The sequence below is a fragment of the Aegilops tauschii genome, chromosome 1, assembly GCF_002575655.3.
Source record: "Aegilops tauschii subsp. strangulata cultivar AL8/78 chromosome 1, Aet v6.0, whole genome shotgun sequence".
In the NCBI taxonomy this organism is placed as follows: Eukaryota; Viridiplantae; Streptophyta; class Magnoliopsida; order Poales; family Poaceae; genus Aegilops; species Aegilops tauschii.
This window is the reverse complement of record NC_053035.3, coordinates 491,955,467-492,027,555: the sequence shown is the minus strand read 5'-3', so window position 1 is coordinate 492,027,555 and position 72,089 is coordinate 491,955,467. Positions and strand designations below refer to the sequence as shown.

General features: G+C 45.9%; 4 protein-coding genes across 4 annotated transcripts; 1 reads left to right on the top strand and 3 right to left on the bottom strand.

Moving 5' to 3' along the window:
• Positions 1–24,817: 24,817 nt before the first annotated feature.
• On the top strand, positions 24,818–28,992 carry LOC109739890 (polygalacturonase At1g48100). The gene is made up of 7 exons (XM_020298970.4): positions 24,818–25,861; positions 26,786–26,917; positions 27,146–27,325; positions 27,415–27,459; positions 27,560–27,767; positions 27,984–28,174; positions 28,261–28,992. The coding sequence occupies exons 1-7, from the start codon at positions 25,433–25,435 to the stop codon at positions 28,657–28,659; spliced, it is 1,584 nt and encodes a 527-aa protein (XP_020154559.1). The 5' UTR covers positions 24,818–25,432; the 3' UTR covers positions 28,660–28,992.
• Positions 28,993–29,932: 940 nt separating this feature from the next.
• On the bottom strand, positions 29,933–32,639 carry LOC109739882 (probable amidase At4g34880). The gene is made up of 5 exons (XM_020298959.4): positions 32,066–32,639; positions 31,710–31,924; positions 31,231–31,473; positions 30,605–30,803; positions 29,933–30,523 (listed from the first exon to the last, which is right to left on the bottom strand). Exons 1-5 carry the CDS (start codon positions 32,600–32,602, stop codon positions 30,158–30,160), a joined length of 1,560 nt encoding a protein of 519 aa, XP_020154548.1. The 5' UTR covers positions 32,603–32,639; the 3' UTR covers positions 29,933–30,157.
• A 5,045-nt stretch (positions 32,640–37,684) lies between these two features.
• Positions 37,685–38,143, bottom strand: LOC109740074 (uncharacterized). The gene has a single exon (XM_020299109.1). It carries the CDS (start codon positions 38,141–38,143, stop codon positions 37,685–37,687), a length of 459 nt encoding a protein of 152 aa, XP_020154698.1.
• Positions 38,144–42,290: 4,147 nt separating this feature from the next.
• On the bottom strand, positions 42,291–47,990 carry LOC109739873 (cinnamoyl-CoA reductase-like SNL6). Its single transcript, XM_020298951.4, has 5 exons — positions 47,620–47,990; positions 45,569–45,744; positions 43,156–43,356; positions 42,912–43,065; positions 42,291–42,817 (listed from the first exon to the last, which is right to left on the bottom strand). Exons 1-5 carry the CDS (start codon positions 47,882–47,884, stop codon positions 42,507–42,509), a joined length of 1,107 nt encoding a protein of 368 aa, XP_020154540.1. The 5' UTR covers positions 47,885–47,990; the 3' UTR covers positions 42,291–42,506.
• Between the last annotated feature and the right edge of the window lie 24,099 nt (positions 47,991–72,089).

Here is a 72,089-nt window from a genome sequence, read left to right as displayed (position 1 = left end):
CGCTCCTGGGAGTCATCGCCGGCCCGTGAGAGATCTTTCGAGGTCTCTGCGTGGCGGCGAGCCCTCTCTTTTTTTCCGCATCCTTGGTTGCCGCTCCCTTGTTACGAGTAGTTCTCGACCTAGCGGACGAAGGAGGACTTATGAGGAGGAAGGTAGAGTAATTTTCGGTTAGGTAGTTCCCCTTTTTATAACCTAAGTACTAGCACTAGTACTAAAACCTGCATAGTGCGAACACGTTCAGGTCTGGTACGTGCTGGTAGGTGTGAGCAGGCTAGCACTTAATTGTAGCACTAGTACTTTCGAATGTGATGGGGACAAGGTAAAGATTAATTGATGGTTTTTGGTTTCGAGGCCCGAAACGGCTCCTGATGAGTTTAGTGGAACATAAATTTCAAATAGACTACACTGCTCAGATGCGTAAATATTATGTTACTGTCAAAAATTGGCACAAAATAGGAAGGAGACCAATGGAAGTACTACTAGCAACCCATGATTTAACTACTCGCATGCACGCAGTGGAGTAATAATGTCTTTCTTCTGCCCTCACGTCCACTCAATTTGCATGCGCTGTATTAATTGACCATCAATGAAGTGAAGGACTTTACACGCGTCAAATTATCACATGGGGTGGATCTTGGTACAAAATTGCGTCCGCCCGTGTACCCGCATGTGCATGCGCGGGAATGAGTGCGTGCATGGCGTGCGTGCACATCTTCGCTTCGTGCATGTACCGCCAGTGCGGCTCAGGGAGGATGGTACATTCTTCTGGAACAAGCAGCACGTCACTGTGATCAATCCACACAAGGATGTCGCGACAATGCCTCCACATGTGCCACGTGGCTTCATGAACTGTAAGAGAGACACTGTGTAGCGTGCCATTGTGTTTTGCACATACTCGACGTACTAGTAAGGTACACGTGCATTGCACGCATCAGATTTTGCAACCAAATTACGAATAAATACCACACTGTAGCATGTAAGCTCTGAGTCATATATGCCGGATGTAGACCTTCATTTAATTCTTATAGTTCATCTCATTCAAAATCAATTAGTTTTTATAAAAAACCTAGGGCCTCTTTGATTCATAGGATTTCCAAAACGCGGGAATAGGAAGAACATGGGATTAGAGTGGAATGTCGTCTTGAATCCTACAGGATGGTACGAGTGTTTGATTGTGCATAGAAAAACGCAGAATTCTTTCAAAGACGTTTGAGTGGATGGGATGTTTCCTATGAAATCTAGTGCAAATGAATCATATGGAAAAATTCCTATGGTTTACAATCCTACGAATCAAACAACCAAGATAGGAAAAATTCCTAAGGATTAGAATCCTCCAAAATTCCTTCGAGAACCCTTTGAATCAAAGAAGCCCTTAATCTATTTTATGATTCATGCAATTGTGCGTTGTAAAGCATAAAGTAAAAAACAAATAATGGCAATTCAACTAGAAAAAAGTTTGGGCAGTTATGATACAGAAGATTCTAGAACAAAGGAGAACCACTATTGTTTTGAGATTTGTGCATTATGCTTAAGTTCAACCATGGAGTCTGCTAGATTGTACATGTGGCAAAATCTGGTGGGGGCTAGAAGAAGGTGCGAGGGGCCGAGTGGAGGGAGACTATGAAGGAGTGCACAATTGCGAGATCGATATTTAGAGAGAGGGGGCGAGAACATGCGCTGTTGCGCGCAGTGACGGAGCCATGAAAAATGTCCCATGAGCTAGGGGGGCAAGCATTGCTAATCCTTTACGAGGAGGGCCAATTCATCAACTTAAACCATTTTTACCAGCAATTGTCTAATGATCACATTCATATTAGCCTCGATATATAGTGATGTTGGGGGGAGGGGGCAGGGCCCTTGCTGCCCCCTGTCTTCGCCATTGTGCGCGCGTCTGAGAGATGAAGCGGAAGGCATGGATGATGAGAGGGGGGCGTTGGATATATAATTGTTGTGGGTGTATTAGCTATATATGTAATCCTATATAGAGAGGTATGGATTGATCGATGTGGACGTGGGAAAGAGGGTGAGACCTCACTAGATATATAGATTGATCGGTTTATGTGGAAAACTATGAAAGACCTAGCTATATACACACACACACATAGAGGAACATCGATCGTTGCGCATGCACGTGAGAGATAAAGAAGGCCCGATATGATGGAGAGGGGGATGTGTGTGTGTGTGTGTGCCTTCATGGGAGACCGACCTGGAGAAGAAGATTGCATGCGTGGGATGGATAATGCCGACTGGTAGTGTGTGTGCATGCATGCACGAGAGAAAGTTAGTGGTACAATTATAAGAGAAGACCAATGCGTGGGTGTAAAAGACTAGGTGAGGTCATAATCAATGTAAAGTTGAATTCAAATATTTGAATAAGAGATCATGATGTTTGAAACCCATGCATGCATGAATATAACGGAGATCTGCGCGGTGTGGTTTGGAAACGAGCATGTTGCAATGTATACACATTGAACAAGGTCAGATTGGTATGAATTTGAGATACCGATGGCAGACATCGTTTGGCCACATTGCATCCCTGCATGGACACACTATTCTAATTGGAGATGATGGGTGGCTTTCGCATCACATATCTATATCTATACCCCTATATATATTATATTATATATTTTTTATATAGTGTGCGGATAACTTTAACTTTGAAAGATGGCCGCTGGATGAGGCCAATCCGATGGTGCAGAGCTGGCAAATTTGAGCACTACTGGCCGTTGGATATCATCTAGATTCCACCAGATTTTGCCACATGTACAATCTAGAAGACTCTATGGTTGAACTTAAGCATAATGCACAAACCTCAAAACACAAGCACTTCTTCTTTGTTCTAGAATCTTCTGTATCATAATTGCCCAAATGTTTTTCTACATGATTTGTTTTTACTTTATGCCTTACAACGCACAATTCCATGGATCTTAAAATAGATTAGCTTTCTTATAAAAACTAGATGATTTTGAATGAAATGAACTATAAGAATTAAACGAACATCTACATCATGCATATATGACTCATGCTTACATGCTATAATGTGGTATTTATTCATAATTTGGTTGCCAAATCTTATGCGTGCAATGCACGTGTACCTTACTAGTCTAAATGGTGTCTGTGTGTGTGTTGTGTGTGTTAAACACATTGTATGTAGTATATCATACTAGTCTAAATTGTCTTTCTTTACACGTTAAGCTTGTTCTCCCGAAATTTCAAGCCGCGCCTTGTTATGCCGAAATTTCAAGCTAGCGTCTCTGTCTATCGTGCTGCAAAACTCCCGCCTCTTCAACCCACGCCTTGTTAGCCCGAAATATTTAAGATATATCTTTGTCTCGTTGTGCTCCGACAACTTCCTCCATCTCAAACTGCGCCTTGCTATTCCAAAATTACAACGCGCGCGAAAACTCCCACCTCCTGTGAAATCCCGACACACGAAATGCCCGTGATACCCCTGAACCGGAAGAACCGCCTCAAATCGGTGGGGGTACTTTCGTAACTTACCCCATATTTCGGACAAGTGCGTCCCTAAGCCATGGTTCCCCACTCCCATCCCATCCGCCCACCCATTCGTACACCGAGGCCGGCAAAACCCGCGAAGCCCCACACCCTCCTCCGTCCGCCACCCAGCCGGAGCCTCTTCCCCGACGACGTCGTCCACAGCAACACCTCGACGTCCCTCATCCACCGTACCGGATGAGGATCCATCGTCGATCTGGTCGTCCCGCCGGTTCATCCACCCTGTCCTCCACCTCCAAGGAGCTGCCCCGATGTTCCCCTCGTCTTTCGCGCCACCTCCATTCCCACACCGCCGTCTTCACCTGCACCACCGGAAGAGCATCATCATCACCGTTTCCTCGGATGAAGCTGCGGCCTAATCGGCGCCACCAAAGAGGTTGTACACTAATCGCCGCATTTTCTTCTTGATTCGATCTCACGGTGCTGCCGGCATTCGGTCCCGAGCAGACACAGCGCAGCTCCAACCACGCCGGCGTCGCCGGCCACTTCCTCCACGGCGCCGCTCCCTCGGAGGCGACGTCCACATCAGTAGGAGCTGCTGCTGCTTTAGCTCTCGCTCGCGCTGCTGCTGTGCTCTTGCTCTTGGTCCCCTGCGTGGTCTGCTCTTGCTCTTGCTCTTGCTCGCGTTGTTGCTCTCGCTCTTGCTCGCGCTCGCGCTGCTGCCCTCGCTCTTGCTCTTGCTTGCGATGCTGCTCCAATTTAGCTACACTTCAGTCGACTGAATCGACTTTTGGGTCACTCGATTTTCAGGGGGTGGGGGCTCGCCAGAGTTAAGGAAGAACCAGCCGCAGCGGGGAGGGGGGCTCGCCGGAGTGGTACCCCACTATCTATCTTAGGGTTCAGGGTAGGGCGGTGGTCGCCGGCGGTGGTGGGGCGGTGGCGTGGGGATCGCCGGAGAAAAAGCTCGGCACAGGGGGGCCTACAGGGATGGCCGGGGCGGCGGCGGACCAGTGGTGGGGAGTGTTTTCGGGCGGGCGGGGCGGGCGGGGCGGTGCACCGCCGGCCGCGGGCGGCGGGGGCGGCTGTTTGGCCAGTGGTGGCTGGCGGCTCAGGGGGGTGGAGGTTGAAGATGAACTGCGGGCCCTTGATTTCGTATCCAACGGCTGCAAAATCGACTGACCAGAGATGAAAAAGTCAGTCGACTGACTTGTAGGCTCACCTCTAGTGCGTTCAGTTTCGACAGTAAAATTCAGTTTCGACAGCAAAATTCTGTTTCGACAGTTAAGTTTAGTTTCGCTAGTTAAATTCAGTTTCGACAGTTAAGTTCAGAGATGAGCGGTTGATGTATACATCTAGCACTTTGTGGTTATGTATTTTACGTCATCTATTGGAGATGCTATTAGAATTCCACTCAGGTTAACGTTGTCTCTCTTGTCCTGCTTCAGCCTCGGCGTCGTACAACTCATTGGAGCTGCTCCAACGACGAAACCCTCCATCACAGCGGAGCAGTACCTCGGGCTCCATCTCCAGACGCCTAAGATCTTCTTCCCCTCCTCCAACAGCCAAGTCAGCCGGAGCATCCTCACCGGCCAACCCAATCACGCTGAGATCGACATGGCTTCGCCAAAGAGGTTGTACACTTCTTGTGGTTTGATTTAATCTCAACATGCTTCTTTGCATCCTGTGATCTTCCAATTCTTCTGAACCAAACACCCAGATTGGCAGAAATCCTGTGTTTTTAAATTCTCTGTTTTGCACGTGCATTCCTATCCTATTCGTGTCTATTTCCTATCCCTGCATTGTTAGAATCCTCAAATTCAAACAAGCCCTTACACAATTACTTCTGTTACAGATATGTGTCAAAGAAAACCTTGTGTGGTTTGTCCTGCTCCTGCGGTGCTGTGTTCCACCCCAGCTCGGCTGCTCCAACGACGGAAGGGTTCACCACAGTAGGCATCCGCTCTCCAGACTGTCTTTTGCCGCCTCAGATCTTCTTCCCCGCCGCCGGCAGCCACGACAACTGCATTACCATCATCAACTGAGCAGATGACCTTGAGGACTACACAGTCCGCAAGAGAGGTCGCACTCTTTCGTGTCTGCTTACGTTATGCATCGCTTAATATGATGACATGCTACTTTATCGTCGTGTTCACCTATTAGACTCCGACTCAGGTCCAAACTTATGCTGAAACTTGAGTTTTTAAATGGTTGTGGGGTACATATTGGGGCAGCAATCAGTACTATCTGTCTACTATCTGGTTAATCTCGGGTGTCTACTATGAGTTTCATGTTGGGTGCAAACAAACATTAAAGGAGCCATTATCTGTGTTTTTTGACTAAAGCTATTATCTGCCTGCTATCATTTGTTTTGGGTCTATCCACAGTTTGCTACCATCACTCTGGATTTGTGCATGCACTCCTTACATAATCTCACTATGTTTTATTCCTATGCATGTCAGTTATTGTACACAATGGAACTGAACATGTAGAGCAAAAGAGACGAGCCTTGCGTGGCAATAAAATTTCATGCAGACGTCGCTCCATGGTGGGCGCAAAGGCAGCCCCCCCACCACCCATTTCGGATCGTAATCAAGATGAAGATAACTGTTCTGAGGGGGATTCAGAAGCAGAAGACCACTCCTATTTACCCCATGAGGTCTTCCTCTAACTTGGCATGCTGATGTTGGTAATATCATGCATATGGTGCCTTGCATTGCTTACTGTATACATCAAAGATGTCATCTGCTTAGTTTAAACATGCTTTGTGTCAATGCCACCCTGGTTAGCCAGTCATCTTATATGTGAATTATATCATGCCATCATTTTTTTATTACGTGTTAAATTTGTCAACAATTTTAGTACATTCAATTACTCTTCCTGTGCATCAGCCATTCGGCATGGTCATGGAAAAATCTGGAGTGGAAACAAGGTCTTCAGAGCAGACAATGCTATCTGACGAAGCGCATGTCTTGCTGGTTACAGATAGCTCCGCAGAGGAGGATTCAAAGACAGATGACCAGTCCTATCCCCCCCCCCCCCCCGAGGTGCATGCTCTAACTTGGCAGGGTTATGATGCTCATATCGTGAGTATGGTATCTTGCATTGCTATGTCATTTGCTTAGTTTAGACATGCTTTGTGTGAATGCCACCTGTTTAGTGTCTAATTACCATATATGTGAATTATGCAATGCCATCTTGATGCAAGACATTATATATGTGAATTATGCAATGCTATCTTGTTGCAAGGCATTATATATGTGAATTATGCAATGCCATGCTGTTTAGCCAAGCGTCATATATGTGAATTATATCATGTCGTCCTTCTTTTTTGTATTTCTCCTTGCTTTTGTCGACAATGTTTGTATATTCAACTGATCTTCCTGTGCATCAGCCATTTGAATTGGTGATGGAGAAATCTGGAGCGAAAACAAGGTCTTCAGAGCAGACAATGCTACCTGGTGAAGCAGATATCTTGTTGGTTACAGATAGCTCTTGAGAGGAGGATTCAGAGGCAGATGACCAGTCCTATTATCCCCCTGAGGTGTATGCTCAAACTTGGCAGGGTTATATTACTCATATCATGCATATGTTGTATTGCAATGCTTAGTTTTTACATCATATACACGATATTGAATGCCATCTCCTTAGTTGACACATCATATATGCGATTGCCCTCTACTCACTTCCTTAGTATATAAATCATATATTTGAATTATATCATGCCATGATGTTTACATAGACAGCATGTATCTGAATTATGGCATGCCAACCCATTTTCTAAAGACATAATATAGTTATATCATCTCATCCTATTCACATAGTCATCATATTTTGAATTATGTCATTCTATCCGTGAATTATATCATGCCATCATGTTTCCATCGACGGCATGTTTGTGATTTATGGCATGCCAACCACTTTAATAGACACATCGTATAGTTATATCATGTCATCCTGTTTACATAGTCATCATATTTTGAAGTATGTCATTCTATCCTGTTTAGTTAGCCATCATACATGTGAAATTGTTCATGCTATCCTGTTTAATTAGCCATCATACATGTGAAATTATGTCCTGCTATTCTGTTTGGTTAGACAACATAAATGTGAATTATTTCATGCCCTATTTTCTTCCCTACTATCCATTGCACCTATCTATCTTACAATGTCTGTACATTTAATTACTTTTCTTGTTTATCAGCCATTTCAATTGGAAGGGGTGATGGCAGTATCTGTGGGAGTAAAAACACGGTCTTCAGAAAAGATCGTGCTAACTGTTGATCGAGATAGAACCACGGTTGTACTTGCCCAAGAACCAGCCCCACCACACATAACCCAGACTCACGCAGATTGTACCCCTACCCAGTTGGACAGAGAACCAGCTACACCCCTTCTAACCCCAACCCCAACAGATAGTAACCCAGTTCCCGTTGACACGGCACCGTCTCCACCACAGAGCACCCAAACACGAGCAGTTAGTAAGGCAACTGCAGTGCCCAAAGCACGAGGACCACCACTCCGAACCCCAAGTCAATGCTTAAAGCAGCAGAAGAATTGTTCTCAGGTCAGGTTCCGTAGCTATGGTTCATACTACTTTACTCTTGCATCACTGTATTTAATCATACCAACTAATTTCAAATTTGAAGGATGCAATTGAAACTCCAATGGCGCAACAGGTATGTTTTAAACCTGTTTCTTAACGTGTTTGCTGTTGTAACTTGCTCTATGTTGATTTCAGTTTCAATTGAATAAACAGTTATATTCTCATGCCATGCACCTTACAAGTGTTGTTATTGCTGTGTAGTTTCCCACACTTATATTCTGTCTAAGCTGCTTTGTCTTAAATAGATATGATTCGAACTGTATCTATCTTGATTTGGCAACATAAACTAGAATGATATAGACCATACAGTGACCATACTACATAGATATATGTTTGTTTCATGCTGTTATCCTGTCCACCTTACTACTGAACTGGTTTACCAAAATGAGTTTCATATACTACATTGTAAACCTGTGATGTGTTTGTTTGTTTCTCTTTTAGAATGCGGATAAAATATTGGAGAAGAGTACCCCCGTTATGCAATGGTACAGGAAGTAATGCAGATAAGGTTCAAGATAGTGAGACATCCCTGTTGGTCTCCAAGAAAGCTGATAAAAACTATATTGAAGACACTGAGACAACCCCAAAGTCATGTCTTGATGTAGTGTTCAAATTACTGGCTACTACTGCTGGCACCAGTTCTTCGAACTCGCTGCCTGAATCAGTTCGGCCTCTTGAGTCTCAACTTCAAGTTGAAAGACATCGATCAGATGTTATGCGACAGGAAGCCGAAGGACTGAGGAAGTCCCTGTAGAATTCAGATGCATACTTTCTGGTGCAACAACAAATGCTGGAGGATTTAAGCGCCAAACAAGAGAAAGTTAATAAGCTTGTAAGCATCTTGCCAGCATTATGGGTACCCAAGATATTGTTTCTTGAGCTCTTTTGAAGTGGTTTCAGTTCTGGACTTGTTTTGCTGCGGCGTTTATATGCTGCTTTGTTCCCTATATTTGCACTGGTGGCGAACTTTGATGCCCAGTGGATGTAATATGTGTAATAGCTGTGATAGCCTAGCGTAAGTTGCTTGCCTATTTGTTTCCTTATTGTCTTGTTTATTTGTTTTCTTGTAGTCAGTGCAGTTCTTTTTCCGCGGTTTGCTAGTGGCCGCAATAGCCTATTTTTTAAACTAGGCCACATTAACCATGGGCTACATATTTACTGTAGTTAACATGGGCCTCCTACGGGGCGTAGAAACAATGGGCCTTCTAAGGGTCGTAGAAACAATGGGCGTTATACGGGCCATAGACACAATGGGCCTTCTACGGGCCGTATCATCAATGAGCCTTCTACGGGCCGTATGATCGGTTGGCCAAACATGGGCCAATAACAGACCACATTATGGCCGTAAATGGGCTAGAGTTGAAATCGTCCGTTCATGGGCCGACCATAATGGGCCGTCGTTAATCGGCCGTATTTGATGACGCTGTGAAAACGGCCCAACGTATTAACGGGCCAACTGTAACCACGGGCTGAATTTGGCCCACAAGCAGAAAATGATAGTAACGGGCCGAAAGTAAACGAATGCTGGAAATGAGCCCAAGAATAAATGGGCCCTGAGAAGGCCGAAAGATAACATGGGCTGGAAATGGCCCAACGGTATAATGGGCCGTTAATGGGTATAAAGTGATACACTGTTCATTACGGGCCAGTTTTACTATGGGCCGTTAATGGGCCGAGGGTTACTAAGGGCCTCATATGGGCCGAAAGACGCCATGGGCCATACATGGGCCGGAAGTTAAAACGGGCTGGAATTATATTGGACGGCCCAGATGACGCTACTGGGCCTAATTCGGATAGGCCGTAAACGGGCCCTGGGTTAGCGGGCTGTAAATGGGCTATATGCGAACAGGCCGTTAACAGGCTTGCCGTGGTCCGGCCCGCCACCTTTTGACCAAGTCAAACGGGCCGGCCTTTTCACAGTTATGGGCCTCTGTTGGGCCGTGCCACGTGTCGACATATCATAGGTGCTTTGGGTCCAATGAGTGGATGACATCTGTCCCAACAGCGAGCCGACACGTGTTCCCTCCAGCCAATGATGATTTTACACGTGGAAAATCCCCATTGGTCGGGGCTGTTAACGGGTTATCGGATCCAAAACCGGACCCGATAGCTTAACGGCGTTCCGCTACGGTGGATGCCACGTGTCGGTCACCCTTGACGAAAGTGTTGGAAATATGCCCTAGAGGCAATAATAAATGGTTATTATTATATTTCTGTGTTCATGATAATAGTCTTTTATTCATGCTATAATTGTATTGTCCGGAAATCGTAATACATGTGTGAATACATAGACCACAACCTGTCCCTAGTAAGCCTCTAGTTGACTAGCTCGTTGATCAACAGATAGTCATGGTTTCCTGACTATGGACATAGGATGTCACTGATAATGGGATCACATCATTAGGAGAATGATGTGATGGACAAGACCCAACCTAAGCATAGCATAAAAGATCGTGTAGTTTCGTTTGCTAGAGCTTTTCCAATGTCAAGTATCTTTTCCTTAGACCATGAGATCGTGCAACTCCCGGATACCGTAGGAGTGCTTTGGGTGTGCCAAACGTCACAACGTAACTGGGTGACTATAAAGGTGCATTACGGGTATCTCCGAAAGTGTCTGTTGGGTTGGCACGGATCGAGACTGGGATTTGTCACTCCGTGTGACGGAGAGGTATCTCTGGGCCCACTCGGTAATGCATCATCATAATGAGCTCAATGTGACCAAGGCGTTGGTCACGGGATCATGCATTGCGGTACGAGTAAAGAGACTTGCCGGTAACGAGATTGAACAAGGTATTGGGATACCGACGATCGAATCTCGGGCAAGTAACATACCGATTGACAAAGGGAATTGCATACGGATTGATTGAATCCTCGACACCGTGGTTCACCCGATGATATCATCGTGGAACATGTGGGAGCCAACATGGGTATCCAGATCCCGCTGTTGGTTATTGACCGGAGAGGCGTCTCGGTCATGTCTGCATGTCTCCCGAACCCGTAGGGTCTACACACTTAAGGTCCGGTGACGCTAGGGTTGTAGAGATATATGTATGCGGAAACCCGAAAGTTGTTCGGAGTCCCGGATGAGATCCCGGACGTCACGAGAGGTTCCGGAATGGTCCGGAGGTGAAGAATTATATATAGGAAGTCCAGTTTTGGCCACCGGGAAAGTTTCGGGGGTTATCGGTATTGTACCGGGACCACCGGAAGGGTCCCGGGGTCCACCGGGTGGGGCCACCTGTCCCGGAGGACCCCATGGGCTGAAAGTGGAGGGGAACCAGCCCCTAATGGGCTGGGGCGCCACCTTGGGCCTCCCCCCCATGCGCCTAGGGTTGGGAACCCTAGGGGGGGAGTTCCCCCTTGCCTTGGGGGGCAAGGCAACCCCTTCCCCCCTTGGCCGCCGCCCCCCCCCCTTGGAGATCCCATCTCCTAGGGCTGCGCACCCCCCTTGGGGGCCTATATAAAGGGGGGGAGGGAGGGCAGCACACTACAGCCTTTGGCGCCTCCCTCCTCCCCTGCAACACCTCTCTCTCTCGCGCAGAAGCTCGGCGAAGCCCTGCCGGAGAACCGCTACATCCACCACCACGCCGTCGTGCTGTTGGATCTCCATCAACCTCTCCTCCCCCCTTGCTGGATCAAGAAAGGAGGAGACGTCGCTGCACCGTACGTGTGTTGAACGCGGAGGTGCCGTACGTTCGGCACTCGGTCATCGGTGATTTGGATCACGGCGAGTACGACTCCGTCATCCACGTTCATTGGAACGCTTCCGCTCGCGATCTACAACGGTATGTAGATGCACTCCCTTCCCTCGTTGCTAGTAGACTCCATAGATGCATCTTGGTGAGCGTAGGAAAATTTTAAAATTATGCTACGATTCCCAACAGTGGCATCATGAGCCAGGCCTATGCGTAGTTACTATGCACGAGTAGAACACAAAGCAGTTGTGGGCGTTGAGTTTGCCAATTCTTCTTGCCGCTACTAGTCGTTTCTTGTTTCGGCGGCATTGTAGGATGAAGCGGCCCGGACCGACCTTACACGTACGCTTACGTGAGACTGGTTCCACCGACTGACATGCACAAGTTGCATAAGGTGGCTAGCGGGTGTCTGTCTCTCCTACTTTAGTCGGAACGGATTCGATGAAAAGGGTCCTTATGAAGGGTAAATAGAAATTGGCAAATCACGTTGTGGTCATACGTAGGTAAGAAACGTTCTTGCTAGAAACCTACAAACCACGTAAAAACTTGCAACAACAATTAGAGGACGTCTAACTTGTTTTTGCAGCAAGTGATATATGTGATATGATATGGCCAGAAGACGTGATGAATGATATATGTGATGTATGAGATTGATCATATTCTTGTAATAGGAATCACGACTTGCATGTCGATGAGTATGACAACCGGCAGGAGCCATAGGAGTTGTCTTTATTATTTTGCATGACCTGCGTGTCATTGAATAACGCCATGTAATTTACTTTACTTTGTTGCTAAACGGTTAGCCATAGAAGTAGAAGTAATCGTTGGCGTGACAACTTCATGAAGACACAATGATGGAGATCATGATGATGGAGATCATGGTGTCATGCCGGTGACAAAGATGATCATGGTGCCCCGAAGATGGAGATCAAAGGAGCATGATGATATTGGCCATATCATGTCACTGTTTGATTGCATGTGATGTTTATCATGTTTTTGCATCTTATTTGCTTAGAACGACGATAGCAAGTAGGATGATCCCTTAAAATAATTTCAAGAAAGTGTTCACCCTAACTGTGCACCGTTGCGAAGGTTCGTCGTTTCGAAGCACCACGTGATGATCGGGTGTGATAGATTCTTACGTTCGCATACAACGGGTGTTGACGAGCCTAGCATGTACAGACATGGCCTCGGAACACACGCAATACACTTAGGTTGACTTGACAAGCCTAGCATGTACAGACATGGCCTCGGAACACGGAGGACCGAAAGGTCGAGCATGAGTCGTATAGAAGATACGATCAACATGGAGATGTTCACCGATCTTGACTAGTCCGTCTCACGTGATGATCGGACACGGCCTAGTTGAGCTCGGATCATGTTTCACTTAGATGACTAGAGGGATGTCTGTCTGAGTGGGAGTTCATTAATTAATTTGATTATATGAACTTTATTATCATGAACTTAGTCTAAAATCTTTACATCATGTATTGTAGATCAAATGGCCCACGTTGTCCTCAATTTCAACGCGTTCCTAGAGAAAACCAAGCTGAAAGATGATGGCAGCAACTATACGGACTGGGTCCGGAACCTGAGGCTCATCCTCATAGTTGCCAAGAAAGATTATGTCTTAGAAGCACCGCTAGGTGAAGCACCAATCCCTGAGAACCAAGACGTTATGAACGCTTGGCAGCAGCGTGCTGATGATTACTCCCTCGTTCAGTGCGGCATGCTTTACAGCTTAGAACCGGGTCTCCAAAAGCGTTTTGAGAAACATGGAGCATACGAGATGTTCGAGGAGCTGAAACTGGTTTTTCAAGCTCATGCCCGGGTCGAGAGATATGAAGTCTCCGACAAGTTCTTCAGCTGTAAAATGGAGGAGAACAGTTCTGTTAGTGAGCACATACTCAGAATGTCTGGGTTGCACAACCGCTTGTCTCAGCTGGGAGTTAATCTCCCGGATGACGCGGTCATTGACAGAATCCTCCAGTCGCTTCCACCAAGCTACAAGAGCTTTGTGATGAACTACAATATGCAGGGGATGGAAAAGACCATTCCCGAGGTATATTCAATGCTAAAATCAGCGGAAGGGGAGATCAGAAAAGAACATCAAGTGTTGATGGTGAATAAAACCACTAAGTTCAAGAAGGGCAAGGGTAAGAAGAACTTCAAGAAGGACGGCAAGGGAGTTGCCGCGCCCGGTAAACCAGTTACCGGGAAGAAGTCAAAGAATGGACCCAAGCCCGAGACTGAGTGCTTTTATTGCAAGGGAAGTGGTCACTGGAAGCGGAACTGCCCCAAATATTTAGCGGACAAGAAGAAGGCCGGCAACACCCAAGGTATATGTGATATACAAGTAATTGATGTGTACCTTACCAGTACTCGTAGTAGCTCCTGGGTATTTGATACCGGTGCGGTTGCTCATATTTGTAACTCAAATCAGGAACTACGGAATAAACGGAGACTGGCAAAAGACGAGGTGACGATGCGCGTCGGGAATGGTTCCAAGGTCGATGTGATCGCCGTCGGCACGCTACCTCTGCATCTACCCACGGGATTAGTTATAAACCTCAATAATTGTTATTTAGTGCCAGCTTTGAGCATGAACATTGTATCTGGATCTCGTTTAATTCGAGATGGCTACTCATTTAAATCTGAGAATAGTGGTTGTTCTATTTATTTGAGAGATATGTTTTATGGTCATGCCCCGCTGGTCAATGGTTTATTTTTGATGAATCTCGAACGTGATGTTACACATGTTCATAGTGTGAATACCAAAAGATGTAAAGTTGATAACGATAGTCCCACATACTTGTGGCACTGCCGCCTTGGTCACATTGGTGTCAAGCGCATGAAGAAGCTCCATGCAGATGGACTTTTGGAGTCTCTTGATTACGAATCATTTGACACGTGCGAACCATGCCTCATGGGTAAGATGACCAAGACTCCGTTCTCCGGAACAATGGAGCGAGCAACCAACTTATTGGAAATCATACATACCGATGTGTGCGGTCCAATGAGTGTTGAGGCTCGCGGAGGATATCGTTATGTTCTCACTCTCACTGATGATTTAAGTAGATATGGGTATGTCTACCTAATGAAACACAAGTCTGAAACCTTTGAAAAGTTCAAGGAATTTCAGAGTGAAGTCGAGAATCAACGTGACAGGAAAATAAAATTCTTACGATCAGATCGTGGTGGAGAATATTTAAGTCACGAATTTGGTACACACTTAAGGAAATGTGGAATAGTTTCACAACTCACGCCGCCTGGAACACCTCAGAGAAATGGTGTGTCCGAACGTCGTAATCGCACTCTATTGGATATGGTGCGATCTATGATGTCTCTTACCGATTTACCGCTCTCATTTTGGGGTTATGCTTTAGAGACTGCCGCATTCACTTTAAATAGGGCACCGTCTAAATCCGTTGAGACGACACCGTATGAATTATGGTTTGGGAAGAAACCTAAGCTGTCGTTTCTAAAAGTTTGGGGATGCGATGCTTATGTCAAGAAACTTCAACCTGAAAAGCTCGAACCCAAATCGGAGAAATGCGTCTTCATAGGATACCCTAAGGAAACTATTGGGTATACCTTCTACCTCAGATCCGAAGGCAAGACCTTCGTTGCCAAGAACGGGTCCTTTCTAGAGAAGGAGTTTCTCTCGAAAGAATTGAGTGGGAGGAAAGTGGAACTTGATGAGGTGATAGTCACCCCTTCCGAACCGGAAAGTAGCGCAGCGCGGGAAAATGTTCCTGTGGTGCCTGCACCGACTGGAGAGGAAGTTAATGATGATGATCATGAAACTTCAGATCAAGTTACTGAACTTCGTAGGTCCACAAGGACACGTTCCGCACCAGAGTGGTACGGCAACCCTGTCTTGGAAATCATGTTGTTAGACAACGGTGAACCTTCGAACTATGAAGAAGCGATGGCGGGCCCGGATTCCGACAAATGGCTAGAAGCCATGAAATCCGAGATAGAATCCATGTATGAAAACAAAGTATGGACTTTGACTGACTTGCCCGATGAGCGGCGAGCCATAGAAAACAAATGGATCTTTAAGAAGAAGACGGACGCAGATGGTAATGTGACCATCTACAAAGCTCGACTTGTCGCTAAGGGTTATCGACAAATTCAAGGGGTTGACTACGATGAGACTTTCTCACCCGTAACGAAGCTGAAGTCCGTCCGAATCATGTTAGCAATTGCCGCATACTATGATTATGAGATATGGCAGATGGACGTCAAAACGGCATTCCTTAACGGCTTCCTTAAGGAAGAGTTGTATATGATGCAGCCGGAAGGTTTTGTCGATCCTAAGAATGCTAACAAAGTATGCAAGCTCCAGCGCTCAATCTATGGGCTGGTGCAAGCATCTCGGAGTTGGAACATTCGCTTTGATGAGATGATCAAAGCGTTTGGGTTTACACAGACTTATAGAGAAGCCTGTGTTTACAAGAAAGTGAGTGGGAGCTCTGTAGCATTTCTCATATTATATGTGGATGACATATTATTGATGGGAAATGATATAGAATTCTTGGAAAGTATAAAGGCCTATTTGAATAAATGTTTTTCAATGAAGGACCTTGGAGAAGCTGCTTATATATTAGGCATCAAGATCTATAGAGATAGATCAAGACGCCTCATTGGTCTTTCACAGAGTACATACCTTGACAAGATATTGAAGAAGTTCAGTATGGATCAGTCCAAGAAGGGGTTCTTGCCTGTATTGCAAGGTGTGCAATTGAGCACGGCTCAATGCCCGACCACGGCAGAAGATATAGAAGAGATGAGTGTCATCCCCTATGCCTCGGCCATAGGGTCTATTATGTATGCCATGCTGTGTACCAGACCTGATGTAAACCTTGCCGTAAGTTTGGTAGGAAGGTACCAAAGTAATCCCGGCAAGGAACACTGGACAGCGGTCAAGAATATCCTGAAGTACCTGAAGAGGACTAAGGATATGTTTCTCGTTTATGGAGGTGACGGAGAGCTCGTCGTAAAGGGTTACGTCGACGCTAGCTTCGACACAGATCCGGATGACTCGAAGTCACAGACCGGATACGTGTATATTTTGAATAGAGGAGCAGTAAGCTGGTGCAGTTGCAAGCAAAGCGTCGTGGCGGGATCTACATGTGAAGCGGAATACATGGCAGCCTCGGAGGCAGCACAGGAAGCAGTCTGGATGAAGGAGTTCATTACCGACCTAGGGATGATTCCCAATGCGTCGGGCCCGATGACTCTCTTCTGTGACAACACTGGAGCTATTGCCCTTGCGAAGGAGCCCAGGTTTCACAGGAAGACCAGGCATATCAAGCGTCGCTTCAACTCCATTCGTGAAAGTGTTCAAAATGGAGACATAGATATTTGTAAAGTACACACGGACCTGAATGTAGCAGATCCGTTGACTAAACCTCTCCCTAGGGCAAAACATGATCAACACCAGGACGCAATGGGTGTTCGATTCATCACAATGTAACTAGATTATTGACTCTAGTGCAAGTGGGAGACTGTTGGAAATATGCCCTAGAGGCAATAATAAATGGTTATTATTATATTTCTGTGTTCATGATAATAGTCTTTTATTCATGCTATAATTGTATTGTCCGGAAATCGTAATACATGTGTGAATACATAGACCACAACCTGTCCCTAGTAAGCCTCTAGTTGACTAGCTCGTTGATCAACAGATAGTCATGGTTTCCTGACTATGGACATAGGATGTCACTGATAACGGGATCACATCATTAGGAGAATGATGTGATGGACAAGACCCAACCTAAGCATAGCATAAAAGATCGTGTAGTTTCGTTTGCTAGAGCTTTTCCAATGTCAAGTATCTTTTCCTTAGACCATGAGATCGTGCAACTCCCGGATACCGTAGGAGTGCTTTGGGTGTGCCAAACGTCACAACGTAACTGGGTGACTATAAAGGTGCATTACGGGTATCTCCGAAAGTGTCTGTTGGGTTGGCACGGATCGAGACTGGGATTTGTCACTCCGTGTGACGGAGAGGTATCTCTGGGCCCACTCGGTAATGCATCATCATAATGAGCTCAATGTGACCAAGGCGTTGGTCACGGGATCATGCATTGCGGTACGAGTAAAGAGACTTGCCGGTAACGAGATTGAACAAGGTATTGGGATACCGACGATCGAATCTCGGGCAAGTAACATACCGATTGACAAAGGGAATTGCATACGGATTGATTGAATCCTCGACACCGTGGTTCACCCGATGATATCATCGTGGAACATGTGGGAGCCAACATGGGTATCCAGATCCCGCTGTTGGTTATTGACCGGAGAGGCGTCTCGGTCATGTCTGCATGTCTCCCGAACCCGTAGGGTCTACACACTTAAGGTCCGGTGACGCTAGGGTTGTAGAGATATATGTATGCGGAAACCCGAAAGTTGTTCGGAGTCCCGGATGAGATCCCGGACGTCACGAGAGGTTCCGGAATGGTCCGGAGGTGAAGAATTATATATAGGAAGTCCAGTTTTGGCCACCGGGAAAGTTTCGGGGGTTATCGGTATTGTACCGGGACCACCGGAAGGGTCCCGGGGTCCACCGGGTGGGGCCACCTGTCCCGGAGGACCCCATGGGCTGAAAGTGGAGGGGAACCAGCCCCTAATGGGCTGGGGCGCCACCTTGGGCCTCCCCCCCATGCGCCTAGGGTTGGGAACCCTGGGGGGGGGAGTTCCCCCTTGCCTTGGGGGGCAAGGCAACCCCTTCCCCCCTTGGCCGCCCCCCCCCCCCCTTGGAGATCCCATCTCCTAGGGCTGCGCACCCCCCTTGGGGGCCTATATAAAGGGGGGGAGGGAGGGCAGCACACTACAGCCTTTGGCGCCTCCCTCCTCCCCTGCAACACCTCTCTCTCTCTCGCGCAGAAGCTCGGCGAAGCCCTGCCGGAGAACCGCTACATCCACCACCACGCCGTCGTGCTGTTGGATCTCCATCAACCTCTCCTCCCCCCTTGCTGGATCAAGAAAGGAGGAGACGTCGCTGCACCGTACGTGTGTTGAACGCGGAGGTGCCGTACGTTCGGCACTCGGTCATCGGTGATTTGGATCACGGCGAGTACGACTCCGTCATCCACGTTCATTGGAACGCTTCCGCTCGCGATCTACAACGGTATGTAGATGCACTCCCTTCCCTCGTTGCTAGTAGACTCCATAGATGCATCTTGGTGAGCGTAGGAAAATTTTAAAATTATGCTACGATTCCCAACAGAAAGCACTTCTGTGACGCGCGATTTATCGTCATGGAAGTGGACACTTCCGTGATGATAATTTTGGTAATGTCATGGAACACTTCTACGACAGCACAGGTATGACTATCTTGATTCTGTCATAAATTTGTCATGGATGTACATGCATGACAGAAAACGTGACCTACTGTGACAAACACGCATCATCACGGAAGTGTATTTTTTTTGTAGTGTACCGAACCTGCCATTTTGATGGAACACTTTGAAAGTCCTGTGGAGGAGAACAATGAAGTTCCTACTAGGAGCAAGAGACAGAGGACTGCAAAGTCCTTTGGTGATGATTTTCTTGTGTATCTCATAGATGACACTCCCAGTTCTATTTCAGAGGCCTATGCATCTGAAGATGCTGACTACTGGAAGGAAGCGGTTCATAGCGAGATGGATTCCATCTTGGCGAATGAAACTTGGGAGATAACTGATCGTCCGTATGGGTGCAAACCTATAGGATGCAAATGGGTATTCAAGAAGAAGCTTAGGCCTGATGGTACTATTGAAAAGTACAAGGCTCGGCTCGTGGCTAAGGGTTATACCCAAAAGGAAGGTGAAGACTTCTTTGATACTTACTCACCTGTGGCTCGACTGACCACTATTCGAGTTCTACTTTCACTAGCTGCCTCACATGGTCTTCTCATTCATCAAATGGATGTTAAGACTGCTTTCCTAAATGGAGAGTTGGACGAGGAAATTTATATGGAACAACCAGATGGGTTTGTACTAGATGGTCAGGAAGGAAAAGTGTGCAAGTTGCTGAAGTCTTTGTATGGACTCAAGCAAGCACCTAAACAGTGGCATGAGAAGTTTGAAAGAACTTTAACAGCTGCAGGCTTTGTTGTAAACGAAGCTGACAAATGTGTGTACTATCGCCATGGTGGGGGCGAGGGAGTTATCCTTTGCTTGTATGTTGTTGACATACTAATTTTCGGAACAAATCTGAATGTTATTAGGGAGGTCAAGGATTTCCTATCTCGCTGTTTTGAGATGAAGGATTTAGGAGTGGCTGATGTCATTCTGAACATCAAGTTGTTGAGAGACGGTGATGGTGGGATTACATTGCTTCAATCTCACTATGTGGAAAAGATCTTGAGTCGCTTTGTCTATAGTGACTGCAAGCCCTCTCCAACACCATATGATGCGAGTGTGTTACTTCGAAAGAATCGAAGAATTGCTAGAGATCAATTGAAATATTCTTAGATTATTGGGTCGCTTATGTACTTAGCCAGTGCTACAAGACCTGACATCTCTTTTGCTGTTAGCAAACTGAGTCGGTTTGTCTCAAAACCAGGAGATGTGCATTGGAAAGCTCTAGAGAGAGTTTTGCGTTATTTGAAAGGCACTGCGAATTATGGAATTCACTACACCGGGCACCCAAAGGTGCTTGAAGGGTATAGTGACTCAAACTGGATCTCAGATGCTGATGAGATAAAGGCCACGAGCGGTTATGTATTCACTCATGGAGGTGGCGCTATTTCTTGGAAGTCTTGCAAGCAGACCATCTTAACGAGGTCAACAATGGAAGCAGAACTCACATCACTAGATATAGCTACGGTCGAAGCAGATTGGCTTCGCCGGCTCTTGAATGACTTACCGGTTGTTGAGAAACCTGTACCGGGTATCCTTATGAACTGCGACAATCAAACCGTGATCACGAAAGTGAGCAGCTCAAAGGATAACATGAAGTCATCAAGACACGTTCAGAGAAGGTTAAAGTCTGTCAGGAAAATGAGAAACTCCGGAGTTATTGCATTGGATTATATCCAAACCTCTAAAAATCTGGCAGATCCTTTTACTAAGGGTCTATCACGTAATGTGATAGATAATGCATCGAGGGAGATGGGTTTGAGACCCACAATATGAGTTGTTCACAGTGGTAAACTATTCTTTGTGATCAGAGATCCCGTGAATTAGATGTGGAAGACAAGCTGTCGATCAACTGAGAGGAGAGTATCCTTACTATTAACAATACCACTCCATGAAGATGCAATACTCTTCTAAAACTGCATGGCGGGTTGATGTATATCTTAATGTGTTCTAAGTGGCTCATTTAAGCAGAGATGTTGTCCTGCAGAACATCTTTTGAAGAACACACCTATATGAGTCTAATTGTTAAACGTCGCAATCTATGAGAGTAGGGTTCTCTCTAGTAAACTCATGAAAGGTCTCGGAGTATGACGCATAAGCTCCACCTGCGGGGAAGACCCACGGTAGCCACGTATCGGTCAAGGCTTTATGTGAAGCTAGATTCGCAGAAAACTTGCAGTTCAAGGCCCAATCCACTGTTCAAGTTGCTTACTAGTGTAGCATAGAGTTCTAGGTGGAAGTTCAACTTAACAGTCTCCATTGCAGTACCGGTATATAAAACAGTGTTTTGGAACCAAAGGAAAATTTTGTGAGCCTCTGGGATCTGGTGGGGGATTGCTGGAATTTTGTCTATTCTGGGCCTAGCCCAATAGCTGTTTCAGAAATTCCTAATAAATCCTAGAGGCCCACGCAGCCCATTCGTGCAAGGCAAGAGGTGAAACTAAAGTTTAGTCTCACATTGCTAGTTTAGAGGGAGTTGGACCTCTTTATAAGGGAGGCTCTTTCTCCACATGTATGAGGATGAGAACAAGAGGGACATCCACGCGCGCTCCTCCTCCGCCGTCCGCCTCACCACGCCACGCCTCGTCACGACGGGTTGCGGGAATGAGCCGAGCCGATGTCTAAATTTTTCCCACGGACGACAGGTATACGAAAGGTCACGCAGAAGCTGAAACGTTTTTGCTGTAGTGGAGATTGAATACGAACGGCGCACCTCTTCGCATGCTGCCTGTTCGTTTCGTCTCCCTCGTTCTCTTCAGCTGCCGGCGCAGCCTCTCGCCTCCTTCTCTTGCGTCTATAAAAGGGAGGTCGCTCCTCTCAGAGAGACGCACCAGAACCTCTTCTTCCTCTCGCCACAAGTTCCTGAGCATTGCGCTGCTGCTAGTTCTTCCCCATCCCGGCTTGCGGCATGCACCGCAGGTCGGGACAGTAGGCTTCCGGAACTGCACCTTTTGAGTCATATACGGGAGAAGGGTGATAAGGTTTTTGGGGAGCGCTCAGCGCGACTACTGACTTCTTTGTCACGGACGCCCCGGACTCCGACGACTACTTCCCCGACGACGACTTCTTCCCCGACGTCGACAACCTTCTCGATGACATGGCTAGCGAGGACACCGACCCCAAGTCCAGTGCTACTGCTGCTGCTGTCCCATACGTGTTCTTGCTTTTTCTGTTAGAGGTCCTCTCGCAGTTCTTTGCTCTAGTGTCTGTCCTACATATGTTAGGTTTTACGCCATATATGCAACCTGTTCTACTATCTGCTTTAGACATGTTTGGTTGCAGTTCATGTATGAAGATGTTATTTACCTTTTCTCTGTCAGATCGCATGACTACTTTTATCCATGTTATATTTGTCATGCTTTATCTAATATTTATATTAATAAAATCATTTGTTAAATTGCTCATATTTCCAACACATGCAACCAATGAAAAAACACTCATGAAGTGTATTAATTTTCCAGCCATGGCACCAACAACAATGACTTTCAATGCAACCAATGAAATTGTTGCATGCATGCACCTTTCCAAAGCGAGGCCTTATAAAAAGGGACATGCTTGTGATGCTGAGAGGCCTAATAAACCCGGACGGAGGGAGTAATACACAATCCTATCTGCATGGATGGGAATGGCCAAGCACCCAAGATGATGAAGAAAGAATGATGCAAAACACGCAAAGGTTTGAGAACTCTACGTACGACATGATCAAGTTGTTCGCCTGGAAATCATAAATGCTCCCTTCTGAAAAGATCGATGCGGTAGCCAAATCCTTGGTTGCCAGTGGAATTGCAAAATTGATGACGTGGAGATTCTAAATGAACTTCTTTTTGGGAAAGGTTAGAGCAACTCCAAACGGGCGACCCAAACGGACGCGCCCTTTGTCCTTTTCTTGTCTGTTTGGGTCGGCCCGGACACCCATGTCTAGTTTTGCGTTTGGGTCGGCGTTTGCGCCTAACATTGGCCCGACCCATTTTTTTAGTTCGCGCGCGAAAAAATAAATAATGCAAATATTTTGAAATTTGAAACGGCAATTAAACATAAATATCGGCCACAAAGGCCGGCGAGAGTCCACGAGTCCACATTACATTAATTAAAAACATTTAATAAAACTAGACACGAGGAGGAGGGGCGGTGCCCTAGGCGTCCTTGTCGTCAGCGTCGGGGCCTGGCCAACCTAGGGGAACGTCGTCTCCCAGGCTGTGGCGACGTCCTCCGGCGCCGTGTGACCGCCGCCGGCTGGGCAGTGCGGGCCTGGCGCTCCACCTCCTCTGCCTCGTGGTGCTCCTCCTCCGCGTCGCGCTCCCACTGCTCCAGGCGCTCGCCCTCGCGGCGCTCCTCCGCCAGCCAGCGCGTCCGCCACTGCTCGAGCTAGAGCTTCTCCTGCGGCGGTGTCGCCCCAAACCAGATGGGTGGCGCACTGAACCTCTCGCGCACCACTCATTGTCAGGTGTACCGCTGCGGCGCCGACATAGGGGACGACGCTGACTCAGGCTTGACGGGGGAAGGCGGCACGACGTAGTCGTCGGAAGCGGAGAGTGCGATGCCCTCTGACAGACGCGCCTGATACACCGCCTACTCCTCTTCCGGCTTGCACCGATCGTCCTCTTCGCTTTCCTGCATGGCAACCGCCAGCGCCGCCTGGTAGGAGGCCTCCTCTTCCAGGTCCTCGTTGCGCACGACGAGGGGCGGCGGGGTGCCAGCCCGCATGTTCTGGACGCCGCGCCGGCGCTGCTCCTCGTTCTCGAGGGCGAACCCGACCTCCTAATCGGGAGAGTCTGCTGTGTAGACGGGGTTGAGGCGCTGCTCCGGCGTCAGCATCTCCCACCGGTGCCGCACCTCCTCCGCGTGCGCCCGCGCCATCAGCGGCACCGCCGGCACTGGGATCCTATCTGGATCCAAATGCCAGTCATGTGGCAGGGTCATGTTGGGGTACGGGAGGGGGATGCGGTGCTCCCAGTGCCACCTCGCCTGGTGCACTGGGACGCTTATCCGCTGCCTTGTCGGGTGGGTAGACGCAGACGGAGGTGGGGGGATCGCGAGTGCGCGAAGAGGATGAGGCGGGGGCCTTGCCCTTGTTCTTACCGGCGAAGAAGCCCATGGCGGCCCGCAGTAGGCTAGGGTTGTCGACGGCGGGGGAGCAACAGAGTGGCTAGATCGAGACGGGAGGCTGGAAGAAGATGAGGATGCGAGAAGATGAAGATGACGGCACGCTCAGATTAAAAAAGGACGCACGCCGTCGCTGACACATGGGCCCGCGGTCTGTGGTCGTCATTAATGAAGATGCGAGAGGCAGTTGACCGGCCGGCATGCGGGGCCACGGAGGACCGAGCGGACGCGCGGCGCGTCCGCGCCGACGAATTTGGGTCGAAAATAGATCCGCGCGGATGCGTTTTGAAAATGGTTCGGTAAGTTGGGCGAGCATTTTTGTCCGCAATGACGGACGTTGACGGGCGGAATGATTCGCCGCGTTGGAGTTGCTTTTTATGAACGTCCTGCATTTAGGAATTCCTGCGTACCTCCGGTGCAACCAAGCTATAAACCCAAACAGAGGAATTGAATGCCGCGAGGCGCGAGGGATATGCATATTGCCGTGATCATTGCTCAGGTAGGTCGGTATCCTGAGGAAGAGCGGCAGTGAAGAGATTCACGGGCCATTTCCCACATAAAAAGCAGGCATGAGAATCATGTCGTTCCACACACAGTCGAGTGCTATACCGAACTTGTGGTCACATTGATGGCAAGTGCTCCAAAGAATACTCTGACATGACAGCAGAAAACCAACCGCAAATAAAACCATGGAGCAAGGAGACAGGTTAGATTCAATCACCATGCATGCATGCATCTCATTTTGTCTTTGCACTAAACTAATGCCAGGTGGTACGAATGGGTACAAAGGATTGGATGCCACCTTCCTGCCCCGTGAGCCATTAGTACAGGTAGGCTACATTATCGATCCGACACATTTCTTCATGTATAATGGAGGGCAATACCTCCAACCGATTCTCACGAAAAGAACAAAAGTACCACATGAAAAAGAAAAACACTCTGTGCAGTTGCGAGGTTGCAGTTCATCCATTCATATGTCGCCCACGCATGCACGTGACCCAGGGTAGCACCCACCAGAACCCCTTCCATTGTCTCCATTCTCTGTGCCAGCCTCGAAGAAGTATCCATGGCGTCTCCATGGCGCTTGGCTATTTAAACCCCTCCAGTTTCCCTCCCCAGACTCAAAACCGCATACACAGTCTGTCAGTCACTCTATCCCCTGCCTGGACACTGCCATCATCTAAGAACAGGATACTGGTCGATACGAAGCTGCAGACGCAGAGATGAGCAGAGATCTCGCCGTCCTGCTGCTCGTCGTCTTGCTTGCTCTGAGCTCCGGCGTCGGCTTCTGCGACGCGAGGAGCGGCAAGCACTGGAGGCAGAACAGGGGACCTTCTACCACCATGTTCAGAAGGAAAGGGAAAGGGAAGAACGGCGGCGGCTCCCCTCCCCACAGCCACAGGCATCAGAGTCCTGCAATGCCGGCACCACCGAGTCCAGGTGGTGGGAATGGCCATGCGTCGCAGTCTCCGCCACCGCCATTGCTGCCACCACAAGCACCGCCTGCGCCACGGTCGTCGCCGCCACCTCTGCCCCCATCGTTGCCGCCACAAGCACCGCCATCGCCGCCACCGGAAGAGCCGTCGCAGGGCATGGTGTTCAGCGTGGTTGCTTTCGGAGCGCGGGGTGACGGAGTTACGGATGATACTCAGGTAACCACCAGCACTACCTCTGAAAATACTCTGCTTCCAAATAAAGAACATTTGCACCTGAAAAATACAATTTTCAAGTTAGTATGCTGCTGGGACAATCTTGCCAAAATTAGTCTCCCGTGATTGCACAATCACGTTAATTTTTTTTTAGTAAGCTGCACGTCATATGCCATCGGGAGCTGGAATATTACATGTCAGGACAAGTGTGTATAATGCAACAACCGTGATTTGTCTTTATGTTTAGATTGTTGTTTCTCACATGATTGGGCATATGTCTTTACTCATCATGCTGGATTCTAGTACCGTAGTATTTAATTGGGGTCTATGAGTAAAAGAAGGTATCATGTCAATGAATGACTAACAAGAATATTCTATAGCAATTGCATTCTTGCAAGACTCTTTTTTTTTTGAAAGCACTCTTGCAAGACATTTTATACGTGCCCGGAAAAAATATGTGCAGGAAAAGAATTATAAGTGCCAGCAAGAAACTCAAGTTTTGCGGTTCGCTAAGAATATGACAATCCTCAAATTTAGTAGAGTTATTGGTTCTTTTTATCGGTTCTTGATGTTTTTCTTGTTTTTAGAGAGAATCGACTCGATTGAGAAACTTAAACACCAAACTAAATTATACTATGGGTTCTCAGTAAGGAATTACCCTAATTTTCCAATCAACACAAACTTGGAATTTTCTAAATAAATATGCATTTTTTCTTATATTTCCTTTTAGGGCAGGAAGTTATGTCTTGTACCCATGTACCGATCACAATAGCATAGCAGCGTTCAGTAAACAATGCTATGGAGTGCACTTGAAATCTGAGCTACACAGTTGGTATCACCATGCATGCTATGATATGATGACACACTACATTATCCTTTCCCAACAAAGGTTGAACTTAATTATTACGTATTATCTATATATTGCAGGCTTTTGAAGCAGCATGGACAGCAGCGTGCAAGGTGGAGGCGTCGACGGTTCTTCTACCACCTGAACTCGAGTTCGTTGTTGGCCCCATCTCATTTTCGGGGCCAAACTGCAAGCCTAACATTATATTCCAGGTAACATTACTCCTAATCACAAAGCATATATACACCAGAAACAAGTTCTCCGTTACTTGAAGGAACTCAACAAAAATATTCTGTTTGGAGGTTGCAACTGAAACTCTCTGAAGCTCTACAATATGCCCAATTCAGATTCCTTGGCTACATTCCAATCGGCGTGTTAGTTATGCAACAACAAACTAAATAAGCAGTGCTGGTTTTAAATGTCATGTTTTCGTTTTGTAGCTGGATGGAACCATTTCGGCTAAAACTGGCGCGAGAGCTTGGGGCTCTGGTTTGCTTCAATGGCTCGAGTTCACGAAACTAAATGGGATATCAATTCAAGGCAGTGGTGTCATAAATGGTCAGGGTAAAGAATGGTGGACCTATTCAGATTCAAACGATGATGATGATGATACGGACTCAGTAAGGCCTGACCGTCTAACAGCTTCCTTACTTAATAAACAAATCAAAAGTAGACAAATCTAATTGCTTACTTTGGATGCTTCCAACAGTACACTGATCAGGAGCTGGAGAAGATGCCACAGATTAAACCCACGGTAAGCACATTATTAAGTCACTATTGCAGAACTTGAATATCTTTGAAGTTGCATATCAGACCAAATTAAGTAGCGAGTGGTTGCGTACTCTGCTATGCAGGCGCTAAGGTTTTATGGCAGTTCCAATGTCAGAGTAACTGGTATCAGCATCATCAACAGCCCGCAGTGCCATCTGAAGTTCGATAGCTGTCAGGGAGTCATGGTTCATAACCTCACCATCTCTTCCCCTGAGAATAGCCCCAACACTGATGGAATACACCTGCAAAACTCCAAGGATGTCAGCATTCACCACACTGACCTGGCCTGCGGTAATGTTCCTCACAATTTTTTTTAATTTTTTTTGGCGATGTCACAAAACTTGATGCAAGTAGTTAGGTGTTACCTTTGTGTACCACAATAGCAATAATTTTATTTCAGGATGTACTACCTAATGTCCTATCCAGATATAATATAGAGAGCAGTGGAATAATCTGTATACAGAACCACGAGAACTTGACATGAAATATTTACCTTGTGCAATGCAGGTGATGACTGCATCTCCATACAGACAGGCTGCAGCGACGTAAACATACACAACGTGAACTGTGGACCAGGCCATGGGATCAGCATTGGTGGCCTAGGAAGGTACAACACCAAGGCATGTGTCTCCAACATCACTGTAAGAGATGTCAACATGTTCAAAACAATGACCGGTGTCAGGATCAAGACTTGGCAGGTAACCATAAGGAGACCGCAACACAATTCATCCAGCAAGGACCATTACGCATACATATATCCAATCACACTAGGTTATCAATGCAGGGTGGCTCAGGGCTGGTCCAGGGTATAAGGTTCTCTAACATACACATGTCAGAGGTTCAGACACCAATCATGATAGACCAATTCTACTGCGACAAAACATCGTGCACGAACCAAAGCTCAGCGGTTGCGGTTTCGGGAGTGCAATATGAGAACATCCGGGGGACTTTCACATTCAAGCCCGCACATTTCGCGTGCAGCGACAGCTCGCCGTGCTCGGAGATCACCCTGACCGGCATACAACTGAGACCCCTGACAGTGCCTCAGTACCACATATGCAGCAGCCCCTTCTGCTGGCAGGCCTTCGGGGAGCTGTACACTCCCACCATCCCTCCTATTTCATGCTTGCAGCTCGGCAAGCCGGCCGGGAACCGCGTGCTGTCGGACCACGATCAGTGCTGAAACTCCATGGACGATCAGGGGAACTCTTGTGCCTGGTGTGAATATATATACAGCTCTTGTTAGGATGCGGCTGTCATGGCATCCAACACAATTATTTTTTGGCAGGACGTATATAGGATAGTGATGTATGATGCATGTGTAGGAGATAGCTGAAACACGAGAAGAAACACATTTCAGCTAGATCTGATAATGTAGCTATATCAGATCTGATAATGCAGCGATATCTATATATGCAAAGGCCAGGGGCACTACCACCTTTTAAAAGAAAAAAAAAAAGCCACATCTATATGTCTCCGAGGCTTCTTAGACAAGTTGGTTGCTATGGAACACTACACAATTACATAACTAGTAATTTTATTGGTGATTTGAACAATTATCGTGTGGTACCATCACAAGTTCACAACTGAGTAGTCAGTTGATCACAGACCGAAATGTCTTAAAACAGATTGCAATATCTGTACTCTCAGTATCCTAATACCATCTTTTAGGCCTCAAAGAGCCAAGCGTACGACAAACTGGTGTGTCAGAAATGAAAGCTAAAAATTCAGTGCTCTACATTTAATTCATCACATTATAATTAGCTGTGTTGACGTGCCTTGACTGCAAAACATAATGTTTTTTGTTGCTGAACTGTAAAGTGCAAACTGTGGGTGATTAAAGGGTCTTGACCAGATGGCGATTACATACCTATCAATCATCTTTCAATATGAGAGCAAAGATCGCGAAGAAGGTAACGGTCACCAACATCTTTGTTTGTATGAATCCTCATGGCCAAGTCTGCCTATTCAAGCATGAACTGCTTTACACTCTTCAGCTTAACCTGGCAGTGCACCAGCTATCAAAGGCACTCCTATCAGCTTGGCACAGCATACTTACTGGAACCTTGCAGGCCACAACTCTAGCAGCACCTTGGGTCTGGGGAAAACACATCACTCCAGCCAATGAGAACATGATTCCCACCGGAGAACTAATGCCCGTCAAAGGACACGCCTTTCGATTTCACCACATGCCTTTATATGCTGTCAGCAGCTTAAACCAGATCGCTGCAACTGCAATAGTTGTAGAATGTAATAAAATGACCAGAAAAAAGAAGTCAAGTTGCAGTGCCAGGCAAGTAAAAATAAAGGTGTACTGACCTTACCTCACTCAGAAAATAATGTTCCTTCATGTCCAACGGTGGCTTATATTCTGGTTGCACATAACTGAGAAGAATTTCATAAAAAGAAAAACTGAGAAGAGTTTCTTCACATGCTTGCCAAAATAATAGAGTTCCTTTGCTTGATGAAATAGCATGCTGAAGCAATTCTCTTGTCATTTTGCACCAAACAATGTATCAGGGTTTATTACAAAAGATATTAAAAGATTGTGTAGAATCAAACAGAAAAAGGTAACAAAGCTGAAATATCTGCATAGCAAAAATTCAGTCCTTTGCGCGCTATTACCCATTTCAGATACAAAGACGCAGATGTATTGCATTTGATAATAGCTAGACCTGCAATCAAATGACAGAATGCTGCAATATTGGAGGTTTCCTAACTTTTGTTGCCTGCTCGAAGGAATAAGCAATCTCAATAAGCATAGGCTCTGAACCTTTCAACCCCCCAAAGCAAATCGCAAAAGGAACGCCGTTCGAAGCATATCCAGCTGGGACAGTTATTGCTGGATAGCCGCCGATGGCAAGAAGGCTATGAGCAGACGCGCCAGGTGCGACGATCACGTCCAGTTGATTGGCTCGCATTATCTTCTCAAGGCCTTCCTCACACAGTTTGTTCAGTTTGGCAATGGCACGCTCCTCAGCAGGACCAATGCCGTTTGTTGCTTCAGACTGCAGAAGGTAACTCTGGCCAAATTCAGCCATCCTTTCCTGTAACAAATGTTTCAAGAGTGTCATATTCAAAGTTAAGGAAGAATAAACCTGGAAATGAGGTGAACATTGAGTAATTACCTCGACAGGGTTCTTGTTGTTGAAGTCAATTATGTCTGATAATGATCTAACAGGTGAGGAAGCCAGTTCAGACAAGTAAGAGTTGAGGGACAGCTTGAACTCGGCGAGCATAAGAGCACGTTCGCCGCTTTGTACCGCATCATTGATGACTTTCATGCTTGGTATCTCAAGATTGTCCACCAAGATGGCCCCCATTTTCCTTTCAGTTTTTTAACAACATGAAGGAGTTAGGAACAGTTAATGTATCTTCAGAAAGAGAAACATCAACAGAAAGCAATAAGCACATAACAAGTCATGATTCATCCCTTTTTTTAATTCAAATCGTCCTCTGATGTTGATATTCTCATCTACTATTTTTTAGTTTTGAAAAATGGCATTTAGGATGTGGACCCACATGTCTTTCTCACAACCAGTGGCATTTTCAGAACTTCAAACCTTGCAGTGGCATCTGCGCCTTAATTTGTAACTCTTGCTTAGAAGCTCATACTAATAGTTTCGAGAGTATAATGTTTCCCTGATGTCTGACTTATCATAAGCGTCGATCCATCTTAAAGAGAAGCACCATCTAAATGATCGATATCGAAGAATAACAAGTATGTCATCAAACAAGAAGAGTGCTGAACTACCTCATAGTGTTAAAGTGGTCCCTGAACACCTTTTCTTGGATAGAGCCTGGGGCGAACCGGAAGAAGTCCTTCCTGAGAATCCCAACCCTCTTGCCCCTTAGACCATCTATGTTCAAGAATTGCCCATAACCGCCTTTCGGGATATACCGAGATGCCATGCGAGTTGCCTCTGCATCCCGTGGATCATAGCCAACCATGGCTTCCAACACATGTACTGCATCTGAAACTGTCCTGCATATTGGCCTGCATCAAGTAAACTATATCACTAAGAAATAATTAAAATCAGCGTCATCAGATAAATGCAAGTGAGCAAACACGGCAAGTTGCAACTATCTAATCTAGCTGCTGGATTACTCGACATAAGTGGATGCCATGTTTCTGAAAGAAGTAATTCAGTTAAGTGTGATGTTGATCCAGACAGTAAAATCACACCACTCTGCTTAACTATAGTGTAAACATTTTGTCGGCTTCAGTTTTACCCAATTGTGTCCATCCTTGGAGATATGATGATCACGCCGGCGCGGCTTGTGAGGCCGACCGTGGGCTTGATTCCGACAACGGAGTTGAAGCTGGACGGGCACATGATGGACCCGTCCGTCTCCGTCCCAATCGTCACCGCCACCATGTTCGCCGCCGCGGCAATGGCGGAGCCGCTGCTGGACGCGCACGGGGTCGCTGACGGCACATACGGATTCTACGGCACAATGGATTGATTCAGAGTCAGAATTCACCCCTTGCTCGAGGAAATCAAGTTGCTGTTCTAGCTTCCTGGCAAGGAGAAGCAAACAAAATAAATGGAGGCGGCAAGAGGGGAAGGGGAGGATCTGCTGCTCACAATGCCCTGGCCGGCGCGGGGGCTCCAGCCGGCGGGGATGCCGGGGGCGCGAAAGTTACACCACTCGCTGAGACTGGCGGTGCCAAGAACCACCGCGCCGGCGCGCCTGAGCCGCTCGACCACGCCGGCGTCGCGCGCGGGGCGGGACCCGACCAGCGCGAGCGACCCGGCCGTCGCGTTCAGCCTCCCGGATCCGTCGCCGGCCGCCGCGATGTTGTCCTTGATCAGCACGGGGATGCCGTGGAGCGGCGGGAGCGCCGCGCCATCGAGCTCGAGACGTGCGGCGTCGGCGCGGTCGGCGGCGGCGAGCGCGCCGGCGGCGTCGATCTCGACGACGGCGTGGAGGGCCGGGTCGAGGGACGCGATGCGGCGCAGGTAGAGCTCGACGAGGCCGCGGGAGGTGAGCTCGCCGCCGGCGAAGGCGCGGTGGATGGACTCGACCGTGGCCTCCTCCAGCACGAACGCGGCGGCCGTGGAGGCCGCGGCCGCCGCGAGGAGCAGCGGCAGGAGGTGGCGCAGGGGAGGCGGCATTGGCATTGCCAGTGGTGTGTGTAAGGTGACTGTTGACTTTGCAATGAAATGGTATTCGAATTTCTCGCAGATCCCATAAACGGAGTAACAGTGATCTAGCATTTGGTTTACATAAATGCTTTAGGGCATCTCCAAGGGCAACCCGTAAAAAACCTCCCGCACCTCCCGCATCCACCTCCCGCATCCGTCCGTGGGAGACAGCCATCCAATCATGGCCCCATACATCCGGTCTTTTGATTGATTTTTTCCAGACCGCACGATTAAGTAGTCATACGTAAAGGGCACAAAAGGTCAAATAGCCGCATGCAACATTAGTTTAAATTTAAAAAAGTTTAAATATTTTAAATCGAACATTGTTGTCCCATTTTACCGCCCACTGATGCTCAATCAGATCCTCCTTGAGCTGCTCGTGAGTTGGTCGATGCCGAATTCGTTGATGCATTTGAATAAACTCCTCAAATGTGGCCGGATTCTGGTCCGAAAGTTGGATAGGATCACCCATGTTCTCAAATTCCAGAGCTGCGACAGGATCATCACCCTCATTGTAACACCCCGCATGTAACTTGCCATATTTGTAACTCCGACTCTTGCCATTTTCGGCTATGTGCTATGATATTCCCTTCGTGGTCGGGTTTTGTTTTTCGTTTTGCATTTTGTTCATGTCATGCATTTCATATCATGTCATCACGTGCATTGCATTTGCATACGAGTTCGTCTCATGCATCCGAGCATTTTCCCCGTTGTCCGTTTTCCAATCCGGCGCTCCCATCTCCTCCGGTGCACCCCTTTTGTTTTCTTTCGTGAGCGGGTGTCAAACGTTCTCGGAATGGACCGAGGCTTGTCAAGTGGCCTTTGTATACCACCGGTCAAGTTTCGTTCCATTTAGAGGTCGTTTGGTACTCCAACGGTTAACTGGGCATCCGCAAAGTCCTTCTGTGTGTCACAGCAAAACCCCCTCTCTAAACAGCCCAAAACCCACCAAACTCTCTTCCATGCTGTAGGTCGTTCGATCACGATCGTGTGGGCGAAAACCGCACCTCATTTGGAGCCTCCTAGCTCCCTCTACCTATTTATATGTGAGCCCTCCCGAAAAACGTTCGCAGGCAAACCCTAACCCACTTCCCTCCGCGCCGCCGGACACGTCCGTACCCCGCCGGACATATCGCCGTCGCCGCCCGCAGCCTATCGGCGCGCGCCACGTGGCACGCCACCGCGCCCCGCGCCGCCGCGGCCCGCCGGGCCCGAGGCCGGCCCGCCCGCGCGCGACCGGGCCCCGAGATGCCGGCCGGCCTCCGCCGTGCCCCGCCGCCGCCGGCGCTGCCGTCCCCGCCGCCTCGCCCGTCGCCGGCGTGCCCGCGCGAGCCCGCCTCCGCCGCCCCGCGCCTCCCGAGGACCGCCGCCGCCGCGCGCCCGCGCCTCGTCGTCGGCGAGCGTCGTCGCCCCCTCCGGCCTCCGTCCTTCCCCGTCGTCTCCTCCTCCTCTCCCGTCGCCGGCAACGACCCCGGCCTCGATCTGGATCGGGTCAACTGCGTGCGTTGACTTCTCCAAGTCTTCATCATCTTACAGCATGTGCTCCTGATCAACATTGCATAACTCTCTGCATATAGCTCCGTTTCGCGCGTGTAATATGTCAAATTGTTCGTCTCGTGATGCTCTTCATTTTGTTCAATTACACCATGTTCATTAGAGGCCATCTTGATGCCCAAATCTTGGGTGCAAGAGTGCTAGTTGCTGTTATCTGCTGGTTCTTAGCAGAACTTGGAGATTTGTCATTTTTGTATCATTTAATATGTGCATCTTATGGGCATGAGCTCTACATGTGTTTTGTTGTATGCCATGCCATATTTCCAGTGGTGTTTGACATGCATTTTTGTGATCTCTGTGGTGACTAGCACAAGCATGCAAACTAGGCCCCGTAATGTTTCTGATTTCAGGGACTTAGTGAATTCTCTAAGTCTTTGTCTGCTGTTATTTTGTTGCCATGTAAACTTGATGCTACAGAGAGATCCATGCATATTTTGAAGATGTTCAGTAAGGATGTTTTGTAGATATTGTTGTAATTGATCTATTTATGCCCTTGTTTGCAATTATGGAGTGCCATAGCATGACCTAAGCTTGCTCTACTTTTGCTAGAAAATATTTCTGGCAGATTCTTAACATGATATTCATTTTTGCCAAGCTTGTTGTAGTTGATCCATACATGCTATGTACTTGTTCTTGCCAAGAATAGCTTCATAGACATGCCATCTTGCTGTAGGTATGCTTGTTTTGTCATGCATTGCTCTGTAGTGAGTGCATCAAGCTCACCAAGATGCCTTCATATTATTGTTTCTGCCATGCTCTGTTTTCTGCTAAGTCTGAAACCTGATAACGAAACTTGCTATGTTTATATGCTTGCCATCATATCTTCTGGTCCTTTTTGGCTTATAGTCAGTAAGGGACTTTCTTCATATGCATTTAGTAGAACACTTACATGCCTTGTTTTGCTATGTTAAGTTCCTGTAGCATGTTGATTTCGTGCTCTGAACATTGCTACCTGATACTGTTTCAGGCATGTCCAGTAATTTCACCAAGTCTGTGAACCTGTTATCTTTTGCACTTTTGCCATGTTTGTTTGAGCTTGTTATGTTATGAACTAGCCGTAGCTCAGTGTTCATCTTTTGTCAAGCATCTCCTGTAGATTACTTCCATGTGCTTTGTTGCTATGTTGGAGTGCTGTAGCATTGTTACTTGCTGCATTTTAAGCGCTATCATGCTGTTAATCGCATATTCGTGTCATTCTTGTCTTGCTTGCCATTTGCAAACCGTGCATCCGTTTCCGGTGATCTTTATATCGATTTCGACCGAAATCATCTCATCTTTCCAGTGGCATGCTTGGTTTACCAAGTTACTTCCTTGTTCATCATTTTCCTTCCGGAGCACGCATATGCATCGCATATCATACATGTTTTGCATCATGTTGCTTGTGCATTTCTCGTGATTGATTGTGGTTCCGTTGCTTGTGTTCTTGTCTTGGGTAGAGCCGGGAGACGAGTTCATGAACGAGGAACCTGTTGAGTACGCTTACGAGGATCAAGCTTTCGACAACTCTGAGAACCTTGCAGGCAAGATGACCACCCCTCGAAATCACTTCTATCTTTGCTTTGCTAGTTGTTCGCTCTATTGCCATGCTGCGCTACCTATCACTTGTTATATCATGCCTCCCATATTGCCATGTCAGCCTCTAACCATCCTTTCCTAGCAAACCGTTGTTTGGCTAAGTTACCGCTTTTGCTCAGCCCTTCTTATAGCGTTGCTAGTTGCAGGTGAAGTTGAAGTTTGTTCCATGTTGGAACATGGATATGTTGGGATATCACAATATCTCTTATTATATTAATGCATCTATATATTTTGGTAAAGGGTGAAAGGCTCGGCCTTATGCCTGGTGTTTTGTTCCACTCTTGCCGCCCTAGTTACTGTCATACCGGTATTATGTTCCTTGAGTTTGCGTTCCTTACGCGATCGGGTGATTTATGGGACCCCCTTGACAGTTCGCCTTGAATAAAACTCCTCCAGCAAGGCCCAACCTTGGTTTTACCATTTGCCACCTAAGCCTTTTCCCCCGGGTTTTCGCGAGCCCGAGGGTCATCTTTATTTAAACCCCCGGACCAGTGCTCCTTCGAGTGCTGGCCCAAACCGAGCGATGTCCGGCGCCCCTGGGCAACCAGGGTCTATGCCAACCCGACGTCTGGCTCATCCATTGTGCCCTGAGAACGAGATATGTGCAGCTCCTATCGGGATTTGTCGGCACATTCGGGGGCTTTGCTGGTCTTGTTTTACCATTGTCGAAATGTCTTGTAGACCGGGATTCCGAGACTGATCGGGTCTTTTCGGGAGAAGGTTTATCCTTCGTTGACCGTGAGAGCTTATGATGGGCTAAGTTGGGACACCCCTGCAGGGTATTATCTTTCGAAAGCCGTGCCCGCGGTTATGAGGCAGATGGGAATTTGTTAATGTCCGGTTGTAGAGAACTTGTCACTTGACCCAATTAAAATACATCAACTGTGTGTGTAGCCGTGATGGTCTCTTCTCGGCGGAGTCCGGGAAGTGAACACGGTTTGAGTTATAAATGACGTAAGTAGGAGTTCAGGATCACTTCTTGGTCATTGCTAGATGACGACCGTTCCGTTGCTTCTCTTCTCGCTCTCTTTTGCGTATGTTAGCCACCATATATGCTTATTGCCGCTGCAGCTCCACCTCATTACACCATCCTTTTCCTATAAGCTTAAATAGTCTTGATCTCGCGGGTGTGAGATTGCTGAGTCCTCGTGACTCACAGATTCTACCAAAACAGTTGCAGGTGCCGACGATGCCAGTGCAGATGATGGGATCGATCTCAAGTGGGAGTTCGATGAGGAACGTGGTCGTTACTATGTGTCTTTTCCTGATGATCAGTAGTGGAGCCCAGTTGGGACGATCGGGGATCTAGCATTTGGGGTTATCTTATTTTCATTCGGATCTTGACCGTAGTCGGTCTATGTGTGTATTTTGGATGATGTATGAATTATATTTATGTATTGTGTGAAGTGGCGATTGTAAGCCAACTCTTTATCCCATTCTTGTTCATTACATGGGATTGTGTGAAGATGACCCTTCTTGCGACAAAACCACTATGCGGTTATGCCTCTAAGTCGTGCCTCGACACGTGGGAGATATAGCCGCATCGTGGGCGTTACACTCATCCTCGATGATGAACATGTCATCACCTCCCACAAGGTCTCTGGATCCCATTGTTTTGCTGGTCCACGAACAACTGCAACACGGGCCTGAAGAACTAACTCCAAATGCCCTCTCGACATCCTTTCTAACTGCTTCTTGTCTTTGGCCAAAGTGAGCCTTTTTCTGGCCAACTGGGTTTGAGATGATGCTGACAAAGGTAGCCCATGGAGAATAGATACCGTCAACCGGATAGTAGCTCATGTTGTACTCATGTTCATTGACTGTATAGTGGTAAGGATGAGCTTTTTCTTCAGTCAGCCTCGCAAACAACGGTGATCGTTGCAGCACATTGATGTCATTGTGAGACCCGGACATGCCAAAGAAAGCGTGTCAAATCCAAAGATCATGTGATACAACTGCTTCAAGAATGATGGTGGGCTTCTTGACATGACCCTGATATTGCCCTTGTAAAGCCTTCGGGTAGTTCTTCCATTTCCAATGCATGCAGTCAAGAGATCCAAACAAACCTGGCCACCCTCTTGCTTCTGTGATTGCCAGGAGCCTCTCGATGTCTGCCACAGTTGGTTCTCTCATGTACTGAGGTCCGAACACCTCGACCACGGCAGTTGCAAACTTGACCATGGCATCTCCGCATGTTCTCTCAGACATTCGTAGGTACTCGTCCCACGAATCAGCGGTCGTGCCATATGCAAGCATTCGGAGTGCGGCACTTCTGGTAACCAGAGAAGCCAATCTGTTGCAGTTGAGCACGCGATGACCCTTGATCGAGCCCTTGAAATTGAGAACATGCTTCTCCACACGCTCCGCGTCTTCAAGGACCACCTGCATCATCGGAGTACTCCTCCTCGTTCGACAAGCCGTCAGAGGAACTCAACATACTGCTCGTATATGTACTCCAAATCGGAATTCATTGCTACAAACAACAAGGGACAGCCGTTTTTAGCTCTGGCGATTCATCGAACAGTTGCCGAGCATGATAGAGGATGGTACCTGGCGGGGCGGTCGGAGGACAGGGGGTTGAACGGAGACGGAGGAGAAGCGGCGGGGAGCCCTGCTGGATCGCCGGAGGTGACGGAGAGACAGATGATGTCTACTACGCAACTTTATTCTTGTAGACTCGTGTTGGGCCTCCAAGCGCAGAGTTTTGTAGGACAGTAGCAATTTCCCTCAAGTGGATGAGCTAAGCTTTATCAATCCGTAGGAGGCGTAGGATGAAGATGGTCTCTCTCAAACAACCCTGCAACCAACAAGAAATCTCTTGTGTCCCCAACACACCCAATACAATGGCAAATTGTATAGGTGCACTAGTTCGGCGAAGAGATGGTGATAACAGTGTAATATTGATGGTAGAAATATATTTTTACAATCTGAATAAATAAAAACAGCAAGGCAGCAATCGATAAAACGGAGCACAAATGGTATTGCAATGCTTGAAAACAAGGCCTAGGGTCCGTACTTTCGCTAGTGCAATCTCTCAACAATGCTAATATAATTGGATCATATAACCATCCCTCAAACTGTGATGAAGAAATTACTCCAAAGTTCCTATCTAGCGGAGAACATAAGACGGAATTGTTTGTAGGGTACGAAACCACCTCAAAGCCATTCTTTCCGATCAATCTATCCTAGAGTTCCTACTAAAATAACACCAAACTATTATTTTCGATCGATCAAACCAAGAGTTCGTACCAAAATAACACCAAAGCAAATTCAGATTCGTAATATTCAATCCAACACAAAGAACTTCAAAGAGTGCCCCAAGATTTCTACCGGAGAAACAAAGACAAGAACGTGCACCAACCCCTATGCATAGATTACCCCAATGTCACCTCGGGAATCCGCGAGTTGAATGCCAAAACATATATCAAGTGAATCAATATGATACCCCATTGTCACCATAAGTATTCGTATGCAAGACATATATCAAGTGCTCTCAAATCCATAAAAGTATTCAATCAGATAAAACAAAATCTCAAAGGGAAAACTCAATTCATCACAAGATAGACAGGGGAAAACACCATATGATCCGACTATACTAACAAAGCCCGCGATACATCAAGATCGTGACATCTCAAGAACACGAGAGAGAGAGAGAGAGAGTAAACACATAGCTACTGGTACAAACCCTCAGCCCCGAGGGTGGACTACTCCCTCCTCATCATGGTGGCCGCCGGGATGATGAAGATGGCCACCGGTGATGATCTGCTCCTCCGGTAGGGTGCCGGAAAGGGGTCTAAATTGGTTTTCGTGGATACAAAGGCTTGCGGCGGCGGAACTTCTGGTCTAGGGTTTTTCCCGATGGTTTTTGGAATATTTGGGAATTTATAGGGCGAAGAGGCGGTGCGGGAGGCCACCGAGGTAGGCACAACCCACCTGGGTGCGCCTAGCCCCCCAGACGCGCCCTGGTGGGTTGTGCCCCCTCGGGGCACCCCCCGGGTGCTGCCCTAACCCATTGGGAGTCTTCTGGTCCATAAAAAATCCAAAAAAGTTTCGCGGTGTTTGGACTTCGTTTGATATTGATTTCTTGCGATGTGAAAAACAAGCAAAAAACAGCAACTGGCAGTGGGCACTGGGTCAATAGGTTAGTCCCAAAAAAATGATATAAATTTGCTATAAAATGATTGTAAAACATCCAAGAATGATAATATAACAACATGAATACTTCATAAATTATAGATACGTTGGAGACGTATCAATCTTCTTTGGACGCTCACTTGACGCGCGGCTCGCCGGTCCTGGCCGCCCGTTTCTTCTTTTTCCCTTTCCTCGCCGGAGCAGGCGCCGGCGGCTCCTCCTCGCCGTAGTCGAGCTCGCCGTCCATGTCGCCGTTGAGATCCATTGTATCCTCTTGGGCAGTGAACCCGGGGGAGGCGGCGGCGGCCGAGCCGGTCGTGATGATGTCGTCCATGTCGGTCTTCGTCGCGTCGGTGTCGCCGAGATGCGACGAGGAGGCTTGTGAGAAGAGCAGCGTGCCACGACACAGAGGTGGCGTCGGGGAGGATGCGTAGGCCGACGGCAAGTAGGTGTACGGGGGGGTACTAGACGCCGGCGAATGCGGGCGAGGGCGTGCGCTGGGCCGGGTGACCATGTGGAAAGGTGATGTTGGGGTTGAATCCGCCGTGCGCGTCGCCGTCGGCGTAGCCAGGAGAGGGCGTGCAACCCCAGGGGTGTGGCGACGACGAGAAGCCGGCCGGAGACCCGACGCTTGATACGTCTCCAACGTATCTACTTTTTCTAACGCTTTTCCTCTTGTTTTGGACTCTAATTTGCATGATTTGAATGAAACTAACCCCGGACTGACGCTGTTTTCAGCAGAACAACCATGGTGTTGTTTTTGTGCAGAAATAAAAGTTTTCGGAATGGAACGAACTTTGCGAGGAATTTTTATATCAAACAAGAAAATTTCTGGAGCCAAGACCTACCAAAGGGGGGCACCTGGGTGGGCACAACCCACCAGGGCGCGCCCAGGTGGGTTGTCCCCACCTGGTGGCCCCGCAGACCCTGAAACCGACGCTATAAAATCCTATTTTTCCAGAAAAAAATAAGGGTGAAAGAATTATCGCGATCCATGAGACGGAGCCGCAGTCACCTCCTGTTCTTCATCGAGAGGCCAGATCTGGAGTCCGTTTGGGGCTCCGGAGAGGGGGATCTTTGTTCTTCGTCATCACCAACCCTTCTCCATCGCCAATTCCATGATGCTCCCCACCGGGAGTGAGTAATTCCTTCATAGGCTCGCTGGTTGGTGAGGAGTTGGATGAGATTCATCATGTAATCGAGTTAGTTTTGTTAGGGCTTGATCCCTAGTATCCACTATGTTCTTAGATTGATATTGCTATGACTTTGCCATGCTTAATGCTTGTCACTTTGGCCCGGGTGCCATGAACTCGGATCTGAACCGTTTATGTTATCATAATTATATCCATGTTCTAGATCCGATCTTGCAAGTTATAGTCACCTACTACGTGTTATGGTCCGGCAACCCCGGAGTGATAATAATCGGGACCACTCTCGGTGATGACCGTAGTTTGAGGAGTCCATGTATTCACTATGTGTTAATGCTTTGTTCCGGTTCTCTATTAAAAGGAGGCCTTAATATCCATTAGTTTCCAATATGAACCCCGCTGCCACGGGAGGGTAGGACAAAAAATGTCATGCAAGTTCTTTCCATAAGCACGTATGACTATTCACGGAATACATGCCTACATTATATCGATGAACTGGAGCTAGTGCTGTATCGCCCTAGGTTATAACTGTCTCATGATGAATATCATCCAACAAGTCACCGATCCAATGCCTACGAATTTATCCTATATTGTTTTGCTAAGTTACTACTGCTATCATCACTGTTACACTGGCTACAAAATTACTGCTATTATTGTTACCGTTACCGTTACTGCTGTCACTACTATCAAAACTATCATATTACTTTGCTACTGATCACTTTGCTGCAGATAATTAATCTTCAGGTATGGTTGAATTGACAACTCAGCTGCTAATACCTTCAAATGTTCTTTGGCTCCCCTTGTGTCGAATCTATAAATTTGGGTTGAATACTGTACCCTCGAAAACTGTTGCGATTCCCAACACTTGTGGGTTATCAACGCTCTGCTGGCTCCAGGACGCGTACGGGTCTTGGCCGTCGGGTGGATTCATCATCCTCGCGCAAGACGCCTCGGCTTGTTCGGCCGCGCGATCTGCCTGCTCCGCCACGGCCGCAGCCGCCGTTGCCGCCAGCGTCGCCTTGTCCCGGGCCTTCTTGGCGTTGGCCCTGTTCCGCCGGTCGGTGGTGACAGCCTCCCGGCGCTGAACTTCCGCCTTCCAGTCGGCGTTAGACATGCCCGAGGGCTTGGACGGCGGCGCCCTCTGCTTCCTCTGGGTGGCGGCGGTGGCGTTGGCATCGATAGCGGCGGGGGTCCATGTACTTCTTCGGTGGCATGGCGGTCGGATGGAGGGGAGGGGAGGAGAATGGCTGGAGTTGCTCTGAACGCATGCTTTGCGCGTAGATGCAGTCAGAACTCTGATGGCACGAGCAAAACGGCCTCGTGCTACGGTCTCATCATCCTACTCTACCGGATCCTGCAATAATACTCATGGTATCTACTCCTACTAAACTAGCTCAGCTTTATTATCACTGGGGCACAACTCTGTACAACGCACGCCATTTGTGTTCCATCTCATTCTCCCGATCGGGTCAGTCGTACGCGACGGGGAGGTAGGCGTCGTGGGTGCACCGCCTCCGGGAGGACACCAGCCGCGCCAGCTTCCGGTTGCAGAGCTCGAACGACGGCGGCGCGGCGGCCGGGGGCGGCGGCGCCCTCGGCCGGAGCCCCAGCTGGCGCTCCAGCTCCGCGAACTCCTCCGCGCGCCGCACGACATGGTCGTAGCAGATGTACCTGCCGCCGGCGGTGCCGCCCATCGCCTCGTACACGCGCACGTGCGCCTCCGCCACCCGCTCCACGTCCGCCGTCGCCAGCAGGCCCTCCGCCAGCATGGTGTGCGCCCCTGATATTTTCATCAAAGGAACCAAATAGTTTGTCAGTGCTCTGAGGACAATGCTGGTTCGGTGCAAACACAATGGGCAGACAGAGACGGAGACCTTTGAGGTAGGCAATGGAGGGGGTGGAGTTGCGCCGGCGGAAACCCGGCCCGGTCACCAGCGCCGGGCACACCGTCACGAGCTTCAGGTCCCTGCCCCGTGCCGCCCTCCACGCCGCCTTCTCCGCCATCGTCTTGCCAAGCGCAAACCACAGCTACAAGAAAAAATTGTTTCACACAATTAGATATGTTGATCCACGCAATGCAGCGTCTACAGGTACAGGTTCAGCAGAAGCTCTCATCACCTTCTTCTCACGGCAGAAGGCCTCGTCGCTCCAGCAGCTCTCGTCGACGGTGGCGGGGAACCGGTGGCGGTGAGGGTAGCTCTGCCTCCACACGCAGGCCAGCAGCGACGAGGTGAAGACGCACTTCCTCACCGACTCCGTCCTCACGCACGCCTCCACCACCTGCTCTGCCGCCTTGGCTTCCAGAGTCGCCATGTGTTTCTGTTCAAATTAACATTACAAAAGTTATTAAGCGAGCCAACTTAATTTGGAGCAAGACCCGGTCTAATCAACATTCCAAGAATCTGTCCGCAAAGCACAGGTGATGTAATGTAAAAATAAGAGGTGTTTAAAAAAAACTAAAATCATTTTTTAAAAACAGCCGCAACTGATTTTAAAGGACTAAATATAATCACAAAATTTGACTCAGTGGACCTTTTGATTATTTCAAAGGAATCACAATACCTGGGAATCTAGCAAGACTAAAAGAAACAGAAATGGAAGTATTCAACAAGACTACTAGTACAAGTCTACAACTACTCTCTGTTGGACCTTGAACAAGTTATCAACTCATCATAACAAACTGAAGGGCAGGTATAACCAGATCAACACCGATGGTCAATGGGCTGCAGCCAAGCCAAGTCAACTTTCACCTGATATTTTGCGCAAAGTACTGCTTTTCTTGGCGCATACTGCAAGTCTGCGACTCGGTATGATCAACTTTGGAAGAACTATGTTGGAACTTTCAGAGACGAAAGTGCTATGGATCTGGCATAGAATGTCAAAAAAGATAAGACAGGCCACTACCTAACCAATTTATTCTATATTGACCCAAAAGGTGCTAAAGTAAAGCACCAGGAGGCTGAAGCTACTCCGCGCATCTGACAAAGCAGAGGCAGTGCTCAAATTTTCATATTCCTCTTCAACAGGATGAGCTTTCGACAACCGAAAGAGCAACATGATGCCTTTCGTATCTACACGTTCAAACCAGCAGGAACTCAAGCATAGGTTGTGCACTTAAAAGTACAGGTAAAGGGCATGTGGACTAAGTATCCAGGCCAGATGCTTTGCATGATAAGTAATCTAAAGTGCCGGTGGAAATCACATGCTATGGTACTACAAACCTAAATTATGTTTCATCGTGCATTTTCTTCTCAAGTGTATGCAAAGCAGAGATAAATAATGCAAACAAATAGTAGCATATTACAAAGCAAGATCAAGAGCTACATCCATATCTATTATGAGTCTGCTAAAGCAATGGGTGTCAGCATCAGGCATGATCCAGTAAAGGCCCTACATCACCAATCTGAGTGGATTTGGTAGTTCCACTGTCAAACGCCATGCGAGCATGCGAGTATAAGATATACTTGCAACCATTTTGGGGCTTGATTTGGCCTACTATGTCCAACCTATTTCCATCATTATATCTGGATTTTGGAGTCAGTAGGCTGTAGGCCCCTACCACCACTGGTTTTGTAGTAGGTATGCTTAGCAAATGGTTGGATGGTTACTTCTTACTGCAGCGGTCAATTCAGATAATTCCTTGATGCTTTTGGTCAGATAAAGCGCAACAGAAAAATGTAGAAAGAAACTGAACCCAAAAGAGCTTCCAGCAATGACATCTGAAAAGTCAAGTATTCTAACTACACAAAACATATTGTGACATCAATTTTTCATAGCCTCATGAAGTTCATAAATCAATGGTTGTTGGCAGGATTCAATCGGAGGTGAACACCACGCCAACCAATCTTAGTTATATAGTAGATGCACAGGATACGGATGATGTGACCAAGGTCCTTTCCCAGGATTCATTGAAGGATAAGCACCATGCATAGTTCATACTGCAAATGACCATGAAAATTAACGAACTTTTACTCTTATGATTGCATACTGTGATAACACCACTGGGAACAACCCAGCACAGTACAAGATATGGGTTGTCGCTAACTTGCATAACTACTGGCTGCAAGGTGTACAGGTATTAGGTATGAAAATTCATCTCTCTGTAGTAAGTAATATCAACTGACTCCCGATCAAATGTAAACGACAGCTGACTGATTTAATATGATTGTGATGTTGTTTGTTAGCCATGATGTCCCTTGGTACTTTACATTTCGGAGCACTAGTACAGTCCTCATCATGTTGACACCCACCTATATCGCATATGTCCTTACCAACTTGACACCCACCTATTCCCTAATGTACCACCTCTTTGCCTTCCTCAAGAGACAAGACAAAAGTTTTTGTGACACAAGTTGAGATGTAGGAGCAATGACACTGTCAATAACAGCATCTTCCTTCCGCAAACAAACAAAACAAGCAGACACGAGCTTATCCAACATATTTTGCACGATGATTCTCTCATGCATGATGAACTTTTGGGACATATATCTACCTATTTTAGGAACGTTGATAAGGGGTTGTGTGAGCTCACCGTGTAGCCGGAGATGCCTCCTGGATCGACGAGTGATGAGGTATGGAAGACACCAACACAGCCATCGAAAGCTCGGTGCAAGCTCTCCGGGTCCATGACATTTGCCATAATAGTCCAGACCCCATCCCTGCCATTCTCACCGAACAAATCCATCTCCCTCAGCTTGTCCAGATCCTCTGCCAAAGAAAAAGAAAGTACAACTTAGTTTTGGAGTTCAACTTGGCAGTAAGAGTGAACTATGAATGGGCCAGCATGGTATCAACAATTCATAAGTGTGTAACGCATCAAGCTTCAGAAAATAATCACTTTCGACAGTAATTGTAAAGAGGCAACAATGTCACATCGAATGCTGCATTAAGAGAGACAATATAGGAGGCATTTTTGTCAAACACATTGTTGCTGGCGTAGAGTAAGGATCGGAACGTACACCGATTATTTTCACAACCGCCCTTCTTCTATTCCAGAAAGGTGCAAGTAACATGGGCAAAAGTTACACGCATTTGGGTGAATGTTCGAGAACATGTGCCCACAGTTTCTTATCCTCCTTGATTAGGAAAACATGCCTTTTACAACTGACAAGCTGCTAACGGACAAGGAATGACGCATCAGTTAACTTTAGGTATAGCATATTAATTCCCCAAATGGTCCATTCAAGGAGGTGGTGAGCTGAGGTGATCCTATCAGTGAGTGTCTACTAAACAAAAGGTGATCCTATCGGTGAGTGACTACTAAACAAAAGGGGAACCTTATCAGAAATGCAATTCACATATACCTTAATTGCCCCAAATAAATAATCATATCCATCGGAAAACGACTACGGTTGAATTTCTTTGTGCTGATGTGTGTGAAACAGCCTTGATTCTTCCTCAAAAGAAAAAGGAAAAATAGCCTTAGTTGGTAGAGTTGGCTGGTGTAGAGAACACCACTAGAAACGAAGACATCAAGTGCTGCCTCACTAACGTCAGTACATGATGCTACTGTGAAAATTGATGTTTTTTTGTTCTCCATTCGTTGACTAAATTACCTTGGCCAAAAAATTCAAAAAAAAAATTACCTTGGCCGGGCCTAGGCCACGCAAACGGAATGGGCGGTTTAACATCCTATTCGGGCGCTTTTCCCGCAACCGATCAGGGAAAAAGTATGAAACTCATGAAACTTCAGGAGCGAAAAATGGGGCATTCCTTATGCATGACTCCACAGGCCCCTTTCGCCTTTCACCCAAAGAGGGTGAACCATGAACTGACCGATTTGGTTCCAGGGGGCGGGCAGAATTTTCTTGTGGTCGAGAAGAAGTGCATTGGTGGAACGTCAGCTGCTACCGAGGGCGACGTGGTCGTGAGCTCCGGACGGATTGTGATGGACCATTTTCAACCAACAAGTCCATGTCTCCAGCAAGAAAAACACACACCTGCGCACCAAACACATGGACACATCGCTAGCGGTGACATCGCCAGCGCTCGGACGCTTCCCTGTTCACCGGCGGTGACGACGTACCGATTAAACAGAAATATGGGAGGGCCCTGGTCTGTGTCAAGGAAAGTGAAAGTGGGTTGGGATTATCTTGTCCCCTATGCAGCTAGGCACTCCGAATAACGAAATCGCCATGGGCCCGGTCGCTCTTCTTGCTGGCGAAATGCCGGTTGCTGAACCGGCGTCTCTGAACTCTGTGACTGAATTTTGCACCTCCCACGCAAAGGGAAATGGAACTTGTGGTAGTGGATTGCAAGGCTGGAGCCGATTGTTCGGAGTTTTCGTGCCGGATAATGGAATTGCAGTGCAGCTGTGCAAGCTACTCTATGTAATTTAAAAATCCGGAGAAAAGAAGGCACGCACGTGTGAATCCACGGCGCAAGCATTGCGGAATCCGCCACGAAATTTCGAAACGGCGGGGGAAGGTGGCCAACTCTGTCTCTCTGTCCGCATGTGGAATGGAAAAAGGGGGGAAAAGCCACGTAAATTCCACATCCGTGGAAGGAAGACGGTCGCATTTTGAATTCGGAAAAATGGTCAAGAGTCAGCGAGGCAGGGGCGGAGGGAGGGAACGGACGGACCTTGGGTCTCGAGGGCGAGGCGGACGGCGTAGCCGTGGCGGAGGAGGCGGTCGACGACGGCGAGGCCGAGGAAGGAGATCCCGCCCGTGACGCACACGGCGCGCGCCTCCGCGGCGCCCTCCTCGGCGCCGGCACCGCGCTTGGCCGCCGCGGCCGCGCCCCTCCGCCGCCAACTCCACGCGGGGCCGCCGGCGCCGACCAGCAGCGCCGCCCGCATCTCCTCCACCTCCGCCGCCATGCTGTGCGTGCTCCGCAGCACCCCCATGGCGCGCGCGCGCCCGACGCGAACGCCTCTCCTCTTGCTCTGCCTCTCTGCTCCTCGTCACCCTGCCGTGGCGTGGAGTGGGGACTCGGCTGGTGGTGGATCGTGTGATGATGGGTGGGTGGGCGACGTGGATATATAGACGCCACGTCGTCGGCTCTGCGCCAACGACGAGCTCCTGCTGGCTGGCTGCGCTCCATGTCCTGGCTCGGCTTGCATCCATCTGCTGGCCTCGTGCCCGGCTAGGCTCGGCTCGGCCCGACCGCCAAAACAATTGATCGGGGAATTATTCGAATGAATATTTTCTACTGTATGACGCTGGTCCGATCTTGATTTCTTACATGTTGAGCATGTGATCCATGGCTCATCATATTCATATACAAGTAGAACCGCACCTGGTCAAATGGAACTTGTGTAGTCAAATGGACGTACGTTCACATGAATTATTTATCTTTTTTGCGCGATTTTCTGCTTGTTTTATGCTATTTTTGCCGGAAACCGTGTAGCCATTTGACCGCACGAACTGGCCGGTGGGTGGCTTCGCCGCCACTAATTACAATTCTTATTTTTCTGTGTGTGGCATATATAGTCAGCCTAGATCGCACAATTGTTTAGCTTTGACCCCTAAAGCCAAAACAGTATTCTTCAAACAAGGAGTTAGTATTTGTCCCGTGTACATGTATGTAAGGTATTCACACGTGAAATGTTGTACATATATATAGTGCTATATAAGGTACTACAGCATCAGCCCGGTCGGTCCGTTTATTTATTTCAGAGGGGAAAAAAAAAAGCTAGAAAAGCTAGTTGGTTCCTTCGCCGTGGCATTTGTCCGATTCCAGCTACCGCGCCGGTCTCTACTTACATTGGCCGCGCCGGACCTTAATGTGGTCCGCTTTATCTGGAAGGATTAGGATTAGATCGGCTTAGGCCATGGCCATGATTCCTATCCTATCTAGCAGGCAGCAGCTAGGGACCAAAACCAAACCCAAACCGTGGGTCAGGCTAGATTAGCTAGATAGTAGTAATCTAGTGTCAATCGCTCGACGTGCTCTACTACTACTACTACTAGGCTTTTTGGTGGGAAAGAGACACGATGCTCACTCCCAAAAGGAACAGCTGGCCTTAGTTAATTAATTAACTATAGTACAGTACTGCTTTCTCACCGTATGAGTGGTCACTAATCACGCGCTGATCGCCGTTAGGGACACAAATCCGCCCGTGCCGTGGTTCTCATCGGCTGTATTCGAGCTTTTTTATTTAACAAAATATCGAAACTATATTGCCCATTTCAGAAATTCCAGTTATATTACCCCACCGTTCGCTTCTGGGGGAAGACTCACTCTTCGCACTCACCATGGCAGAGGACTACCTTTTCGTTCGTGCCCTGGCCGAAGAGTCCCTTCTTCGTCCACATCTGCAACAAAGACAAACGCTTTGTTGCTGCGGTAGCCGAAGATCAACTCTTCGGTCCTAGCCTGGCCAAAGAGGCTTCTACGGCCCACCTCATCGTGTAAGCAGGGAACGAAGTTGCATGCCGTTCTCAGCGCGGACGAAAGTTTCCCGTCCTTTCCCTTCCCGCCATCCCCTCTCCCGCGCTTTTTCTTCCCGCCATCACCTATACAGCGCTTTGTTCTTCCCACCATCTCACTCCTCTCATGTTCCTTCCCGCTCATTTTCTCCTTCCTTTTCTCTTGCCGCGCTCATTCTATAAAACCTCTCCCCGACACGTTGTGTTCTACATCATTCTTTAAGCATTTCTTCAGTCATGTTTGGTGACCCTCCCATCGTTTTACTCCAATGATGTCTCATTTGCTTTTGACAGGTACCGCAAGAATGAAGATGAGTAATAGGGGTGGTCCAGGTGTCCCGGCACATGATTGTTGAACTCAAAATATATGTAGGCGTGCATTTATGAGCTACTTGTTCTTCGTGATCATAAAGTAACTTTTCTGCATAGCAATATGAGGACCACATTAAGGTACTTGATATTTTAGATTCCGTTCAGCTAGTCTGCGTTCTAATTTTGTTTTTATTACTATTTGTAATGTGCAACGGTACCCTGATGGCGTGGGACTGCTCAACAAGGAGATCTATAATTTTAGGTGGATTAACATAGGTAAAAGAACATTTTACTGCCCTAAAAAAAGAGGTGGTTCACATACACCCCTGATCATTTTTTTTCTCCTCCCTTAACCCCCCGATCTATCCAATACCGTCCATAAACCGGACTAAAATCCGAAGAGTAAAAAAAACAGCCGTTTATTGGCTGAAAACCCGACGAAAAACTTGCGCGGTAGACTGGGCCGATGGAAAATTCTATACAACGCTCACTGCGGCACATTGCCGCTGAATCACATGGGCAGCGATGCATAACAGGCGGACCATTTTGGCGTTGGCAGCGTACACAAGTATTCGAATTTGGGAACCTTCTGGAAGGTTCCTGACCTATTTTGGGAACTTTCTAGAAGGTTGCTGAACTGGTTTTTTAGTTTATTTACTAGATTCTTAGGTTTTATTACCCTTTTCCCTTTCCTTTTGTTTGTTTTCCCTTTTTTCTGTTTTCCAAAGAATCACAAATTTCAGAAAATGTTTGAGATTTTATAAATAGTATTCTTAATTTCGAAAAGGTTCGTATTTTGTAAAAAAATACAATTTCAAAATTCTTCACATTTTGAAAAAATTGTTAACAAATTCAAAACGCAAGTTTTCAAAAATAATCTGGATGTTCAAAACATGTTCCTGTTTTTGAAAAAATGTACCCAAATTCAAAAAGAAAAATGTTTGTGTTTCCATACAAAATTATGTTTTCAAAAAATGTTCGAAAATGTATTAGTGTTTATTAAAAAGTGTTCGTGCTTTTGGAAAATTCTTGGCATTTTAACATACAATTTGAGATCTAAAAATTATTCTCTTTTAGAAAAAAAATCATGTTTTCTACTATATTTGCATCAGGTTTCTTTTAATTTAAAATATATTTGTGTTTTCAAAAAATATTCACCATTTCAAAATTGTTCGCCAGTTTCAAGAAAAGTGCATACGGATTCAAAAAATATTGCAACTTTGACACTACTGTAAGATGTTAAATATTAGCGTTGCCCATCAGTCACCAACAACGATTAGATTTTATTTTTGCGAATAAACAGCGATCAGATTCCAGTGGCTAGCGACACATCTTCAGCAGTGGGAGGTCACGAATTTGATATCTCTTAAGTGCGTCGCAAACACAACTCAGATCCATGCATGCCAGTGATCGGCCCCGTCCATGTACGTCACGCGGGCTATTGGACACACTTAGGTCTCCTTTGGTTCATATGGTAGGAAAGTCGTAGGAATAGAGAAAATAAGATAACATGTATCTCAAATTTAATGAGTAGGAATAAGAAAGGAGATGCGCTTGAACTCGTGGAGTGCTCCACTATGGTCCTCAAACACAAGAAGAGGCTTCAAAGGATTCGAACCTGAGACAATTCTTTGACAACAGCCAAGCTAACCACTGATCCGGTCGATTCTTGATGTTAATTAGTAATCTAAAGTTCATATAGATCCATTTTTGTATCGCACTATTAGCAGTACATATAATTAAGTCGCCCCAATAGCATAGGGTACCTTTAGCAATTTATATAAAATAAAAAGGGAATAAACACGAATTTGTTTTTTAGGGACACAAAAAATTGTTTTTTAGAAATAACACAAAATTGGTAAATAAAATAAAAAGGAAACTGGTAGAATACAAAGAGAGTGTGTTACGCTACAGGGCCGACCCAACTATATGTGCTACCGTAGGTGTCATAATACTCTTTCCGTCCAAAAATAAGTGTCTCAATCTTAGTACAAAATAAGTGTCTCAAACTTTGTACTAAAGTTAGTACAAATTTGAGACACTTATTTTGGAACAAAGGGAGCAGGAACTTGTTTATATATAAAATTATAGATCATTTCTAGAAATGATGCGTGGTCTAGTTTGATGGTTAGCTTGTCTTTTTTTTAGAATTTTATCATTCATATCACGAATCAGTACAAAGTAGTTGACCCTTACAAGCACACTGAAATGCAAACACAAAGGACCATGAACACCTAGAGTACCCTAAGACAATCATAACACAAGAAGATCTCCGGAGCCCTGTGTCATCATCCCTGAATCTTGAGAGAAAACCCCTGCAGCAGAAGGATCTGCAACCAGTCGCAAGCAGATCATCATCTTCGACCTCGGTACAATTGCCGCCACGCTGCTTCCTCCTTTCTTGACACCAGCGCTGAGAGGGCATGGACATCAATCCAACATACCTGCAATAGCCGTCGCCATCTTTGGCTTTGAGTACCGCGCAAAGTGTCCCAACAAGGAAGAAAGAGGAATATGTCAGGTATGCGTAGTCATATTTTTTGCATGTTCCTCTTTGATGTGCTGACATGCGGGCCCCACATGTGTATTGTATGCTGACGTGGCGGCGTGCTGGGCTGCTGGGTGTAGCGGGAGATGTAGCGAGGATTGTATTGAAGCGTATTCTCGTATTTGACGACCGTAGTGGAGCACTCCACGAGTTTGAGGACCATCGTGTTACAGGTCGGCGAGTACAAGGACGGTAAGTGTAATTGTCTCGTTTAAAGGTCACATAATTGCAATCATTTGTAGATTTGCAGTTCATCCTTACTCTTCAGCCCAGGCCAGCATAGCCCACTGCGAACCTCTTTTCTCTAATAAAAGGAAGGGATCTAATATACATCGACCTTCGAGACGGTCTACGTACAAACGCGCAGCACCCCTCCCTCCCCCGCATACTATCGGGCCGGCCTATGTGCATGGCGGGCTCCCCTGTTTTTCTCCTTCCTTTTTTCCTGAATTTTTTTTTGCATCATTGAAAATGCAGGATTTCAAACAAAATCGAATTTCAAATTCTGCATGAATTTCAAATATTTTTGTGAGTTCATAAAATGTTAATTATTTTGTAAAATGCTCATGAATTCCAAAAATGTTAGAAATTTTGAAAAATGTTGTTTGAATTCAAAGATGTTCATAAGTTTCAAAACAATGTTCATGTATTTAAATAATGTTCATGAATTTATAGAAATGTTAACAAATTTGAAAAATGTTTCCATTTCAAAAGCAGATTGTGACTTGTGGAAATGTTTCAGAATTCAAAAGATCTTCATGCTTTAACAAATGATCATGATTTAACAAATATTCAAGAATTGGTAATAAAATTTCTTGATTTTCAAAATGTTCATGATTTGTAAAAAATGTCACAAAGTGGTAAAATATGTTCGTTATTTCAAAAAAGTTCATGATTTTAAAAAGTAAACGATTTGAACAATGTTCATGAATTTGAAAGGTGTTCAGAAAAATAAAAAGAAAAGAAAAGAGAAAATAAAAAACGAACTTGAAAAGAAAAAGAAAAAATAAAGGGGCGTGCTACGCGTCCGCAAAAAGATCAGCCGGGCTGTGAACCGTCAGATCTGCCGCATCAAGCGGGCGAGCAGGCCTCCACCATTGCAACACAGGTCCTGTTGCAGAATTATTTCTGCAACACAGGTCTTGTTGCAGAATTATTTCTGCAACACAAGTCTTGGTGCGGAATTTTTTTACAACAGTTTTTAAAATTGCAACTGAGGTATTGTTATGATTTTTTTTTTTTTGCAACTAAGGTCTTGTTGCAGAAAATTTCCGTAAGACAGATTTTGTTGTAAAACATAAACCCGTCGTAGACCATTGCAAGATCTTGTATGTTTTAGAAGCATATATAGCCCCTGTTGTATAAGCGTGTTCAACGGAGGATGGTATGTGGACCGTCACTTGGACGCGTGTCATGCAGGGAAGGTGGCGAACATGGCTACTGCGATCCGCCGGGTGATGGTAAGCATTTCCCAAAAAGAAAAGACAAAATGAAAATGGAAGAAACAAAAATAATGAAAGAAAAAAATAAAAGACGGAGCCTGTGCTACTAGGTCCGGCCCAAAATCACGTAGAGACCATTGGGGGTGCGTGTTTGGTCGACAGCCATCAACCTACGCGATAAATAGGAACGACATAAGAATAATAGACAGAAAGCCACGTATCGGAGCAAGGCCAATTCGACGGCCCAACACAAACATCCGCACTGTTTCCTGTGGCCCGCCGCAGCCAGCATCCCAGTCCAACCGATACTCCCTCCGTCCGGTGAAGAATGTACATCTAGAAATATTAGGACAAATTACGGAGTTAAGTAAAAAAATGCATTTGAAAGGTGCAAGCATCTCTCTCATATTTAGTTACTCAACCCCCAATGAGCTAAGAGCATGTAGAAATTAAGAAGACCATGTGTAGATTGCTATTGGTCTTGATTACCGTGTGATGAGAAAGAAGTATTTTTTTCTACTTTAAAATGCATTGGAAATATCAAAATACATTTTTTTGACAAATTTTGAAGCTAGATGTACACTATTCACCGGACGAAGGGAGTAACTCCATTCCCATCGTGCGGCGGCGCTGTCTGCCTAAATGGTGCTGGTATGGGTGAAATACCGGCGGAATGAGTTGGAGAGGACGACGAGACGACGTGTGGGGTCTCTACTGTGCATGTTCGCTCTCCTAGCCGCTGGTGGCAAAATTTCGTGTTTTGACCGTTTTTACAAATAAAATCAGGATCTGACCCCACTTTCAATTTTTTTGACATCTCACCCTTTTGCTACCGCCAAAGGTCTTGGCGGTAGGTTCACGCAGGCTACCGTCAGGGCTTCCGGCGATGGCATGGACGGCCCACTGCCGTTAGCTAACGGCCAGCGCAACACCCTACCGCCGCAGGTCTTGGCGGTAGGTTGCCTGACCCTACCGCCCTATGGCTTGGCGGTAGGGTCCTGTGGGTTTAGATTTTTACAAGTTTTATTGATTGTTTGTTTTGTCACAGGTTTCACATAGTTTTTACAAGGAGGCAAAATATGAGCTCACATATTAATAAAGTTCCACATAGCAAATATCAAACAATTTACACATAGATTCATAAGTAGGAAATAGCAAATAGCAAACTTGTCCACATAGTTTGACAACCCCTACTAAAACATAGATGCATATGCAATAGACATGTTTATGGGGCGGATAAACCTCCCCCTCGTATGTTAGGCCTGGCCGTGGAGACAGATACCTTCACCGTTTCCCTCAACTTGTTCTCACTAGCTCGAGTCCCAGGGATAGCACTAAGCGCATCAGAGGCATGAAAAATGCTTTTTCAGCTCCGAAGACTGCAAAGTAATAAATGCTTTTTCATCCAACCGTCGGTTCAAAAGAGGTAAAAACAACATACCACTCTGTTCATGAGGGGTTCGTACTCCCTAAGCCCGCCTTAAAGCTCTCTGATGCTCTCATTGTAGGCTTCATTCCAGGAGGCGTCATCGAACAGGTCTTCGGCATCTGCTGTCGTCCACTGGGGCCTCAGACGCAGACGATGCTTGATGCCATCGTTGTACCACAGCATGTGATCCTCATACTCGTCCCAGTCAATCACTCCCCTCTCCCTGTCTTTGCGTCCTTTCCACTCGTTCCATTCCTTCACGTATCTCGCATGTTCGGCTTCCCAATCCGTGATTGATTGATTCTTCTGCCTGCTCATCCTGCAATGCATAAGAAAGAATGTAAAACACCCTTCTTGTATGAATGTAAAACATCAAAACAAGAACTTAAATCGATGAGGACGGCTTGTGGTACTCACTGGTGTAGGTCGTAGCCACCGGTATCGTGGTCGGCTGATACTCCACGACATAGACACAAATCATGGGCACGATGCACCGGAAGAGAAGCCGGTCCTGCTTGCACATGCTGTTCAGCTCGAACCCCCACTCTCGATCATCACTATACGGCCGCCAAGTAACCTATAACCAAACAATGGTAAGAACAAGTGAAAGTGTTATCGAAACTATTCAAAATGTAGTTTTTATACCTGGAAAGGCGTGAGAGCATCAAGCTCGTTGCTGAAGACCTTGTACAAGGCCTTCGATTCGCCCGTGTAGACACGCACCACGTCCCAAGCGTATGCGACGGTCGGGTTCCGATCATCTTCATCATCTCCGCCATAGTCCGTCCATGCACGCGAGCGCAGCTTCTCCGGACGGCCCACCGGGATTCGCTCCCACATCCAAATGGAGAGGCCCCATACACATCCACACATACCGGACGTGACTTCCGCTCTTTGGGTCTCGTCGTCAAGCTACAAACCAAGTATAGATGATAAGATGTCAAAATCTAAAGCAGCACACGTCCATGTGATTCACTTCGTTCCTGTGTTTGTCCCTTCGGGGAAATGTCACGCGGTGACATCCGGAGTCCTGCCTAGCCTGCTACAGCCCGGTTCACCGGAGTCCTGTTAGCCCAGTGCTACAGCCCGGATTCGCATGCTGCTGACCGACATGCTCGATGTTGATTCATGTATGCCTGTCCCCATAAGTTAGTGCCACTTTGGGTTCACGATTAGTCATGTCGGCCCGGGTTCTTTGTCATATGGATTCTAGCGACATTATCATATACGTGAGCCAAAAGGCGCAAACGGTCCCGGGCCAAGTAAGGTGGCACCCGTGGGAATACCGTGCGTGAGGCCGCAAAGTGATATGAGGTGTTACCGGCTAGATCAATGTGACTTGGAATCAGGGTCGTGACATATTTGAAAGAAAGTGATATTCACTTACCGAACGGTATAGGTAGGCGAGTCCGGCGGCCCCCCAGCTATAACCCGCATCCCAGTCCTTTAGGAAGTCGAGATACATCCATAGGGCAGAGTTCCCAGAGCAGTCCGGAAACACTACCTCCATGAGAATGTACCACAGGTAGGCCCTGGCGTACTGCTCCACCACCCGGGGCTCGACATCTTCCTGGCACTTCCTCCGGTGCTTGAGAAGCCATGGCAGCGGTATGCCGGAAGTCCGGTTGCTCTTAGCAGGGGAGGGGGGGAGGGGGCAGTTGCCGATGAGGCTGACAACCCTATCGTGCCAGTTCGCCCTCTCCACTCTTCCTGTGAGAGCACGACCCTCGAGCGGTAGGGTCGTAATCATTGCCCAATCCTCGAGGGTCACGGTCATCTCCCCACATGGAAGATGAAAGTTGTGCGTCTCTGGCCGCCACCGGTCAATCAAAGCCGTGAGAGCTGAGTGGACGAGCGTCGGCGGCTTACGCTTGAACTGCAGGACGAAACCCAATAGTCGGGCTCTCCTGAAGAACGGTGTGTACCGCTCGTCGTACTCCATCTTAACCGTCGTCTTGTGAGCCCTCATCCGCAGTGGCGGCAGCATCTGTGAAAATCAATAACCAAAGCATAATTAGCATAGACATAATAGTTAGCAACTTGTTTTCATCAATTCGAAAGATTTTGTTTAAAATGGTAATTACCACTCCATTCTCAATGAAACGGGCACAGTGACGCTTGTCGAACCTAGGGTCAAGCATTGTGTACTTCGTGCCGATGTCGTCCGCAAGAGGTGGCCTCCTAAAAGAATTGCATAATCATATCAAAAGATTTTTCAACATGAACTAGGGTTCATCATTAACTACGAAACATATCGATGCATAACAAAGGTTCAGCACATCCAATGACTACCTATGAGTTCAATTTTTGAATAATCATATATCAAGATTATCTTGAACATGAACTAAATACAATACATATATCAAGAACTAATTAAAATACATATATCAAGATGCAATCACCATGGTTCAGATGCATCATATCATATCATATCATATCATATTTCTCCAACAATATCCAACATGCATCATATCATATTGTTTTCAAAAACAAAAACCATGAACTAGGGTTCATCTTGAGGGATTAACCATGTTTACTCCAACAAAATCCACTACTTGCATCATATAAGATCCACATGCATCCTATATCAAAACAAATATCTCCAATATTCATCATATCATAAAAAATTTTAACACAAAAATTTATGAACTAGGTTCATCTTGAGGGTTCAACATTTATTCTCCAACCATATCCACTACTTGCATCATAGCATATCAACATGCATCATCATATCACAATAAATTCCTCCAACATGCATCATATAAAAAAAATCCTCCAAAAATAATATGAACTAGGGTTCATCTTCACATAAGCATACCAACTAGTGACTAGAGTTCATATCTAACACATATAACATCTATCATCAACCTAAATCAATCCTAGGGTTCAAAATATTTAAATCTAGTTCAAGAAGGGGGGTGATTTGAATCAAATAATGCGACGAATCGGAAGCTATTTGACTAAAACTAATTAAAGGGATCGAAGGAGCTTACTTTTCTTTTTTTGGGGCCATCTCGATCCGCAAAAACGGTGAAGAAACGACGAAGATCAGAGGGGGGAGTGGAGGAGATGAGAGAGGGGGCAAGAGGAAGAACTCCTCTATTCTTAGGGCGGCTGGGTGGGGGAGAAGGGGGTGGGGGCGGCCGGCCCACGGGGTTATAACTGCCCACACCCTACCGCCAGGGACCTCGGCGGTAGGATTGGACAGGCTACCGCCAGGACCAGCGGCGGTAGGGTGTGACGGAGGGGGACGGGAGGCCGTTACCGCTGCTGACGTGGATAAGTTTCCTACCTCCGGGCTTCGTGGCGGTAGGTTACCTGATCCTACCGCCGGACACCCTAGCGGTAGGAAAAAGGGTCAGATTTCAAAAAAATTCCAAACAGGGGTCAGATCCCGATTTTATACGTGCAAAGGGTCAAAACACAAACTTTTGCCGCCGCTGGTGTGCGTGTTTTTCCTAAAGCTTCATGCATGCAGTCTAGGTGCAGGTTGGTTGTGCTTGTGCCGCCCCAGCCGTACAGCCTGGTGTACGGAGGGAACGCGCACGGGCGTGAGACTTTGGCCTAATTCTGACACATGTCAACACTAACAAGCAACGTATCGGTCCACCGATGACCTCCGTTATGTACGAAACGATCTCCAACTAGCTACTATTTTTTTTCACTAATATATTTATGGGAAAATCTATTTTCCAGTCGACTGTATGTATTTTAGTAACAGGCACGTATGATTTGCTAACCCTTCGACTTTTATATCAACCGCTGCATGCGCTTGCACCCTTTCTCTAATTAACGCGCAGGCTCCTTTTCTTTTTCTTAATCAAGCGCTCAGCCAAAACACAACAATGCATGCATGCGCTTTCCTTTTAGTTAATCAAGCGCTCAGCCAAAACACAACCACGCATGCATGTCGCTTTGAGCCACTTACATGGATGCATGCATGCAAAACAAAAATGATGATGTAATCAAATATTTTTTCAATGCAAAAATTTAAAATGATTTGTAGCCCAAACCGTAAGTCTGGTTGAAAAATCCTTTTCACATAAAAGATACGTCGCGACGAGACCTTCGAAACTAAATCCCATATTGATATGTTTCGACGACTTTTTTTTCGGATCAAAAGTTACCACGTGTATGCTACGTAAGTTATCACACTTGTGGTACATGAGTTACTATTCTTGTTTCTATACAAATTACCAAGGCATAAAAATAGTAATCCAACTTTTCTCTCCACGTCCAAATTCAAGTATAAAGAGAAAGGCTAACTTTTGACGAGCGAGCGGAGCGAGGCGCGTCGCCGATAGGCTTGGGCCGAAGCGGTACGGATCAGTATTGACCTAGGGTTCATGTGTTATATATACCTCTTGTAAGCCGTCGCACGGGATAATTGATCAGTTGTAAATCCCCGGCGTTTGTAACCTCCTCCGATATAGTGAAGTTTGGCTGACTGATGCCCGTGGTTTTTTTCCCTTCTTGTTGGAGGGGTTTTCCACGTTAAAATCCCGTGTCCCTTGTTTGTTTTCGTTCTTCATTGTGTTCGATTGCGTGTCGTATCTCTAACAACTTTTGACCCGGAAAAAAAATTTGTTGACAAATATACCACCTGAAAACTTTTGTGTAAATAACATGTTAATACATCCACCTTAGAGTTGATAACCCAGGTTCAAACACCGTGGTAACTTTTGACCTTGGGAAAGTTGTTTAAAAACATATCTCTGACAATTTCTGTGTCAATAGCATGACAATACACACACATCAGAGCTGAGAACTCATGTACAACGCCGCGGTAACTTTCAATCCAATAAGAACGTTGTTGAAAAACATATTCCGGTAAATTCTGTGTAAATAGTATGGTAATATACACACAACAAAGCTGATAACTCATGTATGAACACCACGTAACTTTTGACCCGGAGAAAAAAGTTATTGAGAAACTATCCTGGTAATTTATGTGTAAATGTCATGGTAATACACACCATAGAGCCGATAACTTATGTACAAAACACCATGGTAACTTTGCCCGGGGGGTGTTGAAAATATATCCCGGTAACTTCGGTGTGTAATAACATGGTAATATGCCCACCGCAAACTTGATAACTTAGTTACAAACACCTCGGTAACTTTACTTGGGGAAAATACGTTATTGAAAACATACCGCCAGTAAGTTCTATGTAAATATCATGGTAATATGCACACCGCAGACAATAACTTAGGTACAAACATCACGATAACTTAGTTCAGTGAAAAAGTGGCTGAAAACAGACTCTGTTAACTCCCTGTGTAAATAGCATGGTAATACACACTCTGCACCATGGGTAATTTTTATGTCAAGAAAAAAATTGTTGAAAACATAATGATAATTACTATGCAAACAACATGGTAATATACACGTCGTAGACATGGTAACTTACTTACCTAAGGCATGGTATCTTTTGGCACGAACAAAGTCGTTGGAACATACTAACATGGGATCTAGTTTGAAGGTATCATCGCGATGAAAATTTTATGTGAAAACAATTTTTCAATCGGACTCACGGTTGTAGCTACAAAACATTTTGAAGTTTGGAAATAGGTACAATGTAGCAAGGCATTAGCGTTTTGTCCTCTAGTGCATGCATGCATGTGCATGTGGGAAGAAAGGTTGGAAGAACATTTTTCACGTCCGATAATTTATATGAAAATATGTTGGTAATTTATGTGTCACGGATGTGATAACTTACGTAGTCAGGTCCGGTAACTTTTTACCCCAAAAACTAGTTGGAACATACCAACATGGTATCTAGTTTCGAAGATCTCATCGTGGCGAATCATTTATGTGAAAACAGTTTTTTTATCAGAGCGATGGTTTGAGTTACAAAATATTTGAATGTTTTGAAATAGGGAGAATATAGGATGACATCAGTATTCTTTGTCATCTGGTGTATGCATACATGTGCACGTGGGAAGAAAGGTTAGAAGACCATTTATTCATGCCCAAATTTTTTTATCGAAAGAGCTTGGTAACTTATGTATCGCAGACTTGATAACTTACATCGTACATGCCTGGTAACTTTTGACCTGAAAAAAAGTCATCGAAACATATCGACATGGGGTCTAGTTTCGAAGATCTCATCGCGATGAATCTTTTATGTGAAGACAGTTTTTCAATCCGAGACATTTTAAGTTTTCAATTTTGAAAAGAATCTAAGCTGACATCATCATTTTTTGTCTTATGTGCATGCATGCATCTTTTGAATATATCGGATTTGCTCCACTGTATTTTTCCCATTAAAATAATACAAGATTAGCAAATAAAAGGAAGTAATCTGGAGGTTTAGCGTCTAATGGAGAATTAGCTAGCATGATAAGCAACTGACGAAGGAAGAAAGCATCGTTCGGATCTGTTGCAATATTTCGGTCGTTTGGAAGTTAGCAAAGTCCTATATTTATATAGGGCAACAGCCCTACACTCCTTTATTCCAATTGTTTTTGCCCAGACCTTTTAAATCCGCTCCCATCGGTAGTCGAACCCAGGACATTGGGGAGATCTCCTATTTGTCGCCCACGGATGGGAAAATGTGGAGCCTTCGCTGTAGGCAGCCACAAATGGACCGGCCCATTTGGAGCTACTGAACTTCAGGCGTGCATTTTTTTATAGAAAAAGTGCTGCGATAGCGATTCAAAATTGCGTTCTCGTTCCCGTTAGCTAGTGGAACTAGCCAAACGAACTAGTAAGTTCAACTGTTAGATTCACGGCGCAAAATCATTAAGTATCGAATTTCTTTTGAAAATTTTCTAAAAATACACATTGAACATTTTGTAATATCCGTTGAACATTTTCTTAATATATGATGAACATTTTAAATTATACACAATGAACATTTTTTAATATACAATGAACATTTTGGAAAAAATATAAATATTTGTGTTGAACAATTTTCGAATATGCATTGAACATTTGTAATGTACTTTAAACAATTTTTTAATACACCTTGAACATTTTTTTGATGGGAAATACACGTTGAACATTTGTCTAATATATCACTGAACAAATTTCAAGAACATAGGGAATACTTTATATTCATTGTACAGTTTCTAATATACGATGAACATTTTATAATGCAAATGAACTTTTTGTAATAAACCGTGAGCATTTCCTAAATATATAATGAACATTTTGGTAACATGCAATGAACTTTGTATAATATAGGGGGAAAACAGTAAAAATAAAAAAATAAAACATAAAAATGTTAAAATAATAGAAATAAAATGGAAACAGAAAATAAAAAGGAAATGAAAACGAAAAAAAAACAGAAAAGAAAAAAAACGAATAACGAACGGAAAAATTGAAGCAGCAACGCACGACACGTGCTTCCGTGAACTGGGCTGGCCCATCCGCACACGCCGCGGGCGTTTCCTCGACGTTTTGCCGCCCGCGAGGAATTGCCGACCTTGGGTGCTACTCCGTCCGTCCGAAAAAGCTTATGACAAGCTTTTTCGGACGGAAGGAATACTAGGCTACAGGGCCGGCGATCTGAATTTGCAGCCTTTGATCATAAGGTCTCCATGCTTCGATCTTCTCCGTGTGCAAGATACGAAATGAAACAGATTGAGGAGGAACAAATGCCTTCTTTCTCCTGCTGTAAAAATCTCACCGTCTTTATTTTGCGTGTAGAGACAGAGTACAGAACCGCAGTCCCTACAAATGCTCATCCGTATATGTAATGTTCCATGTGTTATGAACGAATGAACTTTTGCGCGTTCCCGTCAGAAAAGGAAAATAAAATAATAAACTAGTTGCACCTCTGCCATGGCGTGCAGAATTGCAAGTGAGTATGTGAATTTAGAGCATCTCTAGCGGATCCCTCAAAAACTATATTTAAAAATAAAACAAGTAGTTTAGGAGATTAAGCCCCATCTACCATAACCCTTTTTTTAAAAAAAAAACTTGAACTTTATTATTTAGAAATAATGGTTACATTGTCTATCATAAGAGTTACAAGATTTTTCATGGGCTCCTCTATCCAATCCCTAGTCATGCAACATTTTGCTAACCTAGCAAGCTCATGTGCTACTTTATTCGCTTCCCTATTACAATGTTCAAAACTGGTTTGAGGAAAATCACATGCCATAAAAAAAACAATCCTCAAAAATTGCAGCCGCCGACCCCGCAGACTGTCCTCCGTTCTTCATTGTGTCAATGACTTCCATAGTATCAGAACTGATAATGAGACGATTGCAGCCCGTCTTTTGTGCCAACAGTAGACCAAACCTGAGTGCTAACGCCCCCGCTGTCAGAGCATCCGCACAGTACTGAATCTTCCAGTTACCACCTACTATGAAGTTTTCTTTGTCATCTCTGATAATAGCACCCGCTGTGCCCCTAAACTGATCATGATCAAAAGAAGCATCAACATGCAATTTAACAAACCCCATGGGAGGTCTGCACCATCCTTCACTCTTTCTCTTTGCTTTAGGAGAGTGGGTATTTACATAATTCACTGTTATAACCCGAATCCCCATCGAGGTTTGGGACACCTCCTGAGACTTACCCTCATGGACTAGTTTTCGTCTATTCCGCCATAAATACCAAGCAGCTATAGCGATTAGTTCCCCTGCATTTCGGGAGCCCAAAATGGGTAGTTCATGATCAGGCATAAGGAGTAAGAATTCAAGGACTGCCTGTCTTGCACGGTCAATGCGCATGCTTTTTTTTACCACTTCATACAGCCCCAAATATTTCCACACTTCTTTTGCCTTCTAGAATATAAATAATATATGTTTCGTGTCCTTTGGCCCATCCAAACATGCTGGGCAGCTTGGCTGAGTTTTTATATGTCTGTTGGCCAATGTAACGCGACACGGTAGAGTCCCGTGAAGCGTCTGCCAAATCAAATATTTAACCTTCGCCGGACAAGCTAATTTCTAGATCTTAGCCCAAATAGGATTGACCTTACTTCTACCCATGCCATTTGAGTATTCCAATTTCCTCCCATGTTTCTTATTCCATTCCTCCACATAAGCTAATCGTACAGTGAATAAACCGTTTTTTGTATAGCTCCAAGCAATAAAGTCTGACATATTGTGCATAGGGATCGGAATCACTAGGACTCTATGGGCGTCAATTGGCCACAAAGTTTGTCTCACCAAATCTTGATCCCAACAATTCGTGACTGGGTCAATAAGATCAGAAACTTTCGCCAGGAGATTCCCCCTTCTAGGTGTAAATTTTCCTATCTGCACAATTTGGGATCCATGCATCTCTCCATATGTCAATATTTTCTCCTGTTCCCACTCTCCATTTATAGCCATTCCTGAGAGAATCCACTCCTGCCATAATGCTTTGCCAAGTAAAGGAGGAGCACTTTTTTAATACTGCGCTCATCAAATCACCCTCCGGGAAATACTTGGCTCTTAGGATTGTTGCACATAACGATGCAGGATTATCCAAGAGACGCCACGCTTGTTTCGCTAACAAAGCCAGGTTAAAGCAATGTATATCACGGAAACCCATTCCTCCTTAGTCTTTTGGAACACACATCTTCCACCACACCATCCAGTGCATCCTTTTCTGATTGTCCTCATCACCCCAATAGAATTGCGATATCGCTTCTATGATTCCTTTGCAAATCTTTTTAGGAATTTTAAAGACGGACATTGCATATGTTGGGATAGCTTGAACAATAGACTTAAGCAAAATTTCCTTTCCACCAGTCGATAACAACTTTTCTTTCCATCCACTAATCTTCATAATAATACGATCAATCAAGAACCGAAAACAATCACTTTTGTCCATGCCCACATTGGCAGGTAGTCCCAAATATTTATCATTAAGTGCCTCAGTCATAATATTTAGAATTTTATAGATTTGCACTTTGTCCTCCACTTTTGTATTGGGACTAAAAAATATGCTGGATTTTTTGACACTCACCATTTGCCCTGATGCGGCACAGTAAGAGTCTAGAACCGCTCTAAGGGCCTCCACATTCGTTGCATTTGCTCGCATGAGGATCAATGAATCATCTGCAAATAATAGATTGGAAACTGAAGGAGCTTCCCTACTAACTTTTATGCGGGAGATATTTCCTCTCTCCTCCTCATTTGCTAACAGGGCAGTCAGGCCCTCCGTACATAACAGGAATAAGTAGGGGGAGAGGGCCCCCCTGCCTTAGCCCTCTAGTGGGTTTGAAGCTATCAGTCTCATCTGCATTAAATCGAACCCTGTACTCCACAGAGGACACACAATGCATAATCAAATTCATCCAGTTTTCCTTGAAACCCAGCTTCACCAAAATTGCTTTTAAAAAAGACCATTCCACTCGGTCATAAGCTTTGTGCATGTCTAACTTTATTGCACACAGCCCCTCCCTCCCCGTCATTTTCTTTTTAATTGTGTGGAAACACTCATATGCTACTAAAATATTATCTGTGATCAGTCTCCCAAGAACAAAAGCACTATGAGTTGGGCTGATAATATCTGACAGAATTAATTTCAAACACGCCGCAATCATTTTTGAAATAGCCTTATACACTATATTGCATAAACTAATCGGTCTAAACTGAGTAACCTTTTTTGGGGAGTTAACCTTTGGGATCATGACAATTGGAGTATCATTCCATCCTGCCGGTATTGAACATGTATTCACTGCCTGGAGAACCATCTGGACCCGACGCTTTTAAATCACCAATGTCAAATAAGGCTTTCTTAACTTCCTCTGTCGTATATGGGGCCATGAGGGCCCTATTCATTTCATCTGTCACTTTTCTTTTAACAAGAGAGAGAACTCCCGGGTCTAGTTGAGAGACTTCTGATGTGAAGAGTTTTGAAAAATACCCTTTAATACAATCCATTCATTTGCGTACCTTGCACCCAGACTCCGTCGTCCCCAAGCAATTTTTTAATCTGATTCCTTTTCTTTCTAGCTGTTGTCGCGTTATGAAAAAAGAAGTGTTGTGATCCCCATGCAATAACCAATTTGCACGACCACAATGTACCCAATAAATCTCCTCTTTGTTCCAGCAAATTTTCAATGAGGACCAAAATCTCCCTTTGTCGTGCTTGGGATTCCACATTCATAGGACCTCTTCGTAGCCTTTCCAACTCTTTTTTGAGCTTTTTTATTCTCTATTTTGGGCCTCTCAAAACCCCACGATCCCAAATACACAAATCTGACTGAATTGCACGAGTACGATCAGCGAGCTTTGGTCCAATCCCCATCATCTTTGCATTTTCCCATGTTGTACGAACAATTTCACCGACCGTCTCCTCCTTGAGCCATCGAGCTTCAAACTGTTTTACTCGTCCCCATGGGGCATTAAAAACATTTCCGTCAAAATATTCTGTATCCAGTATGAGTGGACGGTGATCAGAATGAACGTGTTCCTCACTGATAATCGCGGCTCGAGGGAATTTGTTCGCCCATTCCACATTGCACACCGCACGGTCAAGTCTCTCTCTAGTATCGCCTCTCCTCCAAGTGAAAGGGTCACCAATACAACGCATATCCTCGAGGACACAGTCTCCTAAACAATTACGAAAGTCTCTCATCATAGCATTTGGTCTTGCATTTTCGCCCTCTTTTTCTCACGAGAGTAAAATTTCATTAAAATCCCCTAAGATCACCAAGGGGTGATGACCCAGATTATGTAAATTCCGAATATTATCCCACGATAACTTACGTTCACTCCAAACCGGATAACCATAGAAACCCGTGAACTGCCAATGTACATCATCATCATTCGTAAAAAGAATATCAATAAAATGAGACGATACATAGTTCCAAACAACTTTATTCAACTTATTATAGTACAAGACTAGTGTTGGGGAACGTAGTAGTTTCAAAAATTTCCCTACGCACACACAAGATCATGGTGATGCATAGCAACGAGAGGGGAGAGTATCGTCCACGTACCCTCGTGGACCGTAAGCGGAAGCATTATGACAGCGCGGTTGATGTAGTCGTACGTCTTCACGATCGACCGATCCTAGTACCAAACGTACGGCACCTCTGCGATCTGCACACGTTGGGCTCGGTGACGTCCCACGAACTCACGATCCAGTAGAGCTTCGGGGGAGAGCTTCGTCAGCACGATGGCGTGATGACGGTGATGATGAAGCTACCGGCGCAGAGCTTCGCCTAAGCACTGCAACGATATGACAGAGGTGGAATATGGTGGAGGGGGGCACCGCACACGGCTTGGAACAATCAACTTGTCTGTCCTAGGGTGCCCCCTTGCCCCTGTATATAAAGGAGCAAGGGGGAGGCCGGCCCGCCCTTGTGGCGCGCCAGGAGAGGAGGAGTCCTCCTCCTAGTAGTAGGAGTAGGACTCCCCTTTCCTACTCTTACTAGGAGGGGGAAAGGAAGGAGGAGAGGGAGAAGGAAAGGGGGGCGCCGCCCCCCTTCCCCAGTCCAATTCGGATCAGAGGGGGAGGGGGCGCGCGGCCTGCCCCGGCCGGCCCTCTCTCTCTCCACTAAGGCCCATGTGGCCCATTAGTTCTCCGGGGGGGGGGGGGGGTTCCAGTAACCCTCCGGCACTCCGGTTTTCTCCGAAATCACCCAGAACACTTCCGGTGTCCGAATATAGCCGTCCAATATATCAATCTTTATGTCTCGACCATTTCGAGACTCCTCGTCATGTCTGTGATCACATCCGAGACTCCAAACTATCTTCGGTACATCAAAACACATAAACTCATAATACCGATCGTCACCGAACTTTAAGCGTGCGGACCCTACGGGTTCGAGAACTATGTAGACATGACCGAGACACGTAGCCGGTGAATAACCAATAGCGGAACCTGGATGCTCATATTGGCTCCTACATATTCTACGAAGATCTTTATCGGTCAAACCGCATAACAACATACGTTGTTCCCTTTGTCAACGGTATGTTACTTGCCCGGGATTCGATCGTCGGTATCTCAATACCTAGTTCAATCTCGTTACCGGCAAGTTTCTTTACTCGTTCCGTAATGCATGATCCCGCAACTAACTCATTAGTCACATTGCTTGCAAGGCTTATAGTGATGTGCATTACCGAGAGGGCCCAGAGATACCTATCCGACAATCGGAGTGACAAATCCTAATCTCGACCTATGCCAACTCAACAAACACCATTGGAGACACCTGTAGAGCACCTTTATAATCACCCAGTTACGTTGTGACGTTTGGTAGCACACAAAGTGTTCCTCCGGTATTCGGGAGTTGCATAATCTCATAGTCATAGGAACATGTATAAGTCTTGAAGAAAGCAATAGCAACATACTAAACGATCAAGTGCTAAGCTAACGGAATGGTTCAAGTCAATCACATCATTCTCTAATGATGTGATCCCGTTAATCAAATGACAACTCATGTCCATGGCTAGGAAACTTAACCATCTTTGATTCAACGAGCTAGTCAAGTAGAGGCATACTAGTGACACATGATGACCCACAAGTGTCGGGGATCTATCGTAGTCCTTCCGATAAGTAAGAGTGTCGAACCCAACGAGGAGAAGAAGGAAATGACAAGCGGTTTTCAGTAAGGTATTCTCTGCAAGCACTGGAATTATCGGTAACAGATAGTTTTGTGATAAGGTAATTTGTAACGGGTAACAAGTAACAAAAGTAAATAAAGTGCAGCAAGGTGCCCCAATCCTTTTTGTAGCAAAGGACAAGCCTGGAAAAATTCTTATATGAAGGAAAACGCTCCCGAGGACACATGGGAATTATCGTCAAGCTAGTTTTCATCACGCTCATATGATTCACGTTCGTTACTTTGATAATTTGATATGTGGGTGGACCGGTGCTTGGGTGTTGCCCTTCCTTGGACAAGCATCCCACTTATGATTAACCTCTATTGCAAGCATCCACAACTACAAAAGAAGTATTAAGGTAAACCTAACCATAGCATGAAACATATGGATCCAAATCAGCCCCTTACGAAGCAACGCATAAAGTAGGGTTTAAGCTTCTGTCACTCTAGCAACCCATCATCTACTTATTACTTCCCAATGCCTTCCTATAGGCCCAAACAACGGTGAAGTGTCATGTAGTCGACGTTCACATAACACCACTAGAGGAAAGACAACATACATCTCATCAAAATATCGAACGAATACCAAATTCACATGACTACTTATAGTAAGACTTCTCCCATGTCCTCAGGAACAAACGTAACTACTCACAAATCATATTCATGTTCATAATCAGAGGGGTATTAATATGCATAAAGGATCTGAACATATGATCTTCCACCAAATAAACCAACTAGCATCAACTACAAGGAGTAATCAACACTACTAGCAACCCACAGGTACCAATATGAGGTTTTGATACAAAGATTGGATACAAGAGATGAACTAGGGTTTGAGAGGAGATGGTGCTGGTGAAGATGTTGATGGAGATTGACCCCCGCTCGATGAGAGGATCGTTGGTGATGACGATGGCGATGATTTCCCCCTCCCTGAGGGATGTTTCCCCGGTAGAACAGCTCCGCCGGAGCCCTAGAAAGCTTGCTTATGATTTTTTCCAGGGTAAAAGACTTCATATAGAAGAAGATGGGAACCGGAGGCCTGCCAGGGGGCCCACGAGGCAGGGGGCGCGCCCCCCACCCTCGTGGATGGTGGGTGGCCCCCCACTAGTACTGTCTTCGCTCAGTATTTTTTATTAATTCCCAAAACTGCTTCTGTGAAGTTTCAGGACTTTTGGAGCTGTGCATAATAGGTCTCTAATATTTGCTCCTTTTCCAGCCCAGAATTCCAGTTGCCGGCATTCCCCCTCTTCATGTAAACCTTGTAAAATAAGAAAGAATAGGCATAAGTATTGTGACATAATGTGTAGTAACAGCCCATAATGCAATAAATATCGATATAAAAGCATGATGCAAAATGGATGTATCAACTCCCCCAAGCTTAGACCTCGCTTGTCCTCAAGCGAAAGCCGATAACGAAAAATATGTCCACATGTTTAGAGATAGAGGTGTCGATAAAATAAAATACGGACATGAGGGCATCATGATCATTCTTATAACATCAACATATGATTTCTTATGCTCAAGTAACAATCTATTCACAATGTAAAGTATGAATCAGAAACTTCATTGAAAACTAACAAACTATAATCTCGGTCATTGAGGCAATTGCAATTTATCATAACATAGGAAAGAGTCAATATAAGAGCTTTTCAGCAAGTTCACATACTCAGCTATCATTTAGTCTTTCACAATTGCTAAACACTCACGCAATACTTATGGTTATGGAGTTTTAATCGGACACAGAGAAAGATAGGGGCTTATAGTGTTGCCTCCCAACCTTTTACCTCAAGGGTAATGTCAACAATAATAGTTCATGATAACTTACGTCCAATTGGATATATATATATCAGGATCTTTCCAACACAATGTGCTTGCCAAAGGATAAAAAGTAAAAAGGAAAGGTGAAGTTCACCATGACTCTTGTAAAAAGTATGAGACAAGAATAAAAGATAGGCCCTTCGCAGAGGGAGGCAGAGGTTGTCATGTGCTTTTGTGGTTGGATGCACAAAATCTTAATGCGAAAGAACGTCACTTTATATTGCCACTTGTGATATGGACCTTTATTATGCAGTCCGTCGCTTTTATTTCTTCCACATCACAAGATCGTATAAAGCTTATTTTCTCCACACTAATAAATCATACATATTTAGAGAGCATTTTTTATTGCATGCAACAATGACAACTTAAAGGATCTTACTCAATCCATAGGTAGGTATGGTGGACTCTCATGACAAAACTGGGTTTAATGATATTTGGAAGCACAAGTAGTATCTCTACTTGGTGCAAAGAGTTTGGCTAGCATGAGGGAGAAAGGTAAGCTCAACATGTTGGATGATCCATGACAATATACTTTATTTCGGATATAAGAAAACATAACCCATTACGTTGTCTTCCTTGTCCAACATCAACTCTTTAGCATGTCATATTTTAATGAGTGCTCACAATCATAAAAGATGTCCAAGATAGTATATTTATATGTGAGAACCTCTCTTTCTTTATTACTTCCTATTAATTGCAACGATGACCAAAACTATGTTTGTCAACTCTCAACAATTTTTATTCATCATACTCTTTATATGTGAAGTCATTACTCTCCATAAGATCAATATGATCTCTTTATTTCTTTTTATTCTTTCTTTTTCTTTAATTCCCTCAAGATCATATCAGGATAATCAAACCCTTGACTCAACACTAATCTTTATTATATATAGCTCACGGACTCGATTACATAGAAGGATCATAAAGCAAAGCTCAAAACTAGATCATACTAAAACTTTATTCTACTAGATAAAGATATTACTAAAAGGATCGAACTAAGAAAAAAGGTAAAGATAGGAGTGCGATGGTGATACGATACTGGGGCACCTCCCCCAAGCTTGGCAGTTGCCAAGGGGAGTGCCATACCAGATACTCAGTTCTCCTTTGCTGGTGAAGAAGATGGTGGTGATGATGGACAGTCGCACATTGAGCGTAGGAGATCCTCCAATTTTCGGATAATGCCCTTGAGTGCGGTGATATGCTCCTTCAACAAAAAAATTTCATGTGTGAGATACTTGTTTTGTATACGAGCTAACTCAATCATCTTGAAAGCTTCAATCTCCGTTGGGGTAAGAAGATTGTAATGAGGTTGAAGGATGTCTTCTTTTTCTGCTGCCGGAGCTTGATCCTCCATGGCCTTCTTGATCCCATCATCCTTGTTGATCTCCCCGGGTTCTTCTCTCTTCAGCTCTATCTTCATTAGCCAAGCATCGTTGCCCTCATTGTTGGAGAAGGGGGATGACATGATGCCTGGCCTTGACAATTCTTACAGAAAATAGCTCGAGACGAAAACAGAGGATATTTGCGTGATACGAGGGTCAAAACCTTCGGGAGATTATATAATGAATTTTTACCGACTAAAAGACGTATCGTGCAAGAAAATGGAGTCTGGAGAGCACACGAGGTGCCCACGAG

Coding starts and splice junctions, on each gene's coding strand:
- LOC109740074 (XM_020299109.1), bottom strand. CDS start 38,143: ATGCAGGTGGTCCTTGAAGACGCGGAGCGTGTGGAGAAGCATGTTCTC.
- LOC109739890 (XM_020298970.4), top strand. CDS start 25,433: ATGAGCAGAGATCTCGCCGTCCTGCTGCTCGTCGTCTTGCTTGCTCTG. Junction 25,862..26,785: donor GAGTTACGGATGATACTCAG/GTAACCACCAGC, acceptor TATATATTGCAG/GCTTTTGAAGCAGCATGGAC. Junction 27,460..27,559: donor TGCCACAGATTAAACCCACG/GTAAGCACATTA, acceptor TCTGCTATGCAG/GCGCTAAGGTTTTATGGCAG.
- LOC109739882 (XM_020298959.4), bottom strand. CDS start 32,602: ATGCCAATGCCGCCTCCCCTGCGCCACCTCCTGCCGCTGCTCCTCGCG. Junction 31,474..31,709: donor CCAAGGATGGACACAATTGG/GTAAAACTGAAG, acceptor TACTTGATGCAG/GCCAATATGCAGGACAGTTT. Junction 30,524..30,604: donor ACAACAAGAACCCTGTCGAG/GTAATTACTCAA, acceptor CATTTGTTACAG/GAAAGGATGGCTGAATTTGG.
- LOC109739873 (XM_020298951.4), bottom strand. CDS start 47,884: ATGGGGGTGCTGCGGAGCACGCACAGCATGGCGGCGGAGGTGGAGGAG. Junction 43,357..45,568: donor GAGGCATCTCCGGCTACACG/GTGAGCTCACAC, acceptor TAATTTGAACAG/AAACACATGGCGACTCTGGA. Junction 43,066..43,155: donor CCTTCTGCCGTGAGAAGAAG/GTGATGAGAGCT, acceptor TTTTTCTTGTAG/CTGTGGTTTGCGCTTGGCAA.